Source organism: Jatropha curcas, chromosome 11, assembly GCF_041381405.1.
Source record: "Jatropha curcas cultivar XTBG-Jc1 chromosome 11, XTBG_Jcur_1.0, whole genome shotgun sequence".
NCBI classification, from domain to species: domain Eukaryota; kingdom Viridiplantae; phylum Streptophyta; class Magnoliopsida; order Malpighiales; family Euphorbiaceae; genus Jatropha; species Jatropha curcas.
Window position 1 is genome coordinate 6,963,785 of NC_143161.1, and position 60,824 is coordinate 7,024,608.

The 60,824-nt window shown below is 32.0% G+C and overlaps 4 protein-coding genes and 2 long non-coding RNA genes across 29 annotated transcripts; 2 read left to right on the forward strand and 4 right to left on the reverse strand.

The window, feature by feature from the left end:
* Nucleotides 1-306: 306 nt before the first annotated feature.
* On the reverse strand, nt 307-1,123 carry LOC149492445 (uncharacterized). The gene is made up of 2 exons (XM_089716447.1): nt 981-1,123; nt 307-883 (listed from the first exon to the last, which is right to left on the reverse strand). Exons 1-2 carry the CDS (start codon nt 1,121-1,123, stop codon nt 307-309), a joined length of 720 nt encoding a protein of 239 aa, XP_089572573.1.
* Nucleotides 1,124-7,756: 6,633 nt separating this feature from the next.
* On the reverse strand, nt 7,757-35,304 carry LOC110009454 (uncharacterized). 12 transcript variants are annotated; one of them, XR_016318788.1, is made up of 5 exons: nt 35,037-35,304; nt 12,900-12,986; nt 10,283-10,329; nt 9,210-9,403; nt 7,757-8,237 (listed from the first exon to the last, which is right to left on the reverse strand). It is a non-coding gene; the product is annotated as an uncharacterized LOC110009454 (long non-coding RNA). The 12 variants fall into 12 exon arrangements; XR_016318789.1 differs by having other exon boundaries at nt 9,210-9,393; nt 12,900-12,983; nt 35,037-35,303; XR_016318787.1 differs by having other exon boundaries at nt 9,210-9,393; nt 35,037-35,303.
* On the forward strand, nt 8,053-34,701 carry LOC105633995 (A-kinase anchor-like protein). Of its 12 annotated transcripts, none has more exons than XM_089716164.1 (54): nt 8,053-8,185; nt 9,471-11,201; nt 11,360-11,578; nt 11,724-11,954; nt 12,104-12,322; nt 12,468-12,698; nt 12,800-13,018; nt 13,165-13,395; nt 13,550-13,768; nt 13,930-14,157; nt 14,291-14,506; nt 14,668-14,880; nt 15,012-15,242; nt 15,493-15,723; nt 15,928-16,146; nt 16,351-16,581; nt 16,788-17,018; nt 17,225-17,455; nt 17,662-17,892; nt 18,017-18,247; nt 18,453-18,680; nt 18,805-19,035; nt 19,242-19,472; nt 19,599-19,829; nt 20,036-20,266; nt 20,391-20,621; nt 20,828-21,058; nt 21,183-21,413; nt 21,597-21,827; nt 21,952-22,182; nt 22,389-22,619; nt 22,805-23,035; nt 23,185-23,415; nt 23,559-23,795; nt 23,918-24,148; nt 24,282-24,506; nt 24,620-24,784; nt 24,985-25,150; nt 25,244-25,719; nt 25,857-26,390; nt 26,510-26,707; nt 26,814-26,972; nt 27,055-27,183; nt 27,433-27,606; nt 27,686-28,411; nt 28,914-29,153; nt 29,241-29,357; nt 29,449-31,734; nt 31,848-31,994; nt 32,079-32,258; nt 32,354-32,560; nt 32,646-32,855; nt 32,940-33,182; nt 33,694-34,701. In XM_089716164.1, the coding sequence occupies exons 1-54, from the start codon at nt 8,144-8,146 to the stop codon at nt 34,411-34,413; spliced, it is 16,605 nt and encodes a 5,534-aa protein (XP_089572290.1). In that variant the 5' UTR covers nt 8,053-8,143; the 3' UTR covers nt 34,414-34,701. The 12 variants fall into 12 exon arrangements, with proteins under 12 accessions (XP_089572290.1, XP_089572291.1, XP_089572286.1 ...); XM_089716165.1 differs by having other exon boundaries at nt 25,340-25,719; XM_089716160.1 differs by having other exon boundaries at nt 24,985-25,719.
* Nucleotides 19,474-20,060, reverse strand: LOC149492446 (uncharacterized). The gene is made up of 2 exons (XR_016318792.1): nt 19,950-20,060; nt 19,474-19,818 (listed from the first exon to the last, which is right to left on the reverse strand). It is a non-coding gene; the product is annotated as an uncharacterized LOC149492446 (long non-coding RNA).
* Nucleotides 35,305-36,503: 1,199 nt separating the features above from the next.
* On the reverse strand, nt 36,504-43,206 carry LOC105634131 (pescadillo-like protein). 2 transcript variants are annotated; one of them, XM_012216933.4, is made up of 13 exons: nt 43,041-43,205; nt 42,864-42,949; nt 42,047-42,295; nt 41,817-41,942; nt 41,574-41,658; nt 41,383-41,493; nt 40,951-41,044; nt 40,527-40,819; nt 39,369-39,476; nt 39,097-39,218; nt 38,031-38,250; nt 37,473-37,691; nt 36,504-36,798 (listed from the first exon to the last, which is right to left on the reverse strand). In XM_012216933.4, exons 1-13 carry the CDS (start codon nt 43,071-43,073, stop codon nt 36,712-36,714), a joined length of 1,833 nt encoding a protein of 610 aa, XP_012072323.1. In that variant the 5' UTR covers nt 43,074-43,205; the 3' UTR covers nt 36,504-36,711. The 2 variants fall into 2 exon arrangements, with proteins under 2 accessions (XP_012072323.1, XP_020534614.1); XM_020678955.3 differs by lacking the exon at nt 41,383-41,493 and having other exon boundaries at nt 43,041-43,206.
* A 5,723-nt stretch (nt 43,207-48,929) lies between these two features.
* On the forward strand, nt 48,930-53,047 carry LOC105634144 (Transducin/WD40 repeat-like superfamily protein). Its single transcript, XM_037639445.2, has 17 exons — nt 48,930-49,088; nt 49,171-49,283; nt 49,386-49,494; nt 49,608-49,672; nt 50,143-50,181; nt 50,536-50,632; nt 50,713-50,809; nt 50,939-51,002; nt 51,088-51,164; nt 51,275-51,356; nt 51,515-51,594; nt 51,673-51,757; nt 51,839-51,907; nt 51,981-52,048; nt 52,139-52,184; nt 52,353-52,808; nt 52,914-53,047. The coding sequence occupies exons 1-16, from the start codon at nt 49,037-49,039 to the stop codon at nt 52,728-52,730; spliced, it is 1,521 nt and encodes a 506-aa protein (XP_037495373.1). The 5' UTR covers nt 48,930-49,036; the 3' UTR covers nt 52,731-52,808; nt 52,914-53,047.
* The last annotated feature ends 7,777 nt before the right edge of the window (nt 53,048-60,824 follow it).

Genomic DNA, 60,824 nt, shown 5'->3' on the forward strand with positions numbered 1-60,824 from the left:
AAACACTTAATATCATCAAAAAGACAGGTACATAACACAGAAAGATCCCAAAAGACCATTACGGATTAGATCGCGCACCGGAAGATGCTCCTCACTCTCAAAAATAGACTGTACCAAATCTACCAAAGGATCCACAGGCAACTAAGAATCATACCATAAACTGATTAGTCGACCATCTCTTATCCACCAAGAAACATGAAACTGAAGATTCTGGAAACTACGAATAATCTCCTTCCAAGTACAAGACTCACAAACTCGCAAGATCAGAGGAAAAGAGCAATCATGACAATATTTATGAGTCAAAACCTAGACCCAAAGAGCCGAGTCATGCATAAAAACCTTCCAACCCAACTTACCCAACATAAAAACATTAAATAACCGGGCACTACAGAAACCCAAGCCCCTAAACTTCTTAGGCTTAATAAGCCAATTCCACCCAACCAAATGCATCTTACGACGCTCCACTGTAGACCCCCAATAAAAATTACGAGACAACTTATCCATAGTCCCACAAATAGAAAAATGTAACCATACAGTTTGCATAGTATAAACAGGTAAAGAAGAAATAGAAGATTTAATAAGAACTTCCTTACTAGCATGATTAAGCAAACGAACTTCCAATTCGCCAAATGAACCTCCACCTTTTGAATAATGTCCTAATACGGCGCCACAGAAGACCGTCCATAAAGAAACCCCTAGATATTTGCCTAAATTTGAGGTAATTGCCACACCCAGTAACTGCTGGAGCCAATGTTGCATAGGACGAGAGACCATCCTGGAGAAGAAAATGCGAGATTTGGCTAGATTAGCCTTCTGCCCACTACCTCCGCAAAAGTCTGCCAAAACATCATGAATTACTTTAGCTTGCCGCACAGAAGCTTTCCTGAAAATAATCAAATAATTAGCAAATAACAAATGACTAATAGGAGGACCACCCCTCGAAGAACGGGCCGGGACCCACTTTTTCCTAACCACCTGACGCTGAATCAGTAAAGATAGCCCCTCTATACAAAGGGTCACCCTGATGCAGACCCTGAGAATGCACAAAATAACCAAAAGGAGTCCCATTCCAAAGCACTGCCAAAGAAGACTGGCAAGAGCACTCATAATCAAGGAAACCCATTAGTCAGGAAAGCCAAAAGAAACCAGAACAAATCGCAGAAAATCCCAATTCACTTTATTATAGGCTTTTTTCAAATCAACTTTTAAAGCAAAATTACCCATTTTGGACTTAGATCTCTAGAAAGAATGAAGAAACTCCTGAATGATGATAATATTATCAACCGTAGTACGTCCCAGAATAAAGCTACTCTGAAAAGGACTAATCAGCCCATCCATAAAGGGCCACACCCGAAAAGCCAAAACCTTCATAGCCAGCTTATATAAGACATTATAAAGAGTGATCGGCTTGAATTGAGAGATAAATTTCGGAGTAGCAACATTAGGAATGAGAACAATAAAACCTTTGGCCAAATGGAGATCCATCAAACCAGTAGAAAACGTGTGATTAGCAAAGGAGATTACCTTATCACCTATAATATCTCAATACTTCTTAAAAAATAAAAGTTGGAACCCATCAGGCCCCAGAGCTTTAAAAGAACCATACTAGAGACCGACGCCCAAACCTCATCCCTAAAAATTTGCCTCATCATATTTGCCACAACATTTGTTGATAAATGAGGAAAAACAATACCAGAGAACACAGATGGAGAAAATTGAGAATCAGCAAAAGACAAAGAAGCATAATAATCAGGCTAAACCCTTCAAAGTAGGAGGATTCGAAATCCAATCACCAGCATCATTTTTAAGACATTCGATCTTATTTTGTTTCCGACGAACCCGAGTAATAGCATGATAATATTTAATGCACCGATCACCACCCCGAAGCCAAGAATTACGAGATTTCTGAAACCAGAAAACCTCCTCTTGCTGTAAAATCAAACTTGCTCCTACTAATTTGAAATTAAGCTTTAATTGTTATTGCATTAAAATTAAATAAAAATGACGAATTAATATAACATCAACCTTTAAATCCAATCCTTTTGTCTCTTTTTTTAAAAACTTAAAAAAAGAGTCTAAAAGTCATCAAATAATTTTATGAAAGACTCTGTCTTATCTTATCTATCCTTAATCCATGATCGCAGCTTGCACATTACACGCTTTTTATAAAAAAATAAAAAAATAAAAAAATAAAAAATAATGATGATATTATGATTGAAGAAAGAATGAAAGAAAAATGTTAGTTTTAAAAGTTAGGGATATGGATACATTTACTTTTTTATTTAACTTTGACAAAAAAATTGGAACATTTTTCAAACTAGGCCCACAAAGGCACCCTCCCGAGTGTTTAAAGAAACTCTATATTCAAAATTCGAACTTAAGATCTTTAGTTAAAAGAGGAAGAATTCCTGATATCCCAATTCATTCTTAGGGTAAAGTCAATTTTTTTTTTTAAACTATTAAACCTAACAATACAATGAAACTCAATTAGTAATTTACTTTTTTTTTTTTTTTTTTTTTTTGAAATTTGAAGAGAAGGTAGCTAACATGCCATGAAAAAGGCAACATTCCCCCTGCAGAAAGCTCCATAGACATGGTACATGGAATGCAAGCTGCCACTAATATTTTTTTGGAACCCACCAAACGACAAACAGTCAGCAATCACAAGATCTAAGCTGGACCCTCGCCCACCCAATGGACGGTTATAACTAGCCATCTTAAACTTAAACCACCCAATGGGAAGACTGTTTAATATCAGACATGACATGGTTCCGGTTCCGCCTAGGTCGAGACTTCACCTGTGAGACTTCACCTGTGAGCCTTCACATGCTTATCCTTTTTTGTGGGTCCCTACTCCAACATGGACCCCAATAATTCAGCCTAACCATGCCCTTGATTTTTTTTTCCCTCTTCTTTAATCATTTGGGGTTTTAGACGGTCTACAAATCCAAAGTATCTGTTGTTCAATATTGCAAATGAAAATAATATTAAAATTGGCTAATTTCGAACTAGATTGAATCCCAAACTGAACCATTTTGATTAGAACTTTTATAAAAATACATACTGTTTGAAACTAATAATTGAATCAGTTATCGATCAATTTGATCGATTTCAAAAGATTTTTTAAAGAGTAAAAGAGTCTAGTCTGGAACCAACCCTTAACCAAGTCTATTACCACGTAGTGAATGATCGTCTCTATCACACTCCAAACTTTTGGAATTCTTAAAATTAGTGTTTCAAAATATATTTTTTCACTAAAATAATTTAACATTCAATCAATATCAATATAGCAAAGAATGAGGTAACTAGATAGACTTCTATCGCAGACAGAGGTACAAGAGCATGATATATCATACATTAAATATGTAAATTCACTTCTGAACTTTATTATAATAGCTCGTGTCATTTTCAATTTTGAAAAAGACATATTGTGTTTGTTTTTCAAAATTATGAATTTTGATTTTGATAACATTACTCATCTTTTCATACTAATAACAATAATTTTTAGAGTTTTTGATTTTTATATGTAAAATATTGATTTAATGTATGGTTAGCACAATTTTTTAAATAATAATTTTTATTTTTTTAAAATAGATAATTGATTGATGTAATTTTATAAGTTGAAGTAATCAATAAAATAATTTTACAAATTGAAGTATTTAGTAAATATAATTTTATGAGTTGAAATGTTCGATGAGTTAAAATAAAATTTAAAATTACCAAAAAATTTGAGTAATAAAATTCACCAAAGAATTTATATATTCCACCTTTTATCATAGGATAAACAAGTTCATATCAAATGGGACCCACTTGTGGTGTGTTATTGTCCTCTTATCTAATTCCACTTTAAGAAATGCAGGCTTCTATGAGCTGTGCTGATATTGACACTTAGCAAGAATTCAAGAGATAGGGATACATAAAAGCACCCAAGCATAGCTATTTTGAAGTGGCCATAAATGGTAGGGGAACTTCATTATTGATCTTAGCAAAATTAATTCATCTAATTACCCCCAAACACTTGCTCTTTTTGTGGTTATGTATCAAATCACTTACTTGGCATACCTAGAGTTTCAAATGAAACAAGATTTGCACTAAGAGCAATTAGCCTTCTCACTTTCTTCAATTAACCTTCAGACAATGACTAATTTCTATTTGAGATTGTTATAATATATAATTGTTCTCTTTGTACAACATCATCCTTAATGGACCAAAAGCAATTACATTATTGTTAAGCAGATTTTGAGATTAAAAGAGAAAATTTTGTGTTTAGAATTTTATTGCTTATGTATCAATCTCCTTTTTGAGAATTAAAGTTGTATATATGATTCATTTCTTTAGAAAAACATATACGTTTCTGATTAGAATTATATGTCAAATATTAGTATTACTCTCTATAATTATTAGAGCTTTATACGTAAATTATGGTAGGTTCTTGATAAAAATTTATATTCTATCAAAAATCATTTTTTAAAAAGAAATTTCAGAATCAAAATTATATTTGATCTAGTGGAAAAAGTTGATGGAGATGATATGTCTAGAGATAGTAAAATTGCAGGTTTAATCTCTCTTCCCATTTCTATTAGCATTTAACGTTTTGATCAAGTCAAAGCTCTTTTTGTTATCTGTAGCATTCACTAATGTAATTTCATAATAGCTTTTAGATGCTCAAGAAATTTTTTACAAAATGTTAAATATTCTAAATTTTAGCATTTAGCTTTTAATTAAATACTCTAATAATTATACCCATTATTTTGTTCTTCTGAATTCAGCTAATTAAATAACTGATGTCTTCTTTTATTATTTTAAATTAAACAACTAAGTAAACAATTATTTTTATAAAACATATCTAATTTAAACTATTATATAAACAGTTATCCGCAGTTAATATAACAAACAACTATTAAAACATTTAATATTAAAACATTTAATATTCTCGGACATATCCTAACAAAATCAATTGATTTATGCTAAGTTCACCGTTTAATTTTTAAATTCTTTCAAGTCATTTGACACAGAGAAGACAAGATTTGATTCAATTTCTGTTTCACTTTTGAGTTTCAAAATTCTAATCATAAAATATGACTATGATTAGAAATGGTGGATTGCCTGTTTTGGCCATTTGATCAGCTCAAAAGGCAAAAGCATTTGCATATTCATCTTCCAATAATTTAAAAAATAATTATTGAAATATTCTAATTATGTAATAACTTTGTAAGGAAAAAGCAAAACAAATTAGGAGTGGCACCAAATTACCCATGCATGGGGCGGCCAATGAGGACAACAATTTCTTGTTTGGTCGGTTTGATTGGGATAGTTTTCTTGGTATTTTATCTAACTTTACACGTATGCACACATTGGTTCAATAATAATATAATATAAACACAAAAAACCATCTGAATCGACTTATAATTGTACTAACTTTTTTAGACTTTTGCCACATGGACGGTGGATATGGTCATCAGTGCCAGTCTGGGTAATTACATCAGCAAGTGGCCGACCTGGGCCACCATCCACATCAGCTGGTTGTGCCATGACCACCATCCACATCAGCGATAAATAATACATGCAGAATTCCTATTTCATGTTTCGTACTAAAATTGAATAAGCAAGCTTTCGATTTGGACTTTTTAGATTCAAATGTCATTAAATGTATTAGAATTATTCTGATAGAAGAAGAGAAGAATGTAATTTTTTATCTATCTCCAATCTTCAATTCCTATCTTTTTCAACTCCTGAAACTACTAACGGTCAGTTTGTTATAGTTGCATCATGTTTTTAGTTTTTTTTTTTTTTTTTCTAGCACTAAAAATTGTTTTTGATTTTTAATTATTTACTTACACCGTGTGGAGTAGTAGCATTTAAGATAGCTTTTAGCATTTTGACAAGTCAAAAAACTTCATTTCTATTATAGCTTTTATGATAACTTTTAGAGGTTACAAGGATTTTTTTATGAAAAGTTAAATACTCTCAACGCTTAGCGTTTCATAAAAATTAATTAAATTTTTTTTTACCTCCAAATTTAGTCAATTAGACAACTAAATTTTTTTCATTTTAAGTTAAATAATTATGTTTACTGAACACTTTTAATTTAAATCGCTATATATATACAACTACCAATTAACCATTAATAGAATACCTAACAACTGATACAACACTTAACAGCTACTAAAACAGCTGGTATTACTCAATAGACCCTTAATCAAAGTTCATTATCCTCAACTGTTTTTAATTAATAATGAATTAATAATAAATGATAAACAAAACAATAACAATAAGAGATTCGCCCTCCAATCTTTAAATTCCTGAGCTGCTAAGTTAAGTTGTCTTTCAAAAATTAATGAATCTTGTATAATAACCATTTCCTTATTAAATGAATCATTTATAATGTTTTTGTGGATAGAAAATTTTTAGAAGAATAGTGGTCAAGGCCAGAAATTTTGAACTCCTATTGTAAATTTGTAATATTAATATAATAATCTCAAATTATTCATTTTCTTTTCTACCCTCTTTTTTATTTTTTATTTTTCATTTTTTCCAAATCTTTTTAACTAAGCCAGACCCCTTTCATGAATCAACTAACATAATCTTGAATTTGCATAGATAAGTCCTAGATGTAGACTAGTAGGTTATAACCTTAAAAGTATAATAACTACCTAAACAACTGACATCATCACTCAAGCAAGCAGCAGTATAGTTGCAATTGCAACTCTAATATTAAACTTCAACTTTCACAAAGTAATACACAATACAATGTGTGGGGCCTGCATATCTGGGACACCAAATGGAGGGAACCACCATGGTGGCCAACTATGATTTAGATGTTCTTACTATACCAGCAAAAGATTCCTATCATGTTCTATTTTAGCCCTGATAGTGTACTATAATATTTTTAACAAATTTGTTCATCATTGTAGAATCTAACCTCTACTGTACAAAACTAACCTATTACAACCACTAACATAGTACAAAACTTTCCTATTGGAATTCATTGCTTCAAGACTAATTTGAAGCTAATCTTGAATTATGTCTTCCACCAAATCAAAACATCATTGGAGATCACAATTTTTAGTGATACAAGTGAATTCTTAAAACCGAAGTCACTGAAATAACTAGAAACAAAAGGATTGCTTCAATATCACTTCATATGGAAGGTAATCCTTTTGCTTAATCTCACTTCGATTTCATTCAATCTCGATATGCATGCAAGTTAGAAAAAGAAAAAAAGAAAAGAAAAGATCAAAGTCTGAAATAGAAACATCACTATGGTGACTGTAAATTTTGACCCTTCTTATATATCCTAAGACTATTAAAAGTCTGGTCGGTATTGAGATTGGAATTAAATATTTCAATTGATTTCCCAAATAAAATTGAGATTGAAAAACACAGTTTGACAGTTGTTAGAAATTTTGAAGAACTTACGATTAAAACATTTGAAATTCACTTCTAAGACAAATTTAATTAATATTTTCAACATTGTGTTTTCCTTCAACAGCAGCTCAAACAGCAATAATAAACCTAAATATGAATGCAAATAGTGCAATTAAAACAAATTTATTCCTTAGACGTAGTCTTCACAGTGGGGATCAAACACATTGATCTACAGTGGAGGGTACTACCTTTCTGTAAGGAACAAAAGAAACTCTTTCTTTGGATCATAAAACTGTCAAACAAAAGTATGATCTCAAACTAATTATAGTCGAAAAAGGAGTTAGAACCCCGCACGACAACTTATAAAACGTCCTGACAAAAAGAAAACTGTTAGAAAGACTGGCAGCTTCTTCCTGCCATTGTAAAGATTTCAAATTCAGCCTAAGAATAATTGATCCATCGTAACTGTATAATTCCACTATAAGCTGTATTGGTTACCAGTCATGTGGTCGGTCAATTAGTAGGACCATAGCATATCTTGACAACTCACCAACACATAAGCTATACCATTACCAAGTGGCATTTTGTCACTTACTAGTCTACTTTAGCAATATAACCATCAGCAGATTATTACAGGTACCTAATGATCCACATATTCAAAGTTTAAAAGTCTGGCAAGTGCAGCAACGAAAGATTCCAGCAGAACTTAGACATATTAAGTTTACCTGGGAACTTAGATCAATACTTGAAAAAGTTCCTACTAGTCCTGCATGAAATGGCAACCGAAGCTGATATTCCAGAGCCTGCATCTTTATTGGTATGTAAGATCATGTTCTTTCTCTAACAGGTGCCTTTTACTTTGTCTTTTGCTGTATATAATTAATGATGCACAAAGGATCTTTAGATTATACTCATTAGAATCATCCAAAAAATAAAAGAAAGCACAGCCAGATTAGCAAGATCAGTGATGAGATGAGAATAGCAACACAATTTCAACAACTCTGAAATGACAAATCAGTGAAGAACTCTCAATAATTCATGTAGCATTCAGTATAAAAGCAGAGATGTTTAGATTATATTTTTCCCGCCTTTTTTATCAGTATAAGAAGCAAAAAAAAGAAAAAATTGCAGCCTTTATTCTAATTATTTTCTACCAGAAAATTTTCTGAATATGATATTTCATTGACAGAATTAATTCTGAATATGATATTTCATTTACAGAATTAATTCATGAAAAATCTTTCTGTTTTCTTAATATTTAATGCTCAGATATTTATGCCTTTTCAGCAGCATATACATAGACCACAGTAATGCTATGGAGTCCTCACTTTTTCCATTATGGGTTTTGTTCCCATGAATGATTTAACTTCATATTTACTTCCACAATTTCTTAGATATTCATCTCTGTTTTATACGTCAACAATTTGATACAATTCAAATTCAAAAAATCAAAAGTTAACTACACCCTCTATATCATGAAAACTTTGGTTATATGGAAAGCTTTACATATGTCATAATCTTAACCATGAAATTACTTCCTTTGTTTTCTCAAATTAGATTGACGCTAATATTAATCAATTATTTTGACACAGCTAGAAAATGTGAATAGGAAATAGCACATGACTATAACCTGAAAGAAAGTTTCAATTAGGAAACTCAAACAATTTTGAAGGAAAATCTGTTTATTAATTATCCAGTATGCTTAAAATAAATATAACAGGTCTATGTATGATGCATGCAATGCTAAAAAAGGAATACTAATAGAAATAGGAAAGAAATTTAAACTAACTAGGAAAGTTGAATAAATGAGTACTGATAGGAATAGGAAGAAAATCAGTAACCTTTTTTTTTTTTTACTGAAGAAAATCCTAAACATCCAAAAAATTTCAGGAGTGCACTCTTTTCTTCTTGCTATCCTGCTTCTCCAAGAATCCCAAAGTTTCCTCCTTCTATATCAAAATTTCAGGAGTGCACTCTTTTCTTCTTGCTATCCTGCTTCTCCAAGAATCCCAAAGTTTCCTCCTTCTATATCATACTTATAAAACCGGTGAATAAATTAGTGCAAGGGTGATATAATGTAAGCATACATTTCTTTTATGCAGGAAAAAGGAGTTGATAAACACTCAACCCCAGAAGATTTTAATCAACTGTATGAAACTGCTGATTACTTTGTAGAATCTGGAAGCATATCAAGTAAAGTTGAAGCTGTGCATGGTGGCTTTCAAGGCAATGCTGGAGTGACAGCGGGTGAAAGTTTTTTTGAATCACCCTCAATTGCCAAATTTCATAGTGAAGAAACCAGCATAAAGCAAGAAACTTTTCAGGCGAATGACATGCAGTGCCAAGCAGAGAAGGAAATGAAAAAGAATGAAACACAGATACAGAAAGATGAAAATTTGAAGGCAGCAGAAGAGGCAGGATCTAAGGAGAATGAAGTCGTGGAGACAGAAGAGATAGGAGAAAATAATGAACGAAGCTGTGAAATTTCAGATTCTAAAGGAGTCGGTTTAAAGATGGATAAGGTTGAGGAACCATGCCTCCATGTTGGACAAGCAGAAATTTCAAGTGAAGAAAAAATATCTAATCTTGTTGAAGAAAACCAAAAGATTATTGAAAAAGAAGCTAGCAGTTTGCAGAATGATGAGGAAGACAGAAAGAAGGATGATGAAGATGCTGAACTCAAAACTAGTAAAGAAACGAGGATACTTGAGGCCAGTTCAGGTCAGAATGAAGACGCTTTAATTCACATCCTTGATCTGAAAGTCCAAAACTTGGACACCAATGTTGAAACAAGCACAGATGCTTTCCTAAAAAATGAACATAAAGACAATGCCTCAAGCATTGAAACTACTCCTATTGAAGAAAACAATGGAGAAGAAAATTCTGGAGTAGAAGAGAAGGAAGCAGACATTACCCACAGTTTACCAGATAAGGAGAAGAGTCTTGATGCAGCCAAAATAACTGAAAAGATAGAAAGTGATAAAGAAAGCATCAGACACGAAGTAAATGAAGAAGCCTCCTCAATACTGGCAGCAAGTCTAGAAATTAAGAGTGATAGAGAAGTAATGTCTGCAATCATAGAGAATGTGGAGAATAAACTTGAAAATCCATCAATGGCATTGGGAACAGAAAGCTCAAGCATACAAGATGCCGGAATTAAGGTAGGAAACAAGCTAGAAGAGACTTCAAGTATAGCAAGGAAAGAGGAAAGCCAAGATACAATGAACTTAAATGAGAATATGAAGGACGTGACACCACTTATGCATGAATCCCAAAAGAACCAAGTTGATATTCCTTCTGTCACACAGAGTGAAGAAATGTGTTTGCAGATGGTAGACAAAACTGAGATGTCTAAAGTGGTCACAGGAACTTTGTCCAAGGATGCTGTTGAGAGAAGTCCACAAGAAGGATATATTGAAATTCTTGAGAAAACAGCAGAAGCAGATAGCAGCAGTGGTGAAGATAGGCAAAACACAAATGGGGAGCAGTCTGTAACAGAGTCGTCTGCAGGGGAGAGCAGAGAAAATTGTGGGCATACCACTGTAGCATCTGAAAACGATATCAGTGATGCAGTAACTTCTCCAGAACACAGCAAAGACAAAATAGGAAATGAAAAGATAGAAACATCTGCGGAAATGGTTTCTCAGGAGATTAGTATAACTGCTTCAAGCGAATGCTCCAACACAATTACATGTGCCAAAGAGGATCCATATAATGGAGAAAGCTTTGCCAAAGAGGATCCATATAATGGAGAAAGCTTTGACAAAAAGGAGAAAGGAGAGAAATCAATAGACATTGATACTGTCAGAGATGATGAAATTCCAAAAGAAGAGGTTAAAAATAATTATTCTTGAACCTTTTTCAATTGTAAAGTTTTATTTCTTTGTATTAGGTCCCTCAAACATCACAAAAGTGAATAGTACAACAACAACAACAACAACAATGATAACCGTAAAACAAATATTTTACAAATTTTCTTTCCTTGTTGCAGAATCTCCCATCAACAAAACCAAAAGAGAAACTTGAAATTGAAGAACTTCGGATATCAAGCAAGAATGTAGATGAATATTCGTTGGAACGAGGAAAAATACTTGTAGAAGCTGAAGAGCAGCAAGAAGTCTCCAGCTTTGAACTTCAAGACCACGTTAATGAAGACAAGAAATCAGTAGATGCTGGTGCTATCAAAGATTATGGAATGTCAAAAGAGGAGGTAAAAACAATTCGTCCAGAAACTTTTTCAATTATAAAGTTTCATTTTTTTATGGAAGTAAGAGTGCGGCATGAAAGTGAATATTGCAACAACCAAAATGACAAACATATCCAAAAGTTTAAAACATTCTCTTTCCTTGTGGCAGAGTTTGCCACCGATGGAACCGAGTGACAAGATTGAAATTGAAGAAGTTGAGATCCAAGTCAAGAAAACAGATGAATCAACCAAGAATCATTCATTGGGAGAAGAAACAGCAACAGAACAAGTTGAACAATTGCAAGAAGTCTTTAACTTCGAACCACAAGACCAACTTAAAGAAGAAGGGAAATCCATAAAAAGCATTGTTGCCACAGATGATGGAATTCCAAAAGAGGAGGTTAAAATACATTTACCCTAAACCATTTCAAATTTCAAAAGATCTATTTCTTTGAGTAGCACAACCTCTGCATAATGAAAGTGCATAGTACCACAACAACGATACTGATAATTGTAAAATATTTAACAAATTTTCTTTCCTTGTTGCAGAATCTCCCATCAACAAAACCAAATGAGAAACTTGAAATTGAAGAAATTCAGATATCAAACAAGACTGTAGATGAATATTCATTGGAACAAGGAAAAATAGAGGTACAAGGTGAAGAGCTGCGAGAAGTCTCTCGCTTTGAACCTCAAGACCAAGTTGATGAAGACAAGAAATCAGTAGATGTTGCTGCTATCAAAGATGATGGAATGTCAAAAGAGGAGGTAAAACAATTAGTCTAGAAGCTTCTGAATTATAAAGTTTTATTTATTTGTGAAATTGAAGACTGCAGCATGAAAGTTAATATTGCAACAGCCAGAATGACAAACATATCAGAAAAATTTCACAAATTTTCTTTACTTGCTGCAGAGTTTGCCACTGACGGAACCAAGTGACGAGATTGAAATTGCAGAATTTGAGATCCAAAGCAAGAAAATAGATGAGTCAACGGAGACACATTTGCTGGGGCAAGAAACAATAACTGTGCAAGTTGAACAATTGCAAGAAGTCTCTAACTTTGAACCTCAAGACCAATTTAAAGGAGAAGAGAAATCCATAAAACGCATTGTTGCTACAGATGACGGAATTACAAAAGAAGAGGTTAAATACTACAACAACATGAACATGCATAATACTACAACAACAACAACAATGATAACTCTAAAACAAATATTTTACAAAATTTTCTTTATATGTTGCAGAATCTCCCATCAAAAAAACCAAATGAAAGACTTGACATTGAAGAACTTCAGATACCAAACAAGACTGTAGATGAATATTCATTGGAACAAGGAAAAATACCGGTACAAGGTGAAGAGCTGCAAGAAGTCTCTAGCTTTGAACCCCAAGACCAAGTTGATGAAGACAAGAAATCAGTAGATGTTGCTGCTATCAAAGATGATGGAGCATCAAAAGAGGAGGTAAAAACAATTAGACTAGAAGCTTTTTCAATTATAAAGATTTATTTATTTATTAAAGTGAACAATGCATCTGAAAGTGAATATTGCAACAGCCACAATGACAAACATATCAAAAAAGTTTCACAAATTCTCTTTCCTTTTTGCAGAGTTCGCCACCAATAGAACCAAGTGACAAGATTGAAATTGCAAAATTTGAGATCCAAGGCAAGACAATAGATGAGTCAACTGAGACTCATTCAATGGGACAAGAAACAGTAACAGGACAAGTTGAACAGTTGCAAGATGTGTCCAACTTTGAAATGCAAGACCAACTTCAAGAAGAAGAGAAATCCATGAAAAGCATTGTTGATACTGATGATGGAATTCCAAAGGAGAAGGTTAAAAATAACACTTACCTGAACCATTTTAAATTCCAAAACATCTATTTATTTGTGTAGCATGATTTTTGCATCATGAAAGTGCATAATACTACTACAACAACAATGATAACTGTAAAGCAAAAATTTTACAAATTTTCTTTCCTTGTTGCAGAATCTCCCATCAGCAGAACCAAATGAGAAACTTGAAATTGAAGAACTTCAAATACCAAACAAGAATGTAGACGAATATTCATCAGAACAAGGAAAAATACAAGTACAAGGAGAATTCCTGCAAGAATTATCTAGCTTTGAACCTGAAGACCAATTTAATGAAGACAAGAAATCAGTAGATGCTGGTGCTATCAAAGATGATGAAACATCAAAAGAGGAGGTAAAAAACAATTTTAAAGTTTTCTTTATAAAGCTTTTTCAATTATAAAGTTTTTTATTTATTTATGAAAATGAACACTGCATCACGAAAGTGAATATTGCAACAGCCACAATGACAAATGTATCATTAAAGTTTCATAAATTCTCTTTTCCTTGTTGCAGAGTTTACCACTGATGGAACCAAGTGACAAGATTGAAATTTTAGAATTTGAGATCCAAGGGAAGACAATAGATGAGTCCACTGAGACTCATTCATTGGGACAAGAAAAAGTAACAGTGCAAGTTGAACAATTGCAAGAAGTCTCTGACTTTGAACCTCAAGACCAACTTAAAGAAGAAGAGAAATCCATAAAAAGCATTGTTGCTACAGATGATGGAATTCTAAAAGAGGTGAACCATTTTAAACTCTAAAAGTTCTATTTATTTTTACAGCGTAATTTCTGCACCATGAAAGTGCATAACACAACTTCAACAATCACAAACATATAATAGAAGTTTCACCAATTATTTTTCCTTCTTGTAGAAGCTTCTATCAACAGAACCAAATGAGAATATTGAAATGGCAGAAGTTGAGATCCAAAACAACAACGTATTCGAGTTAAATGCAACTAATTTGTTAGAGCAAGAAATGGTACAAGCACAGGTTGGAGAGTTGCAAGATGTCTGTGAAGTTGAAACCAATGAAGAGAAATTGGTGGACATTGAGGCTGTTGAAGAAGATAGAATTCCAAGAGAGGAGGTAAAAAAAAAAAAAAAGAAAAAAAAATAGCCTTGTGTTCAATTCTACAAGTTTAATGTATCTCGCTCAGTTCCTTTACACAGCATGAAAGCCAACACTAAAAGATGAAAAAATGAAAACCCTACAACCAAAGTATATCAACTTCTCTTTCCTTGTTGCAGAATGTCCTACCAACAAAATTGAATGAGGAGATTGAAATTGCAGAAGTTGAAATAAAAACCAAGAATTCAGAGGAATTAAAAGCCACTCATCCCATGGAACAAGAAATTATAGTGCGAGAAATCTCTAGCTTTGAACTTCGAGACCAAGGAAATGCAGAAGAAAAATCAGTTGACGACAAAGCAATCAACAGCGATGAAATTCCAAAAGTAGAGGTTTAAACAATATTTTCAATCCAAAATTAATATCGAATTGCACCCTCCATGCATCATGAAAACGAATAGAATAATACCAACGAGCAAAACTTTATAACAAAAGTTTGATAAATTCTCATCCCTTTTTGCAGATTTTGCCAACACTAGAAATAAATGAGAAAATAGAAATTGCAGAAGCTGGGATCCCAAAAGAGAATCTAGATGAGTCAAATGTCACTCATTTAATGGAAAAAGAAACATTACAAGCACAAGGTGAGGAGATGCAAGAAGTCTCTAAAGTTGAACTCCAAAACAAGGTTGAAGAAGAAGAGAAATTGGTAGACATTGATGCTGGTAGAGATGATGCAATTCAAAAAGAAGAGGTAAATATATATATATATATATATATATATATATATATATATATATATATATATATATATCTTGAACCTTTTTCAATTCTGAAGGTTTAATTAATTATATTAATTCCTTCATACATCACGATTAAAGTGAACACTAAAACATCAAAAATGGCAATCATACGATCAAAGTTTATAAAATCCATTTTCCTCATTGCATAATGTTTGATAAACTTATAATAAAAGTTTGATAAATTCTCAATTCTCGTTGTAGAGTTTGCCACCTCTAGAAATAAATGAGAAAATAGAAATTGCAGAAGTTGAGATCCAAAAAGAAAATCTAGAAGACTTAAACGGAACCCATTTAGTGGAACAAGAAACATTACCAGCACAAAGTGAAGAGTTACGGGAAGTCTTTAAATCTGAATCTTCAAACCAGTTGGAAGAAAAAGGGAAATCAATACATGTTGATGTGGATAGAGATGATGTAATTCCTAAAGAGGAGGTAAAAAGAATTTAGTCTTGAACTTTTTTCAATTCTAAAGTTTAAATTAATTGTATTAGTTTCATGCATATCATGATTAAAGTAAACACTAAAACATCAAAAATGGCAATCGTAAAATCAAAGTTTACGAATTCACTTCCCTAGTTGCAAAATGTTTGATAAATTTATAACAAAAGTTTGATAACTTCTCATTCCTTGTTGCAGAGTTCACCGCCAATAGAAATAAATGAGAAAATAGAAATTGCAGAAGTTGATGCCCAAAAAGAGAATCTAGATGAGTCAAATGTCACTCATCTAGAGGAACAAGAAACATTACTAGCACAAGGTGAAGAGTTGCAAGAAGTCTCCAAAACTGAACCTCAAAACCTTGTTGAAGAAGTAGATATTGATGTGGGTATAGATAACATAAATCCTAAAGAGGAGGTAAAAAGAAATTAGCATTGAACCTTTTTTAATTCGAAAGTTTAAATTAATTGTATTAGTTCCATTAAATATCATGATTAAAGTAAACACTAAAACATCAACAATGCAATCGTAAAATTGAAGTTTATCAAATTCATTTCCCCATTTTAGAACTTTTGATAAATTTATAACAAAAGTTTGATAAATTCTCATCCCCTTTTGCAGATCTTTCCACCACTAGAAATAAATGAGAAAACAGAAATTGCAAAAGCTGAGATCCCAAAAGAGAATCTAGATGAGTCAAATGTCACTCATTTAATGGAAAAAGAAACATTACAAGCACAAGGTGAGGAGTTGCAAGAAGTCTCAAAAGCTGAACCTCAGGACCAGGTTGAGGAAGAAGAGAAATTGATAGACATTGATGTTGGAAGAGATGCTGTAATTCCTAAAGAAGAGGTAAAAAGAAATTCGTCTTGGACATTTTTAAATTCGAAAGTTTAAATTAATTATATTAATTCCGTCACACGTCATGATAAAAGTGACCATTAAAACATCAAAAACGGCAGTTGTACAATCAAAGTCTATAAAATTCACTTTCCTCATTGCAAAATGTTTGATAAATTTACAGTAGAAGTTTGATAAATTCTCATTTCTTGTTACAGAGTCTGCCACCACTAGAAATAAATGAGAAAATAGAAATTGCAGAAGTTGAGGCCCAAAAAAAGAATCTACAAGAGTTAAACGACACTTATTTAGTGGAAGAAGAAACAATACTAGCGCAAGGTAAAGAGTTTCAAGGAGTCTCTAAAGTTGAACCTTCAAACCAGGTTGAAGAAGAAAAAGAATTGGTAGACTTTGATGTGGGTATAGATGATGTAATTCCTAAAGAGGAGGTAAAAAGAAATTAGTCTTGAACTATTTTCAATTCTAAAGTTTAATTTAATTGTACTAGTTCCTTTACATATCACAATTAAAGTGAATGCTAAAGCATCAAATATAGCAATTTTACAATTGGAGTTTATAAAATTCATATTCCTCGTCGTAGAATATAAGATAAATTTATAACAAAAGTTTAATAAATTCACATTCCTTGTTGCAGAGTTTGCCACCACTAGAAATAAATGAGAATATAGAAATTGCAGAATCTGAGATCCAAAAAGAAAATCTAGATGAGCCAACTTTCACTCACTTAGTGAAACAAGAAACATTACAAGCACAAGATGAAGAGTTGCAAAAAATCTCTAAAGCTAAACCTTCAAATCAGGTTGGAGAAGAAAAGAAATTAGTAGATGTTGATGTGGGTAGAGATGATGTCAGTCCTAAAGAGGAGGTAAGAGGAAATTAGTCTTGAAACTGTTGCAATTCTAAAGTTTAAATTAACTGTATTAGTTCCAATACACATCGAGATTAAAGTGAACATTAAAACATCAAAAATGGCAATCATATGCTCCAAGTTTGTAAGATTCACTTTCCTCATTTCAGAATGTTTGTTAAATTTATTATAGAGGTTTGATAAATTATCATTCCTTGTTGCAGAGTTCGCCAACACTAGAAACAAATGAGAAAATAGAAATTGCTGAAGTTGAGATCCACAATGAGAATCTAGAGGAGTTAAACGACAATCATTTAATGGAACAAGAAACGTTACAAGCACAAGGTGAAGAATTGCAAGAAGTCTCTAAAGTTGAACCTCAAGACCATGTTGAAGAAAAAGTGAAGTCAGTAGATGTTGATGCTAGTAGAGATGAAGTAATTCCTAAAGAAGAGGTAAATAGAAATTAGTCTTGCACATTTTTCAATTCTAAAGTTTAATTTAATTATATTAATTCCTTCATTAAATATATGATAAATCTATAACAAAAGTTTGATAAATTCTCATTCCTTGTTGCAGAGTTTACCACCACTAGCTATAAAAGAGAAAACAGAAATTACAGAAGCTGAGATCCGAAAAGAGAATCTAGATGAGCCAAATGTCACTCACATAGTGGAACAAGAAACATTACTAGCACAAGGTGAAGAGTTTCAAGAAGTCTATAAAGCTGAACCTCAAGCCTATGGTGAAGAAGAAGAGAAATCAATAGACGTTGATGCCGATAGAGATGATCTAATTCCTAAGGAAGAGGTAAAAAGAAATTAGTCTTGCACATTTTTCAATTCTAAAGTTTAATTTAATTATATTAATTCCTTCATACATCATGATTAAAGTGAACACTAAAACATAAAAAATGGCTATCATATGCTCTAAGTATATAATATTCACTTTCCTCATTCAAAATGTTTGTTAAATTTATACTAGAAGTTTGATAAATTATTATTCCTTGCTGCAGAGCTTGCCACCACTAGAAACAAATGAGAATATAGAAATTGCAGAAGCTGAGATCCAGAAAGAGAATCTAGAGGAGTTAAACGACACTCATTTAATGGAACAAGAAACATTACAAGCACAAGCTGAAGAAATGCAAGAAGTCTCTAAAGCTAAACTTCAAGACCATGTTGAAGGAGAGAAATCAGTAGATGTTGATTCTGGTAGAGATGATATAATTCCTAAAGAAGAGGTAAAAAGAAATTATTCTTGCACCTTTCTCAATTCTAAAGTTTAATTTAATTATATCAATTCCTTCATAGAATATATGATAAATCTATAACAAAAGTTTGATAAATTCTCATTCCTTGTTTCAGAGTTTGCCACCACTAGAAATAAAAGAGGAAACAAAAATTGCAGAAGCTGAGATTCGAAAAGACAATCTAGATGAGCCAAATATCACTCACTTAGTGGAAGAAGAAACATTACTAGCACAAGGTGAAGCGTTGCAAGAAGTCTCTGAAGCTGAACCTCAAGACTATGTTGAAGAAGAAGAGGAATCAATAGACATTGATGCTGGTAGAGATGATTTAATTCCTCAGGAAGAGGTAAGAAGCAATTAGTCTTGCACTTTCTTCAATTCTAAAGTTTAATTTAATTATATTAATTCCTTCATACATCATAATTAAAGTGCACACTAAAACATCAAAAATGGAAATCAAACGCTCCAAGTTCATTAAATTCACTTTCCTCATATCTAAATGTTTGTTAAATTTAAAAAAGAAGTTTGATAAAATATCATTCCTTGTGGCAGAGTTTGTTATCATTAGAAACAAATGAGAAAATCGAAATTGCTGAAGCTGAGATCCAGAAGGAGAATATAGAAGAGTTCAATGGCACTCATTTAATGGAACAAGAAACATTACAAGCACAAGGTGAAGAATTGCACATAGTCTCCAGGGCTGAACCTCAAGATCATGTTGAAGAAGAAGAGAAATTAGTAAATGTTGATGCTAGTAGAGATGATGTAATTCCTAAAGAAGAGGTAAAAAGAAATTACTCCTGCACCTTTTTTTCAATTCTGAAGTTTATTTTAATTATATCAATTCCTTAATAGAATATATGACAACTCTGTAACAAAAGTTTGATAAGTTCTCATTCCTTGTTGCAGAGTTTGCCACCACTAGCTATGAAAGAGAAAACAGAAATTACAGAAGCTGAGATCCGAAAAGAGAATCCAGACGAGCCAAATATCACTCTCTTAGTGGAACGAGGAACATTACTAGCTCAAGGTGAAGCGTTGCAAGAAGTCTTTAAAGCTGAACCTCAAGACTATGTTGAAGAAGAAGGGAAATCAAAAGACGTTGATGCTGGTATTGATGATGTAAGTCCTAAGGAAGAGGTAAAAAGAAATTAGTCTTGCACTTTATTCAATTCTAAAGTTTTGTTTAATTATATTAATTCCTTCATACATCATGAATAAAGTGAACACTAAAACATCAAAAATGGAAATCAAAAGCACCTAGTTCATTAACTTCACTTTTCTCATTGCAAAATGTTTGTTAAATTTGTAATAGACGTTTGATAAATTATCATTCCTTGCTGCAGACTTTGCCACCACTACAAACAAATGAGAATATAGAAATTGCAGAAGATGAGATCCAGAAAGAGATTGTAAAGGAGTTAAACAACACTCATTTAATGGAAAAAGAAACATTACAAGCACAAGGCGAAGAAATGCAAGAAGTCTCTAAAGCTGAACCTCAAGACCATGTTGAAGAAGAAGAGAAATCAGTAGATGTTGATACTGGTAGAGATGATGTAATTCTTAAAGAAGAGGTAAAAAGAAATTAGTCTTGCACCTTTTTGAATTCTATAGTTTAATTTAATTATATTAATTCCTTTATAGAATATATGATAAATCTATAACAAAAGTTTGATAAATTCTCATTCCTTGTTACAGTGCTTGCCACCACTAGAAATAAATGAGAAAATAGAAATTGCAGAAACTGAAATCCAAGAGGAGAATCTAGATGAGTCAAATGTCACTCATCTAGTGGAACAAGAAACATTAGCAGCACAAGATGAAGAGTTTCAAGAAATCTCTAAAGTAGAAACTCAAGACCATATTGAAGAAGAACAAAAATCGGTAGACGTTGATGCTGGTAGAGATGTTGTAATTCTTAAGAAAGAGGTAAAAAGAAATTAGTCTAGCACATTTTTAAATTCTAAAGTTTAATTTAATTATCTTAATTCCTTCATAAATCATGATTAAAGTGAACACTAAAACATCAAAAATGGCAATCATATGCTCCAAGTTTATAAAATTCAGTTTCCTCGTTGCAAAATCTTCGTTAAATTTACAATAGAAGTTTGATAAATTATCATTCCTTGTTGCAGAGTTTGCTGCCACTAGAAACAAAGGAGAAAATAGAAATTGCAGAAGCTGAGATCCAAAATGAGATTCTAGAGGAGTTAAACGGCACTCATTTAATAGAAGGAGAAACATTAAAAGCACAAGGTGAAGAATTGCAAGAAGTCTCTAAAGCTGAACCTCAAGACCATGTTGAAGAAGAAGAGAAATCAGTAGATGTTGATGCTGGTAGAGATGATGTAATTCCAAAAGAAGAGGTAAAAAGAAATTATTCCTGCACCTTTTTCAATTCTAAAGTTTAATTTAATTATATTAATTCATTCATAGAATATATGATAAATCTATAACAAAAGTTTGATCAATTCTCATTCTTTGTTGCAGAGTTTGCCACCACTAGAAATAAATAAGAAAACAGAAATTGCAGAAGCTGAGATCCAAAATGAGAATCTAGATGAGCCAAATGTCACTCACTTAGTGGAACAAGAAACATTACTAGCACAAGGTGAAGAGTTTCAAGAAGTCTATAAAGCTGAACCTCAAGACTATGTTGAAGAAGAAGAGAAATCAATAGATGTTGATGCCGATAGAGATGGTGTAATTCCTAAGGAAGAGGTAACAACAAATTAGTCTTGCACTTTTTCAATTCTAAAGTTTAATTTAATTATATTAATTCCTTCATACATCATGATTAAAGTGAGCACTAAAACATCATAAATGACAATCATACCCTCCAAGTTTATAAAATTCACTATCATCATTGAAAAATGTTTAATGAATTATCATTCCTTGTTGCAGAGTATGCCACCACTAGAAACAAATGAGAAAGTAGAAATTGCAGAAGCTGAGAACCAAAAAGAGAATCTAGAGGATTTAAATGGCACTCATCTAATGGAACAAGAAATATTACAAGAACAAGGTAAAGAATTGCAAGAAGTCACGAAAGTTGAACCTCAAGACTATGTTGAAGAAGAAGAGAAATCTGTAGATGTTGATGCTGGTAGAGATGATGTAATTCCCAAAGAAGAGGTAAAAGGAAATTAGTCTTGCAATTTTTTCAATTCTAAAGTTTAATTTAATTATATTAATTTCTTCATAGAATGTATGATAAATCTATAACAAAAGTTCGATAAATTATCATTCCTTGTTGCAGAGTTTGCCACCACTAGAAATAAATGAGAAAATAGAAATTGCAGAAGCTAAGATCCAAAAAGAGAATCTAGATGAGCCAAATGTCATTCACTTAGTGGAACTAGAAACATTGCTAGCACAAGGTGAAGAGCTGCAAGACGTCTCTAAAGTTGAACCTCAAGACTGTGTAGAAGAAGAGGAGAAGTCAGTAGACGTTGATGCTGGTAAAGATGTTGTAATTCCAAAAGAAGAGGTAAAAAGAAATTAATCTTGCACCTTTTTCAATTCTAAATTTTAATTTAATTATATTAATTTCTTCAAACATCATGATTAAAGTGAACCCTAAAACATAAAGAATAGCAATTGTACAATCAAAGTTTATAAAATTCACTTACCTCATTGCAAAATGTTTGATAAAATTAAAATTGAAGTTTGATAAATTCTCATTTCTTGTTGTAGAGTTTGCTATCAATAGAAATAAATGAGAAAATAGAAACTGCAGAAGCTAAGATCCAAAAAGAGAATCTAGAAGAGTTAAACTGCACTCATTTAGTGGAAAAAGAAACATTACTAGCAAAAGGTGAAGAGTTGCAAGAAGTCTCTAAAGTTGAACCTTCAAACCAGGTTGAAAAAAAGAAGAAACAGGTAGACGTTGATGTGGGTAAAGATGATGTAATTCCTAAACCGGAGGTAAAAAGAAATTAGTCTTGAGCCGTTTTCAAGTCTAAAGTTTAATTTAATTGTATTAGTTCGTTTATACATCATGATTTAAATGAACACTAGAACATCAAAAATGGCACTTGTGTGATCAAAGTTTATCAAAGTTAACTTTCCTTCTTGTAGAATGTTTGACAAATTCTCATTCCGTGGTGCAGAGTGTCCCACCATTTGAAATAAATGACAAAATAGAAATTGCAGAAGATGAGATCCGAAAAGAGAATCTAGATGAGTCAAATGTCACTCATCTACTGGAACAAGAAACATTAATCGCACAAGGTGAAAAGTTGCAAGTAGTCTCTAAAGGTGAACCTCCAGACCAGGTTGAAGTAGAAGAGAATTTGATATACCTTGACAGTGGTAAAGATAATGTAATTCCCAAAGAGGAGGTAAAAAGAAATTATTCTGAAGCTTTTTCAATCATAAAGTTTAATTTAATTGTGTTATTCCTTCACACATCATGATTATAATGATCACTAAAAATCAAAACTAGCAATTGTACAATCAAAATTTATCAAATTCACTTTTCTCATTGCAGAATGTCCCATCAACAGAACCAAATGAGAAAAGTGAAATTGCAAAATTTGATATGGAGAACAAGGACTGGAATGAATCAAATGCAACACGCCTAGCAGAACAACAAACGACATTAGTGCAAGGTGAAGTGTTGAGAGAAGTCTCTAGCTTTGAATCTGAAGAACAAGTAAATGAAGGCGACAAAACAGTTCGCATTGATGAAATCAAAGATGACAGAATTCTAAAAGTAGAGGTAGAAAAAAATATTTTTAACCTTTTACAATCCCACGATTTTCTTTATATTTATTACACCTTGTATGCATCATATACATCAACATCAAATCAACATTGAAAATTTATCACAATAGTTTCATGAATTCTCATCCCTTGCTACAGAGTCTCTCACCAATAAAAAGCAATGAGAAAATTCAAATTACAAATGTTGAGATCCAAAACAAGAATGTAGATCAGTCAGATGTCATCCATTTGTTGCAACAAGAAACTGTACCAGCACAAGGTGAAGGCGAAGAGTTGCAAAAAGTCATTAAAGTTGAACCTCAACTCCAAGTTAACGAAGAAGAGAAATTATTAGACATTGATGTTGTCAGAGATGATGAAATTCCTATAGAGGAGGTCCATAATTATTCTTAAACTATTTCAATCTGTTAAATTCATACACCGTGATATATGTAAATACTAAAATAGTTAAACAATAAAAATAATCAAGGTTTATCAAATCTCTTTCCTTGTTGCAGAATGTCCCCCCAACAAAACAAAGAGAGAAGAGTGAAATTGCAAAAGTTGAGATTGAAAATAAGGATTTAGGTGAATCAAATACAACTCATTCAATGGAACAACAAACAATATTAGAGCAAGGTGAAGAGTTACAAGAAGTCTCTAGCGTTGAAATTGAAGAACAAGTAAATAAAGAAGACAAGTCAATTGGCATTAAGGCAACCGAAGATGATGGGATTCCAAAATTAGAGGTAAAAAACAATATTTTGATTCAATTTTCAAGTTCTATTTATTTATCTTGCACCTTCTATGCATCATGAGAATGAGCACAACGACCTAGATATGACAAATCATCAATGTTTCACAAATTGTCATTCTTCGCAGAGTTTCCCACCAACAGAAAGAAATGAGAAAATTCAAATTACAGAAATAAACATCCAAAATAGGAATGTAGATAAGTTAACTGCTACTAGTTCGTTGGAACAAGAAGCAATACCAGCTCAAGGGGAAGAGTTGCAAGTATCTAATGCTGAACTTGAAGACCAAGTTAATGAAAAAGAAAAAATAAACATTGATGTCGTCAAAGATTATGGAATTCCAAAAGAGGAGGTTAAAAGAATTAATCTTAAATTGTTTCAATCTTCAATTATACATGTGAATACTGAAACATCAACAATAGAAACCATTAATTAAATTGTATCGAATATCTTTCCTTATTGCAGACTGTCCCATCAACAGAGCAAATTGAAAAGATTGAAATTGCAGAAGTTGAGATTAGAAAAAAGATTGTAGATGGATCAAACACAGCTCATTCAATGGACAAACAGACAATATTAGTGCAAGGTGAAGAGTTGCAAGAGATTTCTAGCTTTGATCCTCAAGACCAGGTAAATGAAGAAGACAAATTGCTCAATGTTAACACAATCAAAGATGATGGAATTCCAAAAGTAAATGTAAAAAGAATGCTTTTTTAATTCTTTTTTTTTTTTCCAATTCCATAGTTCTATACATCATTAAAGTGAGTACATTAGCATCAGCAATTATAAAATTATTAAAATTTTTCATATATTTTTATTCCTTATTGTAGAGTCTCCCACCAGGAGAAATGAATGAGCAGATTGAAGTTGCAGAAGTTGAGATCCAGAACATTCTAGCAGAAACTTCGCATGAGGAGAAAAAGGAGGATGGGTGTTTAATAAAAAGAGATGAAGACAGTGACGGGAAAGGCAGACTACAAGAGGATAACAAGGAAGGTATTGTGGAAAATTCCCAAATAGTTGATGGTATTTCCCATGAAATGGATCAAAATGATGAAAGCCTCAACTCACCTCTTCAAGCTTCACTAGGAACAAAACCAGAATGTCTGCAATGCGATAACTTTACTACATCAGAACCTTCACCCATGGATGAAAAACATGACATCAGTTCTTCTGTCAAAACAGATGAAGAGAACAAGAACAATGTTGGTTCAGAAGAACTTAAAGTGCAAAGTGAGGAGGAGAAATTGAAGCATGACAAAGATTTAGAAAAAATATTGCAGAAAATTGAACCAGGAGAAAATGTTGAACAACAAATTACTGTCCTGTCTGTGGAAACCGAGGCAATAGCTTTGAATGAAGTGGATAATAACTCTAAAGAAGAGATAGTTGAGACTCCTCAAGACAATCCAAATGAGGCAGAATTACCTAAAGAAGTAGATAAAAACAAGGAACATTCCATAGATGAGCACAATATTCAAAGCCTCTCAAGAGAATCTGTCAAGCAAGGAATAGTTAAGAACTTCCATAATGATGAAATTAATGTTGAAATATCCAACAAAGAGGTTAGTCAAACGCTTTAAACTATGATGCCTCTAACAAATATTAGTTTTCAACTCAATTACTAAGCAAACTATGATGCCTCTAACAAATATTAGTTTTTAGGCTCAATTACTAAGCAAAAACTTAGTTTCTTTTGCAGATATTTTTGGAGTCCTTGACAAATAAAACAAGTGAGATCATTGTACTTCAGACGAATCAAAACAAAGAAATCAGTTATGCACATCATCCAACTTCAGAAATGCAAGCAGAGGAAAGCCTAAAGCACAAAGGTAGTAACATAACCGCAGCAGATATTTTGCCAATGGAGAAAAAAGAAGGCAATGAATCTGAGCCAGAGGAGAGAAAAGAAGACAATGAATCTACAGTCAAAGCTGGTGCAGACAATGACAGCAATACTGAGTTATTGGAGATTTTGAAGAGTAAGATGGAAACATCACAAAGTGAAGCAAGTAGAGAACCAAAACTGCAGAAGAATGAACCAGAGGATTTTGAATCGTCAATGAATGTGATTACAGCAGAAATTGAGGCAGCCATGTTGAGCGAAAAGGCCAACAACATTACACTTTTAAAAGAAGTTGGGGCCATCCAGAATGTAGGAGAAACTGTAAAGAACGAAAAGAATGAAGGAATTGAAGATATTGAGAACAAGGTCAAAACAGTTCCAACTAGAGAGGTAATAATTCAAAAGATCTCTCAAACTAATAAGTACTTGCATCTTTTCTATAACTCAAGTAACCAATTGTCTCTCAAGATTAGTTAAGCTAATGACACTATATTTTATTGGAGATGCAGGATGTCAAACCAGATGCAGAAACATGCGATGAAAACATAAGCGTGGATACTGAAATTATGGAGGCAAAGTCAAAAAAAAGTGAAATGGAAGCAGGAATTATTGAAAATATACACGGATTCAATTCTGTGAAGAAGTTAGAGGGCAAACATACAAGCGAGAATGCAGAAGAGGAAATAAAGAAGAAAGGCATTGAAGAGGTCCAATTTAATACTTGAATTACTGCATAATCTCAACTTACTCACTCTTATTTTTCTCTGTTTCAGTGTTACTAATAAAAAAGCTGGAAACCTTTATACTATACAGGAACATGAAGATACTATGATTGCTTGCCTAAGTGCAGACACTGAAAAACACATCACAACGGAAGCACTCAGCAGCAAAAACATCTCACCACAGTCTACTGGAGAAATAAGAGCTTCAATCTATAAAGAAGACAAAGAAGAAAAGAAATCCAAAATGGAGGTTGGTTGTGACAAAATTTTCATATTACTGCTGCCTAGCTTATAATTCATATTTACCCTGTAATATTTCATCTGTTGAGCAGATGCAAGAACTTGAGCTAACCAGTATAGTTAAGAAAACTGAAAATGAAGTGTCAGAGGAAGCAACTATTGCAAGGAAGCAGTCTACAGAACCTGCTATGGTAATTGCAGATGATACGACAGTAGTAGTGGTATACTGAATGTTATGATTTGGAACTCCATTGTGAACTCTTCTAGCATGAACTATCATTCTGCATACAAATATATTTCTCATTTCCTCTTCTCTTCTATTTTAGTTAAAATCTAATTCAATCCATCTGTATGCATGAGATCCAACTGTAAACTTTTCTAGTATGAACTTTTATTTATTTATTTTTTTTTTTTACAATATATTTTTCTTTTCTTTTCCATTTTAATAAACATTCTATCCATTCACATAGATGCATGAGATAATTCAATCTGTCAAGGAGGATGAGGATACTGGAAAACTGATTGTAGAAGAAGGCATCATAGTTGAAGACAAATTCAAAGCACCTGTTAATGGAATAGATGAAGAAAATCCTTCCCAGAAGAAAAAACAGGGTGAAAGTGATATAAGCATGTTAAAAGAAGAGGTTAGCTTTTGAATTTCTCCAACGTTCATGTTTCAGCTATTCTTGCTTTTGTGTACTTACAGATCTATGTGTTTAACAGATAAAAGGCTTCACTTCAGAATCCACAGAAGCTGATGCAGATGAAAAGCGTGAAATCCAAAATGAAGCTCTTATTGCGACAAGTTATGATCAAAATGAGATGAACGTTAGTGAAGCATCTTTAGGCAAACTATCAGATGAAAACCTGATGGAATTCTCTAAAAAGTCATCAAAAGATTTTGAGCTCATAAACAGTGAAGAAAGCCAATTAATAGATGAAAGTTCAACAAAATATCCAATTGCAGATGAAAACAAAGAAATGCATGATGAGGATAAGATTACAATTAAAGAAGGGGTTTATGAATCAGGCTCTGTAGACACTGGGATAGAGAATACAAATAAAGAAGCAAGGTCCTGTCAGAGCGAGGATCCACATCAGGATCTTGAGCTACACAATGAACAGATTATCTCTAAAACAGAAGATGCTGAAACAACAAAGATGGAACAAACTAGAGACCTCATTGATCAGGGAAATATTTGCAAATCAAAAAGATCACAAGATGAAGAGCCATCAAATGTACAGGATGAGGACTGTAAGTGTATTGAATTAATCAATACAGATCAGAAAGAGCCTGCACAGGAAGAAGAGGATTCTGCTAAGCAACCTGAAGCTTGCTCAGAGAATGATGATGCAGGAAAAGAAGCAGCAGGTGAACTTGAAGCAGGAGCCCAAAAACAAGGGCTTGAGGATAGAGAGGCCAAAAACAATGGAATGCCAATGGAACAGGTCAGAGACATAATTAATTTCTCTTTTGCATGACATCACAATGAATAAAGTAATGAGGTAAAGCGGCAATTTTTTCATTCCATAACAGTGGAAATGAGACTTATAATGGATCCCTAAAAAAGGCGTATCTCATAATACCGTAAAAAAGCATAAAGGTCCCATCATATTTACATAGAATATAAAAATTTCCTTGCTTATTTCCACTGGTTAGCAATGAAGCTACTGCTAAACACAAGAAGCAGGAATTATCGAAAAATTGGTTAAATGACAGTCAATTAAATCTAAGACTTCCTCTTTACAAACTTGAGATTTCATATATTATACCAAATAGAATGAGTTTCTCATATAATTCTGGTGTTATATATATATATATATATATATATATATATATAATGAGCACCTCATGTTTCTTTCTTTTTCTTTTCTTCTTCTTCTTCTTCTTTTTTTTTTTTTTTTTTTTTTGACCACATTTAGCCTTCTAACAATTATTAATATTCGACAGAATTCGTTTGATTGTGCTTTTGGAATATTGACAAGAGATGAAAGCAATGAAACAGTCTGTGAAACCAACCAAAATATAGTTGAGGAAAACAGGATTTCCGAACCTGCCAAACTAAGATATGAAGAATCTCAAGAAATTCAGCAAGATCCAAAAAAGAAACCTGAGCCATTGGGGGTTGCAGATCTTAAAGAAACACAGGATGCATACAAGACTGTAAAAGCTGCCATCTTAACTGAAGAGGTCAGAAAATAAACTACTTGTTAAGCATAAGTAACTTCCCCTGAACATCTCCGAGGTTCAGTTTTTGATTGTATGTTTCTTTGTCAGATGTGCAAAGAAGTTGAGAAACCTGATGATGATGAAATGGTCAAACACTTTGACAAGGAAGAGAATGATATAAAGCAACTCCACACTATATCCACTGAAAATGAAAGAACCGATGAGGTCAGCTTAACATACTACTATTTGATATATTTTGGATATTCCACCACTTTGTTTTCTACCATAAACATTTTTCAATCTTAATCTTAACCAGGTGGAAGAATTCAGCTCCATATCCATTGAATACCTTGCAGCAACAGACTCCAATAAAGAGGAAGAAAAAGAAAATGCAGAGGTTGAAGCAGCACAAACATTGGAAAATGAGGCATCAGTTACAGAAGAAAATGAAGAAAGAACAGTGGAAGATGAAGGTAGTGATAAGTTTATAGGTCTGTCAACCAGTGCATCAATTAATGAGTCAGAAGAAAAGATTAAGGAGGAGATCACAGAGAATGCAGATAGCTGTTATGACAAGATAAAAGCAAAAACTGTGATGGAGGAAACAGTTGAGCCCAACTTGCAGGAAGTTCCAATGAAAGATAAGCCAGCGCAGGATACTAACATCCCCTCAAATAAGAGCAGTCCACATGCAGATGAACCTGAAGCAACTCAACAGGAAAGCATAGCAATTGAAGAGAACTCCTTGGCTTATGAATCCAGAAATGATGATAAGGAAGAACTGCACACAGGTGAAATAAGAGAAGAAATCAAAGAAGCTTCTGAAATAGTAAACGAGTCTCAGGATTATGCACTGGTTACTGGAACTGAAACCGCTACATATGAAACTCTCCCCAAAGAGATAACAAACGAAAATGAGACACAATCTCCAGCAATGCCTTGCAAAGGAGATAATTATGGAACTAAAGCCACAACTGAGAATGTAGAGGAGAACATAGAGAAAGTGATAATAACAAAGGATGAAGCTTCAGAGAAATCATCTGCGTTAAAAACAACAGAAGAGAGATGCTTGCAACATGAAGATTCCAGGGAGGTTGAAGTTTCACAACTAGAGCTTCACATCAAGGAAAGCATGCCAAACAGTTCAAATCAAGAGCATGAAAAGAGAGATGAATTTAAGGAAGAATTAAAGGAAGTTTCTAAAACAGCAACGACGTCTAGCTGTCACAACCTCGAAGCAGCTACAGAAGATGAAGTTGCAAATGATCATACTCTGCAAGAGGAGAAATCAGAAGAGCTACATCAAACAGAACCTTTTCCATTACTTTCCAAGGGACATGAACTTGGGAGCTCAACTACAACTGAGAAAATGGAAGAGAATATAAAGGAAGTGTTGCTTGAAGATGAACCAAAAACAACTGAAGAAGTTCACTTGCAAAAGGAAGCATCTGTGGAGTTCAAGGTCTCCCAATTAGACCTTGAACTGAATGAAGACATGAAAGAGGGTCCAAAGGAAGAACCAAAAGCAGTGAGTGGGACTTCAGTAGAAATTGAACAAAAGAAAGAAGCTTCTGAATCCAAATCACATTCTAATGCAGAAGATAACAGAGCAATCAGAGAAGATGGAATTAGTTCTATACAGACCAATCCTGCGGAAAAATTAGAAGCACAGAAGCAGACGCTGGTTTCTGCACTGCTCTCAAAAGAACGAGCGGTTAGAATTTCAGACAAAATTGAGAGCATAGAAGAGAACAGGAAGGAAATGGAGGTGCTGGAATATAAATCAAAAGGAACAAAAGAGATCCTCCTAAAGGGAGATCCTGAGGAGCTTGAATTCTCCCTACTGGAGTCTCAACTTGGTAAAGATGCACAGATGGAGCATCTGAATGAAATACATGAGAGAAAAGATGGGGCTATAGAGGGCACTAAAGAAATTATAGAAATTTCTGAATTAGTACTTAATACCAGTTCTCAAGACCACACCGAAGCAAAAATAGATGAAATTACTTCCAATCAGACTCTAACAACAGAGAAAGAAAAAGAGCAAAATGAGACACCACCAACTGGATCTCTTTTAAAAGACCATGAGCATGGCATTTCAACTCCCGCTGAGAGCATGGAAGAAAATATCATTAACATGGAAGTGCTAGAAAATGCAGCAAACACGATCAAAAAAGCATCAATACAAAAGGAAAAGCTTAAGGAGCTCAAACCCCCTCAATCAGAGTTTCAATTTGACAATACATTGGAGATTCCAGAGGAAATACATGAGGCAGCAGTTGGGACACCAGATGAAATTTTAAAATTGCAGCCTGAACATGACAATAAGATAAGAGATGAAGAACCTCCCCCAGAAAGTGGGGAAACCTTAGAAATAACAGAACCATTTGAAAAAACCTCCAATCTGAACACTATAACAAGTGAAGAAGCTTCTGAATATTTGTCAGAAGTTAATGGTCATGAAGTCATCATGCAATCTGAAGAAGCTGAAATCAAGGAAGAGTATTCAGAGGCAGCAACTATGGATTTGATAACTGAAGAAAATCTGAGAGAAAAAACTATTGCAACTGAAATCATGCATGATGAAATCACAAATGAACAGGTCAGATAGAGAATAAAACCGAACTTTCAGTATTTCATGCTCTTTCTTGCTTCCTCCATTTTCCTTTGCTTTGCTGATGGTAAACTGCTAACTAAAATGGGAAAAAAACACAGATGACAGAAGAAAAGCATGAGGCCAGGAACTGTCAGGAAATAATCCTTGGTGAAGGAGCAGCTAGAGAGAGCTCCCAGGAACAGGAGATAAAGGGTGAAGCAAGTCTAGGAGATAAGATGTTAGCAAAGCAAACACAAATCGAAGAGGTAAAATTATCTAATACTGAACTTTGTTTACTTATTTCTAAATTCTTCATTACTGTAAAACTGATCCCTGTATCTAATATACAGTCATGCAAGGAAATAGAAAAGAGTATTGCAACTGAGACACTTGAAGAACAGATTAGCAAAGGAAAAGAAACGTTGGAGAATCTTCACCATGTTTTTGTTGACAGTATCTCAAGTGAAGCAGCAGTAGCTAAAAAGATCCAACAACATGAGATAAAGGGTGAACAATGTCAAGGAGATAAGGTGTTACAAGAGGAAATTCATAAGAGTAAACTTCATTTATATTTACTTCCCGCTTCTTCATTAACATACCGTTGAAACGTTTATCTAAAATGCAGTTATATGAGGAAATTGAAAACGCTGATGCAAGTGAGAAGATTGAAAAACAAATCATCACAGAAAAAGAAATAGTTGAGAATCTTCACCCAGCTGTTGAGAATATCTTGAGAGAAGAAGCAGCTAAAGAGATCCACCAAGGACATGAGACAAAGGGTGAAGAAAGTCAAGGAGATAAGATGTTAGCAAAGGAAATTCAAAATGAAGTGGTAAGACTTATAATTTTTGAACTTTATATATATTTTCGTTTTTCATCTTCTTCATTAATAGTTGAAGCCACTGTCTAAAATTCAGTCGTGCAAGGAAATTGAAAAGACTGATGCAAGTGAGACCATTGAAAAACATATCAGCACAGAAAAAGGAACAGTTGAGAACCTACACCAAACTGTTGCTTACAGTGTCTCAAGTGAAAAAAAAGGTAAGGATGTCCACCAAGAACATGAGATAAAGGAAGAAGAAAATGAAGGAGAAAACATGTTAGCAACTGAAATACAAGATGAAGCGGTAAGAATACAAGTACAGATCTTTATTTATATTTAGTTTACAAACTCTTAAACTATAAGTTTGACGCCTTTATCCAAAATACAGTTATTCAAGGAAATTGGAAAGACTGATGCAAGTGAAACAATTGAAAAAGAGATCAGCACAGAAAAAGGAACAGTTGAGAACCTTCACGAAGCTGTTGCTGAAAACAAGACTATCAAAGAACATTTTCTTGAAGAAACAGGGAGTGAAAATGCTGAGGAGGGTAGGAAATCAGACATTGCAAATCAGGCTGATGAGACAAGATCTGAAGAAGTCAAAATAGAAGCTACAACTGCAATAGGAAAGGTTAGATTGCATTTAGCAATTCCCTTAACCACGCCCGCATCCCCCCACCTTCCCACAAAAGGAAAAAAAAAAAGAAAAGAAAAAAGTGGGCAGCCTTGCCCATAAATCTTCATAAGAAAGATGAAACAGCTAACAAATTACATAAATTTATTTTCAAAGCTCCATCTCTACTGAAATTCATGTAGACAAGATCTCTTCTGTCATGAGATGTCAATCAATTGTTCTAGATTTTCCTTAGAGAAATTAATTCAAGAAAATGAACAAGCCTCATCATAAACTTGAAATATCTTGAAAACAAACAGAAAGCATAACTTAAAAATCCATTCATGCTGCAGAAAAGATGAGGAAAAGAAAATTCTTAAGAGAACATTCCATTTCCAAGTTCTCTGAAATGTTTTCTCATCTTGCTTGCTCTTCTGCAGAACCAAATAAAACCAAAATTTAAAATAGATAAATAAAACTATTACACTCGAAATTTCAGCTAAACGTCTTCACTTTTTTATCTTATCAGGAATTGGCCATTGAGATATCAAAAAAAAGATCAGCAGACCTTGCAGAAACCACTGAGACCACTCTGAACATTCATCAGGGAGAGAAACCCTCTGATGATACTTTAAACCACATATCGAGAGAAGCAGAACCAGAGACAACGATTTCGAGTAGAAAGAAAGACCTTCTACGGGTGCTACAAGGGCTGGTTGTGGAAACCACACAAGTTACTGAAGTAGGAGGCTCACAGCCGGCTTATGCTACAGTTGTCAATTCAGAAGCAAGAAGACTTGAACATAGAGCAGAAAATATAGAGGATGAGAAAGATGGAAAAGCGATGCAGGAGAACACATCAAAGGATTCAGCCAAGCTTTCATTATTTGACATGATGCAGAGATCCACAAGAGAAAAGCAAGTAGCTGGAGAATTGACAGAAGAAAAAGAACCAGCAGAAATCAAAGAAGAAGTGGAAGTTGCAAAACAGATTGAACAAACAGAAAAGGCAAAATCAGACGAAGAAGAGGAAGAGGAAGGAGATGAGCAAAAAAAGAATGACTCAGGCTCTGATGCACTTGTAATTGTAGAAGAATCAAGAGATATAGATCTTAAGGTTGTGCACGTACAAAAAAAATCACATAATCTACTATCCGGCGTTGGATCAAAGGTGAAGCATTCAATTTCAAAGGTGAAGAAAGCCATTACTGGCAAGTCTTCTCACTCAAAGCAACAATCACCAAAATGAAGCCCAAAAAATTTATAGGTGAAACCCCAGCAGTTAAAACAGCTCAATGGCAGGCAGCTAAGATACAAAAAACCCATTTGCTGAATCACTTGTTCTCAGTTGATGTGTTGATTATACCATTAGGGTTTGAGGTTTGAAGTGTGTATATAAGAAGCTTGTATAAATTCAAATTTTGAGTCCGCACATATTTGAGTTGAATTTTTGTACCATGATTGTTAGTGTATTACAAGCATAAACCTCTTAATGCTTGTAAGAAAAAGCTATACTATTGAAAAGCTTTATGCCAAATCTTTCTTCTTGTGAAACATAACCCAAGATCTGAAGACACTAGACTTTGATATTTTACTCTTAGAAAACATCAAGTCATTCAATAACAGTAAAGCAAAAGAGGCAAATATGATATAACAAGCAAGTCAAATGGCATATTTTTTACTTCCCATTTCCTTATATATATAAAACAAAGAAAATGAAAAAGAAAACAACAACAACAAGATGAAACTCGGTGATGATAAGCTATAAGAATTGAGAACAAAATATATGGACAGAAAGCCCATTCAATAAATCAATGAAGAAAATTCACAAATGCCAATACTGAAGCGGAAGATTAAGAAATAAAGACTTACAAAGAATCCAATGCAAAATTAGCGAAAATAACATTCTCTTCTTTCCAATTATAAATAATTTGTTCAATTCCTAATTTGAACAAACCATGCCAGCGATCTCTTCAAGATAGATAATTTTCTGGTTAACAAAAGAGAATCAATAGGCATTATTGGCAAATTATAAATGTCCAAAACGGCGGGAAAAGAGAGCGAGGGAAAGGGGAAGGAAGGAGACTGAGAAGGAAAGTAGGAGAAGAAAGAGGTTTTTGTTTTATTTGTTTATTCATGTGTTTTTTTCCTTGGTTTTCAAAGAGCACACCCGCCGGTTCAACCGATTGAACCGTAAACCGATCAGTCTTATTATTTGGATTTGTCTTGTAATTTCTTAAATAAACTGTTTATTTTAATATTTTCCAATGGTCATATATGTTTTAGCTAGTATAGCTATTATGTCACCTTTTCTTTAATATTTATATTGCCAATAAAAATTATAATTATAATTTTTTTGATACTTTTATTCTTTATATTATGTATTCTTATATTTCTCAAATTAAATATTTTACTCTTATCTATGAAAATAATTTTATTCAATAATTTTACATTTTTATGAGGGTAAAAAATATATTCATTAAAATTATTATGTGAAATTTATCAAAAATACTGCAATATTATTATTTGCATAAAACAATTGTTATTATTTAATTTTTGCTACTTATTTTTATTTAAAATAAATATAAGTTAAATGTCAAAATTTCATTAAAAAGTTAGCTTTTTACTTCTGGTTGAAATTGATTATATTTCATGATAAGAATAAAATATGCTTTCTTTTAATTATTTAAATACAAATATATTTTCTACAATTATTTGTAATTTAACACTTTAAACAAAAAATATATATATAATAAATAACAAAGTAAAACATATAATTGATAAAATTTTTTAAAACTAAAAGAAGAAAACTAGCATGATAATCATGAAGTAACTATATTCACTTTAGAAATCTTTCTTCATATATGTTACAAAATCATGAAGATTTGTTATGAATAGATGATTTTAGGTTCTAATTTTTTTAACTTATAATAATTACTCCCTCTATCCCAAAAATATAATTTTTTTTTTATTTGTCTCAAAATATAATCCATTTTCATTTTTTGCATTATAGTTAAACCAATTTTATCTTATTTTCAGTAACCCTTTATTTATTATTCCAATATAATAATGCTCATTTATTATTTAAGATAGACATAATAAAAAAATTATATAAATAAAATTATATTTTAATCATAATAATTGCTCTTTTCTTAACATGTAAAAAAATAAAAGGTAAACTATCTCTTTCAATCAGAGTATTGTAACAGAAAATTAATTTTTTTAATTGTTTAGGTTAGAAACTGTATTTATGATTTGTAATAGCACGCAGTTTATTCGAGCTGGATAACTTTCAAGATTTTTCATTTTCTCCCTCCAGACTTCAATTCCTGTAGTAGATGCCACAAAACAAAAATGTGAAAATTCAATTATGTCAAATTCAGTCTTAAAAGTAACAGTAGATTTACCAAAATTTACGCCAATTACAACTTCAATTGGCAAAGTCAACCTAATACATGCCGAGTTTACATAGCCAGGCACAAACTATATGAAGGTTGTACAATTTGGTAAGCCAACAACTTCAAAGCAAGAAAATATATCAGAGATTTCAATTTTTCTGAGCTTTCTGAGATTCAATAGCTTTCTTCCGTTCCTTGAGTTTATTAACCCGAGAACTCTTCCGCTCTTTGTTTTTCTGAAGAAAAATACAAAACACATTCATAAATCAGTAAGATGATTGCATTTTGTGAGATACTGCATATAGCGCGTCAAAATGTTGAACAAAAATGCTTCCGAAGTAACAATTAAATAAAACCTATTGCTCATCAATTAAAATATTCAACCATTAGCCAAAAACTAAAAAAATTTACATATTAGCCGCTTTAAGGAATTAAATTATCGTACAACAGAAAACTAAATGAAATACATGGTGAATGCACCAAAGTGAGAAGCAGCCTCACAACCACAACAAATAAGGGATGCCAGGCAAGTGCACAAGCATTCACAATACAGCAATTAGAAGAACAAATCAGTTATAAATCCAACAGGACCAGCATGCTTATCTAACAAACCCGAGTGCAGTTCATCAAAATATTAAACTTTTATTACCAACAAATAAGAACAATTAAAACTGCACCATATCAAGAAATTTCTAAATGGTAAAAGGCAAAAACATACTAATCATTTTGTGCACCGGAAAACTATATATCCAAACTAAGGGACAAACACACTTTTTGCCAACGAAATCAAAGACCACAACCTTTTAGACCGCATAAAATAAATTTCTGTGTAAAAACATGTATTAGCACTGAAACACCAAGACAATGTCAAGAAAGAGGAAAACTGGCACGATAAGGTTATCAAAGTCACCTTAATAGCTTCATAAAGGCCTCTCTTTTTACGAGACATAGTTAATACGTCCCTGTTTTCAGCATCCTCAGCAATCTGCTGCAAACCAGGAAGATGCTCTTCTCTAGGCTGCATCTCCTCAAAAGAGCTCTGCTTAACTTTCTTCAATGCTGGTGAATAATCTTGACCCTGAAGTTCTGCTTTCAATTCTTCACGATATTGCTTCTCAAGAGCTTCCATCTGCAACGTCCAAACTATTGTCAGGCCAAGAAGAACTAGAGAAATTATACAAGCAAACGCAAAAAAAAATATAATAATAATAATAATAATAATAATAATAATAATGTAGCACTGAAAAAAGAAATGATTCAAGAGGACAAATCAAAAATTAATTATACAACTTTTGAGTTCTAGGTTAAACTTCATAGGAATTAGGATGGAAGGACTTCCTTATAGGGGAATGTCAAACACACCCACGGTGCAGCCCAGTTATCGTTAGTAGGCACACACGCTCAAGGACTCATTGAAGTGTTCTAATGAGGTTACTACTACATAATTCAATTTTCAACGATCACATACCTTCTGCTTCCTCTCAGCAGCTTCAATAGCCTCTGTTCGACTGATAAAACCTTCAACCAACATATTTTGAGGATCTTCTAGATCTTCCTTTCCCATGCCTGTAATTGGAAGGACTTCGTTTCTGGCAGCAGCCTGCAAACGCTTGATGGTCTCTGCATAGTCAGGAACATAACCTTCTGCCTCATTGTCAACAAAAGGTGATAGGTGAGGTGGAGGAATCCTGTTGGCAGAACCACAATTTTACATCCTTAAAATGAATTTTAAATTCAGCCCAAAGGCGGAATTGATAAATGCTTTGAATCATTGATACCAACATAATAGAACCCTAAAAAAGTTTCCCTTCGACATACAATAGGGATGCAACCTATTGTGAACTATAGCAACTGAACCCCCCCCCCCCCCCCCAAAAAAAAAAAAAATATATCATTTAATAATAATAAAGAAAAAGGACCCAAATAAAGCATGGATAATAGCTGGATTTCTAAATGACAGAAAACAATTTGCTTTCCCATAGTTAATTTTCCACTAGATAAGCATTACCAAGAATTTGATCCTTCCAATTACATAATCATAAATCCACAGTGGCTGAACTTAACATATAAGCAAAAGATATAATTAATAAATGATTTGAGAGGCTCTAAAAGTACATTTGGATGCCCACAAGAAGTTCCAATTGAGAACATTAAACACATGCAACCTACTACAAAATATGGCAACTGAAAATCCAGTTCATCTTTTAACAATAAAGGTACAGGAATAGTGTATGGGCAAGTGTAAAGAAAAGAGACAGAGAGAATGGGGGGCCTGGGGGAGGCAAGCAATGAAGAAATCCTTAAGAAAGATTAATTCTCAATTGCATTATTCTCAAAATAATTCTCGTATCAAAGTCTAATTATAATGTAAATAATTAGGTCTATTATAGCGTTCAAACAATCCTATAAATATTAGTATTAATCCTAATATAATTAGGAACATACAATAATAAACAATAAAACCCTATGTTTCTACTTTCTATATTTATATTTTTTTTCCTAAAATCCTCTAGGAATAGGAGTTGCATCATTACCTTCCCACTAAGTAATCCTCAGTTGGCAATATAATCCTTGCATTGACACAATCAAAAATCCATTGTGGTTGAACATATTCTCTTGAAAGGTATTTATGACCTTGGGTTGGCCTATCAACAATCTGCATGAATGAAAATAAACACTTGTAGTTGCTCTTAAACAAATTCCCACAAATCATAAAGACATGTGGTTGTGAATGTGTGTAAGCACATATATGCACATAGGCAAACATGTATATGTCTGAAAAGATTGAAGGGGTTGAATAGTAAACCTGATGAGTAATGCTCTGGTCAGCTTCCTTGAATGGGGCTCCATCTCCATCCCAAGAAACAATACCACCAAAAGCAGGAATGACAAAAAGCAAGGATTCTCTGGGAACCTGAACAAAGATATTATTAGTTCACCAGAAATTATAACAGAAACATAAAGGGATTGGAATATGACAATATTAATCCCTTTTATCAAGGAAACTAATTACATGTAATGGCAATGGCATCATGGACAGGCCCAATTATATCTTCATGAACAACACAATTTTGAATCAAATTAATACTAATCAATCAAATGAACTTGAAGGTACTTAGGCACATGAGAAGAACGTTAACAACAAATCTGACATGAGCATCATATAAGAAAAGATAATATTCCGTTGACTTTTTGCAACAGGTTCAACTACACAATCGTCCCCAGAGAGAGAGAGAGAGAGAGAGAGAGAGAGAGAGAGAGAGGTGTTACACAATGCAATATCTTAAAAGGTTCAAGTCTCTGGCAAGAGATGATATTTGAAATCAGAAAATTCAAAACCTGATCTGAAATCTTGTGCATATAGAAAGTTCAGAAGTTATGGGTGCACATAGTTGCTCTCAAGTAAGCTGACACAAGATTAATAGTCTATGATGACATGTATAAAAGCTAAAGTAATAATAGAACATGCCCTACAATGAGAAGTATTAAAGACTAAAACAAAAATAAATGAACAAATATACAAAAAATGAGATACCCAAAACTATGTTCAGTTGCAAACAAAGAAACATCACAAGAATAGTAAAGCAAATAAACTTCTATTCAGCAACGATATAGAAAAAAACCCAGCCAGCTGATGTATTATTTCTGAAGCTACAAGATTAATGAATTTAAAACAAATAAAAAACAAGTTTAAAAAAAAAATAATAATAATAATAGCATTAACAAGCAAGATAGGAAACTATTAGTTTATTGGCAATTAAGAGTCGTCAATACAGATCTACAGGGTGATGAGAAATATCTAAACAATCAATAAGGTTATGTGACAATTAGTTGAGCCCACAGCATCAACAAAAGCAGGAATCAACCCCACAACATTGAGAAATCCACGTTCCAGAAGTTAACTACAAATTTCAATTAATGACACCCAAAGTTGTAAGTTCCAGCAGTAAGATATTAACCTCACCTCACGACTCAAGAAAAATTTCATATTTCTAAACAGCTTCTTGCACTCCTTTGTAGCTTGATCATCTTCATCTTCATCTTCACCCATAGCATCATGAACAAGGTGCATTAGCGCACCAGGTTCATTGGAAGGAAGTTGATGCTGAAGTTGTGCAAGTCTTATTTCAGACTCCTCAGTTTCTGTCCCTTCCACCTGGGCCCTAACTTGCTGTGATAATGATGAACTGGAAGCTTTAGGTTCTTCTGTGGGCACACTAGAGTGAGCATCAATGTACCTTGAAAGTGCATAAAGGCCTGCAGTATTCAGCAAAAATAAAATCCAAAAGTAAGCTATTAACAGATTAATAGCACATAATTTGAAATGTAATCTAATCTTGAAAGAAAACATGGAAAATTTTTAACCTGCATAATGATAAAAAGTATACCTTCTGCTAAAGCTTCCAATTGAGGGTCAAGAATTGGAGGATACTCCACATTTATGGTATGATAAAGCCTAAAATTGACAAAGCCAAGAAGATTCTGCACCAATAATGACTGCTGGTAAATACAAAATCAAGGATGAACTAGAAATGAGCAAACTTTATCAACCAATTTCCTATGTTGTGCAGTGATGCTCAATTAAATGATGTTACTTGAGCTTAGTTTTATCAATTTTGTTATAGCTTAGTAACATGTACATAACCTTTCACTACGAAATTACCAATTGACAAAGGGAAATCCTTAATTGGAAGTAGCATCTAGTTGATTTTAGATTATATTCTTCTATTCAAATGGCGCAAACTTAACAAGACAAGCAATTATTAGGAGGCAAAATACAATAAAGAAAGAATGAAATCCCAGCATCATTGAAATGTGACCTGGTAAAGCTCCAAAAATGTTAACATAACATTGTAATTGACATCATCTGGTAATACTTGCTGCATTGCATGAGGTGTCAGCCATGTGATATTTTGACCTTCAACCTCGGCCTACCCGGGTTAGAAGTGTGTAAGTACCACATGATAAAAAAACTACAGGAAAGGAAATGAGAAACATTGAAATTGTATACCTGATAATATATGCCCTTTACAGATACAAAAACCTTCCGTAATTTATGTGTGCGGACAATATAAGCTTGCCATTCATGACTCAACCTAGTAACATACAATTTAAAAACATATATACATCAGATTAAAATAGGTACGAAGATAATATTGTAAAAGCATATGAATATACAATAGAAATTTACAATTCTTAAAATTTGAACTATGCTCCAATAATTTCCCATACAAGTACATGAAAGATGTATCACCTTCGACAATTATGGACACATTCCACATCAATTTTCAACCTTTCTATAGCAGGTAATACCGCAAACAGATGCACCAATGTCAGACAATCATCCAAGTCTCTGAGCGCATCAACAAATTTTGGATACCTAAAACCCCAAGCAAAACCAAATATCAGAGGGAGACTTCCCACGAACTGTAAAATGATATCCCAAGGAAATGAACATGTGAGGGAGTTGTAGATTTAGCAAACCTTTGAAGAATGACCTTGTCATAACTGGGAGTAGGTTGGCGAGTCTGGAGACGAATTGCCTGATCATTATCCTTCTTTGCCAAAGCTTTCTTTATCTTCTTCTGGTAAGCTCTTATTTCTCTAAACTTCTCTAGTAATGGCTCATGTTGAAGGTATGCAATATCCTTCAAATGATAATAAGTGTGGTGATTTCCTTTGACCTTCTTCTTTGGCTCCCGGGGGAAAATACCTTTCAGAATGCATAGTTTCCTACAATTTCCAAACCCGTGGAAAAATAAGCCATACTTTCCTGCACTTTTCTACCTTCTTCCAGAGTACAAAAATTTAAATATTACTAAAAAATAAAAATAAAAAACTATAATTATTGGTCTCATTAGTAATGTAGGAAAGTCTAATAATATTCAGACCAAGACTCGCTCTAACAGAAAAACAGAAGGCAACAAAGAGGATCGGAAACCATTTCTTTATCAGTATTGATCACAGAACATATAACCAATTCATCAGACCTTAGTACTTATTTTAACTGACATCAATTTGTCTTCCCTTTCCCCGATTCAAATAACAGCATCGTGAATTTCAAACTTCAGTTTACACGCAGTCTAAATGTTTTCATTTCAATAAAATAGCAGCTCAAAACTCCATAATCACATGAGTTGATTCCCATTCCCCAAGGGATGGAAAAGAAAACTTCAAACATAAAGCCCAATACAATTACAATAAAAAAATACAAAGTTTGATACAAAAAATCATGCGCATATAAATCAACAAGCGCACAGCTGCTGTGGTACAGAAAAGAGATAGAAGTGGAGGAACGTACCTGAAGAGCGTGAGATTGCACTGGAGCTGCTTGACGGCTTGTGACCTGGTGACGAACCTGGCAGCGTTACCTTCCTTCTTCTTTCCCTGGAAAAATAATTCGAGCGAAAACCAATGAGAAAGCGTGAGAAGACATGGAGATTATTAATAGCCAAAATAAGACTTAAAGCCAGCTTACAGGAGGTCTGTAGTGCTTAATCTTCCTTGTCATGGTGGAAAGAAGCAAAGCAGTGGCAGAGAAGACGGAGAGAGGCGGAGAGGCTGCAACCTGCAACAGGAAATATACTTCGGGGATTTAGGGTTTAAGTATTTCGGGTCCAATATGTGATGTTGCCTATAGGGTTGGTCGGTAGACGTATTTGGTCGGGTTGGGGGAATTGAGAGTGCTTGGATATTGGATAGTTTTGGGATCCAACGGATCGAATATCCGCTTAAAATGCACCGTCGAATCAGAATCGAATCAAAATCCGCTTAAATACTTATTTTGCATTAAAAATATTTTTTTTATTTTTTAAAAAATATAAAGTAATATCATTTTGATTTAATAAAAATATAATATAAATGTTAAATATTCTTATAACATTAATTATAATAAAAAAATGCGTGTATATCTAATTTTTCTTTAAAAAATAACCATTTTAAATATTTATTAAATGAGTAATAGATAGCAGATATAAATCTTAAATCTAATACAGTTAGTAAAAATATTATCCGAATCCATTTCAAACTCGTTTATTCACTATCTAAACCCGATAATATTAGATCGAATTGGGTAAAATTGTCAATCCTAGATACATACTTTAAAGAAGTGTAAAAAAAAACAAAAAGAAAAGAAAAGAAGTAACCCTAAGTACATTTTAATTATCCTTAACGAAAGTATATGCTTCTTAAATCTCCATATGATCTAGAAATACTTAAATGAGATTGGTTCTATTTGATTTATAGTTGAAAACTGATCGGTAATAGCTAATAATTGTTAGCTAATGAATATTTGTTTATAAACTATTCAAAATCTTCAAATCAAATCAAACTATTTTATATGAACCCAAACTATTTGTTAGCTGATTAATATTAGTTGTTTATAAATAATTCAAAATCTTTAAATCAAATCAAATTATTTTTAATCAAACCAAAACTATAAACTGTCAATATTGATTTGTTTATGGTTTAAGGATCCAACCGCTAAACCGAAAAACTATAAACTAATTTATTATTTCAATTGTTTAATATGAAACTTAAAAATTATAATGTACTTGCACTTTTTTTATAAAAAAGAAAATTATTGAGAAGCAGTCAGAATAGTGTTGAGTTGTAAAGAAATTTTGGATGATGTTGCAAAGGTTGAAAGAATTTTCACAAGATAATTAAACATAATTCAAAATTTCGGAGGAAAATTTTTTTTTTTCTGAAGAAGGACCAATGAAGAACACAAACAAAATTATGGAGATTTTTCAAACTATCATTATCTGTAGTATATTTAAAATAAAAAAAATTTAAGCCAACAAGAAAAATAAACAATAGTGAGAAAGATCACCAAAACTGAAAATGGAATATATATATATATATATATATATATAAGAATCAGAACACGAGAAAGAAGGAGAAAAAAAAAATTGTAGGCCATTATTTGGTGCCCATTGATACAGCGTAAAAGAAAAAATATTGTCACTGGATTATTATATTTAACTGTGGAAATTAATTCTCCAATGAGAAAAATAAAAGAAATTCGTTAAAGTCATTTATATAAATTATTTATTTAAAATATCAGTTTTGATTAAATTAATATCAATGCAAAATAAAATATATGTCAAAATATTTTAAAATATTTTTTGTTGAATTTTAAAGTGAGATTTTAAAAGCCATATGGTATATTAATAAATACGACAAGCAACTAATTAAAGTATGCTGCATGAATCTTTTGCCTCTATTTTATTTAGTAACTAGACTTATACCCGTGCGATGCTCCAGATTTTTTCTATTAGCTTTTTCATTCACTTATTAAAGCACTGCAAATTTATGTAATATTTTGTAATTTTATTATTTAGTTTTTTTTTAATGAGACTTTATTTGCTTTTGATTATTTTGTATTTGATAATGAAATGATTTTAATTTTTTTAGAAATGGACAATGAAATGATTTTAATTTTTAAAAATGTTTGAAAATTAGTTTAAAATAGGAAAATTAAAATAAACTTATTGTATTTAATATTTAGTATCATAAATTGATTTAAATTAAGAGAATGATTTTAAAATTTTTTAAACATAATTCAAACTTTTAAATATGAAAAGAAACCATCTCAACTTTTTAATTTGAACCAAACCCATATGGTTTGAACCAAATCAATATATAATTCAAATGTTGAAATTGAAAGGTCTTCCACTTCAAGAAATTCATATATCATATTTTCTTCAAACATAAACCCTTGTTTTACCATAAAACAAATGCTTGTTGAATCAATATATAAAGCAACAACAAGATAAATAATAAATCATTTATGAGTAATTTTAGATTTGAAAGACAAATTTAAAGGGAAAAAACTTACTCGGTTTCCGTTGCTTTGCATCCAACATGGCTTTTCGGTATATTCTTGCTTGTTTACAATACATGATTCTGCGTATCATTGCCCAGTAAATTCCATCTAATTGCCTTCCAAAATGATTGCGTCCCAATTCAGTAGGAAACAAAATGGGAGTGGAAAAACATAATTATAATTAACAAATTAAATTTTGATCTTCACCAATGAATTGGCCATATGGTGAAGAAGTAAAACGATTGCAATGTAAGAGAAAGGGGAAAGAAAATTAAAGAGAAAATAATACTTGAAATTGGAAAAAACAAATAACTCAAAATCAATAAATTTTCAAGAAAATCAAACTTTTATATTCAAATAGAAAAACTTTCTGATTGCTGGAACTATGATCTATCATCATAAATTTGTGGGCTGTTCAAATTCAAAACTACTCATGATTCATATTAGTGTTGCGGATAAAAAACTAAAAGGTTGAGGATGAGAAACTGAAAGGTTGCTAAAGGAGTTATTTGCTTCACACAAATGAATCTTTTGTTCGGCTCTGACATTATTGAAGAGAACAATATTGATCTAAGCCAACTTTTTTTGCCACATCAACATTTGAAAATAATAAGAGGATGCTCATTCAGATTTTAGGACTCTGTTTTTATATATTTTTATAGATAATATCCAAAGACCGGAGATCTCATTAATAATTTCCCTCCAAGTAGTATTAGGTCGACATCTTCCATGTCTACCACCCTCTATTATTAAAGTATTACATTACAAACTGAGGCATGTGAGGATCTACATAATACATTACTATACCATCTCAAACATCATTCTCTTATTTTTATCTCCAATTTTTGCTCCTTGTATCTTTATCTAATGTGGTCATTTATAATATTATCCAACTTTGTTTGACTAGATATCCATTTTAGCATTCACATTTACGCAATATTCATCTTCTAAACATATTGCGCAATGCCAACATTGACTCCAATATACTATTTGTAGTATATGTAAACAACATAATATTTAATGTTTATTTTTATACGGTTGAATGTATCATTTGCCTTCTGAACTTGCGCAAAAAACTATTGTACTTTCAAAGTGACCTTGTGGCATACCAAAGTTGTAAAATTGTGAACATCACACCCTTATTAATCAAGTCAACAACGCATGGAAAGCCAATTTTTTTCCCTGCGCGTGAACTTGTACAAATAGTCCTAGATGACATTTTAAATCATTAAAAAATAATTTTTTATTACTAACTAAATTAGAATATTATTAAATCTGTTTTTTATCTCTCATCCTATTTTCTTCATGCAAATTCACGTGAATTTGGGTTATTCCCAAACTAAACCAAGCTCATCTCACTAAGGTGGTTAGAGTTGATGTGAGCAGTCGCCGGTGAAGTCATCAGGGACAGCGAGAGGGTGTAATCTGCCGACCCTTGATTGGTCTCACCGGCTTATGGTCGGTCTTGCCGGAGAAGCAGAAAAGTAGCGTTGAAAGAGAAAGACAGAGACTGCAAGATTGCGACTTGCTTTCTGCTGCGCTCGTCAGAAGAGAAAGAGAGAGACCGGAGATGGAGTGAGCGGTGGAGGAACGATGAGAAGAAGCTCTAGTCAGCGCGACTTGAGCTCAGATCACCGGAAATGCCAAAAGAAAGGAGAAAGAGGGCTATCTCAATCGACAAGCCCCTCTGTCTCTCTCATCACGCTGCTTGAACAAGAACGAAGGCAGAAAGCGGTGGCCAGAGGTGTTGCCGGTGATGTGAGGTGGTCAAATCGATGGAGCTTTGAGCTACGATGAACGAAAAACGAAGGGGATAGGGGAGGGGACTGTGGTGTGACCGGGAAAGGGGAGAATGGATTTTAGGTTAGTTGCTGATTTGATTCGATTTAGATTTGATTTGGGTCAATTCATGAATTTTTTTGTTACATATCCAACGTGGCAAAATTAATTGTGACTTGAAATTGTAATTTTTCACGTCATTTGCGCGTGTTGTGCACAACAAGTTTACTATGTAATTGTTATAAAAAATAAACTTTAAAGTGCCACAAGATCACTTTTAGGATGTCACAAGGTACTATGAAAGTAGATGAGGCCACAATACTTTTTTGCACAAATTCAGGAGGCAAATGATGTATTCGGCGATTTTTATACTATCGTTGTTTTTAGGATAATAAAAAAACCCTTGAATTTTGGCCATTTTTGTAATTTTAACTTTTTTTTTTCATTATGACAATTGGTGTTGTCAACTAATATTTTCATTGCAATTACATCCTCCATCTTAAGTCTGTTAAAGTTGTTGACGTTGCCGTTTGCCGGATCCACATTTGACACTTTAGCGCTACATTTAAAATGTTGCATTAGCAAAAACTGAAGACTAAATAACTGAAAAAGACTGAATTTTGCATATTTTCATAGTTTTAGGCTAATTCTTTTAATTTTTTTTAAGTGACATGTGATATTTTTCAATTTTTTGGATTTTTAAAATATTTAATTTATAATTTTTTATTTTAAAAATAAAGTATTTTGAGTTACTATAATTTATTTTTTAATTTTAAAATTTAATTCGAATGGAAAAAATAAAATTTATTAATGTGCTGTAAAGTTATTTTAGTATTTCAGAATTAAATTTTTATTTTTTATAGTATATTAATTATTAATTAAGTGAATAATTAAATAGTAAATTTTACATTATAGACTGATACGCTGTAATTTACAGAATCATTCAATAAAATATAAATTTTACATAATTAAATTATAATTAATTATGTACTAGGTATATATATGAAAGCACAATGAAACAACTCATAAAAAAATTGCCATAAATTTTTTAAAAATGGCTAAAATATCTAAAGTTTAAGCTTTTTTTTTTTTTTTATCTTTTAGCCTTTTTTTTTTATGTGAAGGGCTGGTATATCAATATGGACTCCACTGACTGTAACATTAACAATTTTGTAACCGATACCGATGGTGACTATAAAAAACAATTAAAAAAATAAATTTATTGTATCAATTGTCAAAATTAAAAAAATTAACTAAAATTACAAAAGCAGAGTAATTTCAGATTTTTTTTTATCATTTAGCCTTGTTTCAATATTTAATATTTATGTTTCTTACATTTTTTCTTCAAATGAAATACATTTGAAATTTAGTCTTTATATCTAAAGTTTAATTTTTTTTTATTCAAATCGCTAAATTGAACCAAACTGCATTTATAATTTGGTTTGATTTGTGTTTTTACGAACCACCATCATAGTTTTTAAAAGAACTTTCAAACCGAATCACAAAAAATATATAATTATCTTTATTTATTACCTAATAGTTAAAATGTATCATATGAATTTTTATTTTGTAAAATTAATATATTATTTAATATTGTATAAATAAAAATAATATTATTATTCAATTACATCAAAATATTAATTCAAAAAAGAATTACCAATAAATAATTTTATAAAATTAATATTGTCTAATGTTTAGAGCAGCACCGCCACTGAAATTGAGAAATTTTAGTTTCCCGCGTAATTAAAACGACAATCTTCGCGGTCGCGCCAAATTGGGTTTCAGTAATGTCACTTCGATAGCCGCTCGAAACATCTCTCTTCCTTCCCGTGTCTTTCATCACTCTCGCTCTCGCCACCGACTCCATGGACTCCGTCTTCCAAGGTATCAGGTCCAGAGAACTCAACGGATTTAGAGGTATTCTCTCTTCCACTTTCTCTCCGCCGCCGTGTGGATTTATATTTCTGTGCATGACTATAACTCTTTTTGTTTAAATCAGTTCGAAAAAGACCCTATATCGGCAATAAGGCATCTGATTTTGCTGAGTTTGAAGCCCTGGCCGTTGAACACAGTGGTGAAGATACGCCTCCTCTGGCCATTTCTTTCGGCAAGGTACGTTTCTACATATTTCAATTGAAAAAAAAAAAATTCTATGGTCACTATATTAAAAAAAAGAAAAAAACAAACTTAATTGGGAAATTTGTATTTTTCCAGACAAGTAAAACTTCCCATATTTTGGCTGTCTCGGATGAGGATGGGTTCGTGAGCTTGTTTGATGCGCGAAAAAAGTTCCCTGCTTACGCATCTCATCAAGAATTTTCAGGTTTTTTGCCCATTTATTTTCGAATCATGTAATTATGTTTTCAATTTTTAGTTAATGAATAGTATATTCTGTTTTTTTTTTTCTCCCATTTTAAATTTGATAAATATGTGCAGATAAAGCAAGAATCAGCGAGTGGGTGGCTCATCAAAATGCTATATTTGATATATGCTGGATCAAGGTGCTTAACCATTCCGAGATCTTATGAGTTTAGTACATGTTTAGTAATCAATTATTAGGGACATTGTTTCTATTCTTACTGAAATTCCACGTTAATCTGTGCCATAAGAGAAATTTTAAAGGAATGGGATCTAGTTTGTATTGAAGTGATGAAACGTAAGCTAGGCTATACATTTCGTTATGCAGGATGGTTAATGTGATTTCCTGGTGTGCCTTGATTTGAGCACAAATTCTATATAAACTAAATGACGTAATTGATCTATCTCAACTTTAGTACAAGTGAATTCATTTAGCATTGCTTTCTGTTATTTGATTGGTAGCCATCTTCCATAAAATTGACCAATTTTTCATAAATGGCCAATGTAACTTTAGTTCTAAAGAGATTCGTTGTTCTTGACAACATGTTCATGATATGGATTGATGAATGTTATCTTTCCTTTGATGCTTATATAATGATCTGAAATTTTTCAGGAAGACACCAACATACTCACGGCTTCAGGTGATCAAACTGTAAGTAGTCGCACATTAAAATATATTGTTCTGGTGTTTGGATCTGCGATTGTAATGTGATAAGTTGCATCAGTTCATTTGTACTTACAAAAGGCATTCAGTTTGATTTTGCCAAAAGACTTATTTTTATGACCAAATCAACTATTTTGCGAAACAACAGATTTCATAAGTCTGAATGTGGGAGGTCCTTTAACATTATGAGGGCGTTGAAATAACCGTTAACTAGTAACTAATGCTGAACTCGACATTATAAGCTGAATTTCTGAAAGGAGAGTTGGCATTGGGAAGGTCTGATTCTATTTTTATATTTGCTTCTGGAACTCAATAGTTGCACTTTCATGGGTCATCATACAGATAAAGATATGGGACGCACAAGAGAAGAAATGCACTGGAGTTTTGACGGGGCACATAGGAAGTATTAAATCTATGTGTCCTCATCCAACAAATTCTGGTAGGTTGTTTTGATATGCATTGACAGGATTAGTTTCTTCTCATTGCAGCAATTTAATTTTTACTCTAATTTCCCAACAGACATTCTCGTTTCTGGTTCAAGAGATGGATCCTTTGCCATATGGGACTTGAGATGCAAAATTGCTTCTGGAAGTAGATACAATGAAGCTTGCATAACGTGAGTTACACCCATTCTTGCATCCAATTGAGTACATTGTGCTGGTGGTTTATCCAGCTCAAAGTTTTCTTTGCATATCCCATTTACACTTTCCATTTTTCTCAATGCTACCTTCCATACTTCATCCAGTTCAACTGCCATGGTCCAAAAAGCTCATCTTTCACCTCAAGCAAAGCGGGTTAGGAGGGGCAAGGTTTGTCCACTTATGGTGTTTCTTTATTTCCAGGCATCATTCATGTTGTTGATACTTGATTGTTTTTTTTTTTCTTTTTTGTCAGGCTGCTTCCATGAGCATTACGTCAGTTCTTTATCTAAAAGATGAGATCTCCATTGCCACTGCTGGAGCAGTGGACAGGTCTGTTTAAAACATCTGTAATCTAAAGGCAGATTCTAATTTTTATTCCTTTGTAGAATGGCAGATTCTAATTTCTGACAATACTTCTTTTCATATATTGTTACATTCAGTGTTGTTAAATTCTGGGATACCAGAAATTTAAAGGCTCAGGTTACTCAGGCGTGTCCACATTCTAAATCATCACCTGAGAAGGTAAGTTTGCAGCTAAACGTGGATGCTATCATTCAATCTTTGCTTCTAATGCTTTGAAGTCTAATGTTCAATAGGTCTAAAAATTCAATTAAACATTAAGAATATATGCCATATCAATAATGATACAGAGACTTAATTTTTCCTTGGGCTTATTTCAGGAGAAAAGATTTCATGGTATATCAAGCCTGTCTCAGGATTTAAATGGAGTGTTTCTTACAGCTTCATGCATGGACCATAGGTAGTTTGCAGTTCCAATGCCTTTGAAATTACTTGGATATCATATGTTGCATCTAAAAAGATTTACAATTTTTTCCAGAATCTACTTGTATAACGTACTTCAGCTTGGAAAAGGTCCAATTCAGTCATTCTCTGGATGCCGGATTGAATCATTCTATGTAAAGGTATGTAGTTGTTTTTGGAGGCCTTAAAAATCTTTTCTCTATGTATGAGAAGCATGTTAATGTGATTTATATAACTTGCAGTCAGCAATCAGTCCTGATGCAGCTCATATTCTAAGTGGCTCTAGTGATGGAAAAACCTACATATGGCAGGTTTTATTTCTTTCCAAAAGCAATGTCACTTAGTTTTAGTCTTGTTCTGTATATAATTGTATTAGCTTGCCAGGTTAACAAGCCTTGCACTGATCCTATTACATTGAAAAGCAACGACGGAGAAGTTACAGCAGTAGATTGGTATTATTTTTAAGCCACATGCAGTTTTTATCAGAGATTTTTCTCCCATGTATACAAAGTTACTAACTTTTTTCCAATTATCTACCACAGGAGCCCATCTGATGGGAAGATAGCGACTGCGTCAGATGATTTCACGGTAAGATAATACTCCTAATTCCTAAAAGTGTTTTGGGATTTGATGAATCATCCAAAATTAGAAGACAATGCTTTTTTGCCCAATTTCCATTTAATGATGGATAATGTAACCTAATAACTTTGCTTGTGTTGGATATCTGACTTGCTTCAACAATTCTTTATTTGATAGGTTCGGATTTGGAACATGCAAAACAGTTATTGTTCAACCTCAAGATCACCTTCCTCTATTAGAAGGAGAATAATGGCAATTCCAAGTGAGGAATGTAGAAGGCTTTTAATGAACGAAGAACCAACTAGTCTTAAAAAAGATTCTGGTGATTTGGATTCTTCAAATGAAGCATGCAATCAAATTGACTCACCAAACTCTTACAAAATGCATGTGGTACGTACTCCCGAATCCCAGAAGAGAAAGTTCTCGTCAGATTCTGATTCAAAAGAAGCTTTCAATAAAACTCCTGAAGCAGCAGTGCAGAGCCCTTCTTCTGTGTTGAATCCTCCATCTTCTTTGAAAAGAAAAACCATCCGCGATTACTTTCTAGCAGCTTAACATTAATTGATATGATACAGTATATAAAGATCAATTTGTAACATTCCTATCAAGCAGTAATTCTCTTGGATAATGTAGGTAAGTTCCTTTTTAATTCACTATTCTGTTTTTTTTGTGCTTGCTTTGATAAATTTGTAGTTATTGGAATGCAAGCTTAATGGTATTGCATTTTCATTTTTGCAGGTTTAAATGTGAAATGTAAAGTAAGAAGAGAACTTTTTGGATAATATTTTGTACAATCAATTTATGCATTTTTCTTTAGGATATTGTAAGTATAGAACCCAAAAGTATATTCATTTCTCTATTTTGGCTAAGAAGGTTTCACTAATGTCTAATTATGCTAATAGATCAGTCGTTTGAATTTTTTTTTTTTGAGTATTGAAGTAGGATTTGATCTTTGTTTATATTCATTTATTTCTCAGTAAGTTATGCCTTAATATATATAAAAAGAAAAAGATTATATTAATATATATTGATAATAATAGCTGAAGATTTTTGAGCTAATTAAAAATAGTTTTCTAGGCTATTTACATGCATAGTATACAACTTCAAGTTTCTTCAATTTTGTGATATTATCATAAGCTTAATCACAAATCTGCTTGACTAATCTTTTTGTTGATTTATTATGGTATCTTGACCAATTACCTATACGCCATGCCGTTTTTAGAACGTTCATTAATCCACATCATACTTTTTGACCTTTTTTGCCAAAATATTTGGCTGCTGCGGTTTGTTGTTCATCAACCGTTCTCCACTCTTTCCTGCCTTTGGGATGTGAACTTGGGTGAAAACTCGAGTCTTTACTTTTTTTCTGTAAAATAAAAAATTTATAGGTCAACAAATTGTTGGTTAGAATAGTAAGTGAATTTAATTTATGTAAAAGTGAATATACAAATTTAATTACTAAGAAGAATATTTTACTGAGAGAGCTAAAAAATTTTTACGGTCTATGGCTCGACCTAGTTATAAAAAAAAAAAAAATTATAGGTCAAAAGAAAATTTATATTATTGTTTTATATTAAAATTCTATATTTTGTAAAATGAGTTAATCAAGTATGATGCTAATTAGGGTTAAGTATTTGCCTTTATCATATGGATCAGTCACTAAATAATTAAATTATGTGGAATTTATTGAATCTTTTCATTTTCTCTAAAAATGTAAATAGCGGAAGGTTTTTAAGTTTCAAGTATCTCGACTATTAAAGTTTTTACTAATTTGATGAATAAGTTCTTGTTGTATATATAATCTGTAACGTTATTCTAATTCATTTGACTTTCAGTATATTTCATTATTATTATTATTTTAACTCATTTAATTTTTCATTAATTACAAAAAATTGTACCAATATATTTCATTTAAAATTGAAAATTGCTTAATCTTGTACCTCATTTGACAATTGTTATTTCAAGAGCCAATCTTGTTCTTTTGGAAGCCAAAACTAAAACAATTTGAAAATTATTGATGTTATAAGTTTTTAGGATATAAGGCAAATATTCCAAAAGTTCCAATCATCCACTAAATTATGTGTAATCTCTATATAATATATATTAATTGAGCGTGACGCATAATATATTAATATCATATGCATTTCATCAACAAATAATTGCCTTTCTAATCATTAGGGTCATCCTTCAACCGACTATAAATATTCCCCTTTATCTCTTTCCTCTCAATGCCAATCACAAACTCACTTAATGAGTGGCATTTTTTAAAATGTATATATAATTATATTATATAATAATAAAAAAAATATAATATGGTATGCTCATATTCTCTCAATCATCTAATACAATCACTATGTAATCTTTTTCTTTAGGAAACAATCAATATATCATCAATTACAATAATACCCCTTTTTATATGATAATTAGAAAATTATAATTGAAAACACATTCGCATAATTTTATTATGTAGAAGTATTTACTTTCATTTATTCTATTACGAGCATTTCACTGTCAAACGGTTAAAAGACATATTCTCTTGTATTTATTTGGTAAAATTAACTATTTTAATAATTATTTTAATAATTGTAAGTTTTATAACTAGCGTTTCATCAAATATTAAAAGAGAGCAACGTTTCATAATTTATTTTCTAAAACGCTAAATAGTAGTATAAATGTTGCATCACTGAATATTATAAATAACAGAAGTAATATTTTTTACTTTAGTCAAAACGCTACACGCTACATAAAAAGTTATCGCCAAAATAGCAGTCGGTATAATATTTAAATATAATCACTAAACTAGGACAATAAATGAGACAAGCCAATCATGAACTATTCGAGGCTCGGCTCAATAAAAACTGGTTTAAGCTAGTTTCATAAACTTATCGAGCTGAGCTATTGAGTTCCTTTAATAAACGAGTTGGGCTCAAATTCAGCTCATTAACTCGCAAGCGAATTTATTGAGCCTAGCTCCCGAGCTAGCTTTATCGAACAGAATTAATTAGACCTAAGTTAAAACAATAACATTTGGATTTATAGATTTCGAGCAAGAGTGTGGCTCTTTTATAGTTATCGAGGCGAACTCGAGCATAGATTTTTGAGCTCGAGCTCACTAGATGTCGGCTCCGCTCAGCTCTTTCCAGTGCTACACTAAACTGGGCTTTAATTAGTATAAGCTTGTTTAAGCTTGTCTTAATTAGATTTTGATTTGAATAATGTAAGATACAGTAGGTGAGATATCAAATGATTAAGCTACCATATGGCATCAAATGATTAAGAAATTGGGGATTATTTTGTTTGATGCTTCGAAATTAGGATTTTTTTTTTATTAGAAAAAGGGAGAAATTGTAAAAGTGATGTTATAGGCAATGTTTGTTCTCATGCACCTGTTTGTATACGATACACATTACAAAAGCAGATTCATGTACCACATAATGAAGAAAATGTACCACATAATGAAGAAAATCTAAAGAAAATTAAATCATTACTCTAATCACATGCAATTAGTATTTTTTTTATGATGCAACCGACATTTATTTAAAAATAAAAATCATAAAATAATTGTGTCCTTTAAAATAATTTTAATTAAAGTTCTCTTTTGATAATATACTAGTTATAAAAAAATATTTATCCAAACTAAAATATATTGATTATAGGTCAAACAATCAATTTTTATAAAAAGAAGTGTTAACTCTCATTATTATTATTATTATTATCAGAAAATCTCATATATATAATTGAATGGTGAATTTTTAATTCTGATAATTTCAAACAATTATACCTTTTAAAATTTTTTATAATTCTCTTCATTATCTATTTAATTCAAATTTTCATTAATTAAATAATTCATGAATGATCCCTTAAGAGTGATGTCCTGGAACTAAGAGGTCCGAGGTTCAATCCTTAACATTATAATAATTAATTTCAATTTATATTCATTTACTTTAGTGGATTTTATTGCCCTAATGGGCTTCGTAATGAATTGCACTTCCCCTGACGATGAAATTTAAATTATTGTAATTGTTGCCAATAATACAGATTTACTATATATAATATCGAAAGAAAAAAAAAAGTTAAATAATTAATACATATTGTAGAACTATTCTAGTCAATCTAAATACAAATGGTTGGCATTCATCATATGCTCACTTGTTTTGTTGTTATTATTATTATTATTATTATTATTATTTAGATTTTCTTGTTGTTGGACTTTGCGTCGTCGCCTAAGACCACAGATTTTTTTTTTTTTTTTTTTGAGAAGACCGACCACAGATTTTAGCTTCTTGTATAATTGTATTGTTTTATTCTCATTCGTAATTCTCTATATTATGTTTCATTTATCACAAAAAGAAAGTTTAAAAAAAAAAATCATCTTTGGTTGTTCCTTTTATTTATTTTCCCATCCAAATTCACTATTAAATATTTAAATTTTTAATTTTGACAATCTCATTTAACGTATTTTTATTATTATTTTTACAGTTCTAAGTCATCTATGTATTAAAAATTAAAACGAATTTGCCGACATGATAAATCTAAATTTGTTTTTATATATATTATACGAAAAACTTGATATAATAAAAATGTGTTTTATATTAATTTAATAACATAAATTAATAAAAAAAATTAAACCAAGAAAAATCGATAATTAGCTTGGGGAATCCCTAGCCACCCAATAAGTTTGTCCAGATGACCCACTCATGTATCCAATTTGAGTACCTTTTTTGTATCATTTTCCATCCAAGTAAATACCTTTATCATCACCAACAAAAACCTTTGTAGTAATAATTACTAATTTCAATTCTTCTTCTCAGATTAATTAAATAAATCAGTGGAATTTCTTGTAAATATTCATTGAAAAGGTAAAATTTTTATTGGTGAATTTTAAAATTTGGCACACTTTTTTTATTGAAGTTAAAATGAATTTTTTTTAAATTCATTTTTTACTTTTTATATCATATTACAAATACAACTTTCGAGGAATAAAATGTAATCATAAAAATTTCTTTTTCTTTAAACAGCGGTTTCAAATTGCAAAATCTCTCCCGCTACAATCAACAGTGGGTATATGTTGATACACATGAAGCCACTTTGTAATAATGGTGACAAAAGTACCAAATAACAAGCTCATGTTTATTGAATTGACTGCACAAATTTGGTGGCATCTGAGTGTTGAAATTTCTCAAAGGATTTGTCATAAATCTCATCATCATTTGCCTTCAAATTACATTTTTAGAATATTTTAAGTAATGCAAGTTGTGATTTGTTACCACCCAGATAAGATGCAGAAGAGAATAGAAAGTAAATTATGAAACTTTATTATGTTTTATTGTTTGATGACATGCTGGTAAAACAGCTGATAACTAAAAAAAAATTTTTTTAAATAACTAATTTTTACTCAATAGGGCCTATAACTACAAATGAAAATAAAAATGATCTAATTTATATAAAGCTAGCAAGTAGTACTGTGTACAAGCTGATATAACTGGGATTCAATAATGGAGTCTACAGCGAAAAGCATATTATCAGAACTTCATATATATATATATATATATATATATGCTGAACTCAATAATACTACTACCACAAGTTAATTTGATGTTACTTGTTTGTACCTTTTGGTATGTTTTTGTGGTCACTTCGATGGCAATAATTAAGAGGAGCATTGGATTTGGATTTGGGGAATTTATGTAGTATTAAAAAATAAAAATTTAATATTAACAAGAATTAGTGCTAATGACATCTGATGTGTATTATTATTAGCACTACAGTGAGTATTTGTTATTGCCATCAAAATATTACTGGTATTTATAACTTCGCACTAAATAAGATGCTAACTTGAAATGTTAGCTTACATTCGGTAAATTCCACGTCTGAAAGTGATGCATATAAGAATGAGTAAATTTTAGATTAGTAAAAGACTTGTAGAGAGTGATGGATCGTCACTCTTAGAAATAGAACCGTGTGGGTTGGGTCAAAGCGAACAATATTTTGTTAGGTCTAGATGCTATAGGATTTGACAACATATAAGTAGAAATTTGCATTATTGTTTATTATTATTATTATTTTAATACTATATATCAAAGATTCAAAATGATGTTACAATATTAGTGTTAATATTTTCAAAATTTATATTAATGAGAACATATTCATCTTTTTAAGATCAAATCATTGTAATAAACAATACAAGGCATCAAGCCAAAATTCGATTCATTTGCTCGTGTGCAATTAGGTAAGTTGATATGTCAGTCTATTTACAAGATCATGCTACTTTTGCAATTTATTATGCTATTTTGTAATCTTTTAATGTTTATTCTTTTTTATCACATTATTTAAAATATTTTTTTTGGAAAAACATTATTTAAAATATAGCTGTAGGTTGATTGTCCACTTTTCAGGCCCAGATCACTCATTATCATTATCATTATTATTTAAAAGAAATCAAATGAATCAAAATAATATTGTGCTACATAATTGAAAATATTTTTTCTTTTCATCAATTTAATGAAATTTCAATAGATGAGAAAGCTCAAAATAAAAACATTTTTTTACCAATTTAGTGAGCCAAAAGGAGGGTTACCCTTATTATCGTGTAGCTAGCAGTGTCATTTCGGCTCATAAAAACCTCTAATAAATTAAAAAAAATAAAAACTTTTTTTTATATTATTAGAAAGGGTGAGGAAATCAATTAATATAGTTCTAAAACAATCCAAATTGCTCAATAATAAAAATAACAAATAAATTCAAACATAAACTGAAGCTTGATTACTTCTCACAAACAAGATTTGATCATTTATAAGCCCTACACGAAAGCTTGTAAACAAGTAATATATTAATATTACAAAAATAATTGTTTTTCTTATTTTTATAAAATTTATTGTGAAGCTCAGTGACTAACATCAATATCCTTATCTATCAGTTGGAAGTCCAAATGCTAAAAGTTGATTCCGAACGACTCATCCAAATTAATGATATCCCTTAGTAACATTTTTTTTTAAAAAAAAATTTGTTCTTAATTTATTTATTTTTTCTAAATACATCCGTCTAAACAAAATATCTATTTTCATTGATTTGATTCATGAATAGAGCCACGGTCCCGATCTAGATAAGAAAATCCCTATTATCAAATGCATAAAACTTATTTAATAGATGTAGATCCTAATGCCCCCGTCAAGACGATGTTGGTCAAATAAGTAACCTAAGCTTGTCATGGGAAAATTGAAATTTTCGAATTGTGAGAGGCTTGGTAAACATATCTATAATTAGTAAATTTGATCCTTAATTAAATTAAATAGTTTTAGAAGCAATTTATTTACGAGCAAAATAATAATCAAGTCCATTGTTGCCAGATTAAAACTTGAAAAATCAATTTGAGAAAGTAGAGACTTTAACCACATCAATATCATATACTCACTTCCTATACAGGATGATATATTGTAGATTTTTAAGTAGCTTAAGAGCTAAACATTAGCATTTGAACTAACTGTTAGGGGGTTAGAGTAGCGTTTTATAAAAAATTAACTGTCATTTAATGTTTGACTTTTAGCATTGTATGAAAAGCTATTAAAATAGCTAACGGCTGAAGGCTATTAAAACAGCTAATAACTAACAAAATAACTAATTTTGCCGAACAGACCTTTAGACTGTGTTCGGCGAAAGCTCTGTTCGGCGAAAACTTTTTAAGTAGATTTAAACATTTTACTGGTCAAAACACTAATTTTTATAGAATGTGATAAATAATATTTGAACTCACTTTTAAAGTTTAATGTAGCGTTTTATTAAAAATTAATCCATATAACATTTATCTTTTAACATTTTATGAAAAACTACTAAAACAATTAACAGCTAACAAAATATCTAATTTTACCGAAAAGACCCCTTTATACTAGATCCATTGCATGTTGGATTATAAGTCTGAATTGACGAACAACACGAAAGATGACAACGAATGTAATAGGTACTAAGGTAATAAGTAAAACAGTTAACAGTTAACAAAATATCTAATTTTACCGAAAAGATCCCTTTATACTAGATCCATTACATGTTGGATTATAAATCTAAATTGACGAACAACACGAAAGAGGACAACGAATGTAATAGGTACTAAACGAAGGTAATAGGTACTAAGTATTGACTCCTGAATTAGAACGATTGGACCCAGAGGGTGGGGCGTGTTGGCCTGTTGGGATGGAAGAGAGGAAAGGGGAGGGAGAGGGGTCCGGGGACACTGCTTCCTTTTATTGTACCAACCATTAGAATTTAATAAAAAAAAGAGTACTCAAAAAAGAAAAGAGTGGTGCCACAAAACCTACTCCAAAGTTGGCATGCGGCTCTGATCCTATCACTGTTCAATAGTACATACACACACACACACACACACAAATTGGGTCTAACACAATCTGTATATATCTTTGCACATTTATTTTAGTGCGACATAAGTAATATCTAAATTATTAAAAAATTTTTTAAAGGCATTAGATATTTTTTGAACCTGACACATGCCAAAAATATTTAAATAATTTTCACCCAAGTATTCTAGTGAATTTCACTTCAAGTGTGGTGCACTGAAAATGTGTAGATAATATCAACAAATCAAGATAAGTAGACTCCGCCAGATCTTTTAATGCTCTTTGTTGTTTTCTTTTTGAAATT

Bases quoted from the DNA above. Each gene is read 5' to 3' on its own strand.
- LOC149492445 (XM_089716447.1), bottom strand. From the start codon at position 1,123: ATGGGTTTCCTTGATTATGAGTGCTCTTGCCAGTCTTCTTTGGCAGTG. The intron at 884-980 runs GTCAGGTGGTTA...GATTATTTTCAG, and splicing joins GCTATCTTTACTGATTCAGC to GAAAGCTTCTGTGCGGCAAG.
- LOC105633995 (XM_089716160.1), top strand. From the start codon at position 8,144: ATGGCAACCGAAGCTGATATTCCAGAGCCTGCATCTTTATTG. The intron at 12,323-12,467 runs GTAAAACAATTA...TACTTGCTGCAG, and splicing joins ATGGAATGTCAAAAGAGGAG to AGTTTGCCACTGACGGAACC. The intron at 16,582-16,787 runs GTAAAAAGAAAT...TTCTTGTTACAG, and splicing joins CTGTAATTCCTAAAGAAGAG to AGTCTGCCACCACTAGAAAT.
- LOC105634131 (XM_012216933.4), bottom strand. From the start codon at position 43,073: ATGACAAGGAAGATTAAGCACTACAGACCTCCT. The intron at 41,943-42,046 runs GTTTGCTAAATC...TTGGGGTTTTAG, and splicing joins GACAAGGTCATTCTTCAAAG to GTATCCAAAATTTGTTGATG. The intron at 38,251-39,096 runs GTAATGATGCAA...TTCTGCCAACAG, and splicing joins GAGGATTACTTAGTGGGAAG to GATTCCTCCACCTCACCTAT.
- LOC105634144 (XM_037639445.2), top strand. From the start codon at position 49,037: ATGGACTCCGTCTTCCAAGGTATCAGGTCCAGAGAACTCAACGGATTT. The intron at 50,810-50,938 runs GTGAGTTACACC...TACTTCATCCAG, and splicing joins TACAATGAAGCTTGCATAAC to TTCAACTGCCATGGTCCAAA. The intron at 51,165-51,274 runs GTCTGTTTAAAA...TGTTACATTCAG, and splicing joins ACTGCTGGAGCAGTGGACAG to TGTTGTTAAATTCTGGGATA.